Raw genomic sequence first — 72,089 nt, forward strand, 5'->3', positions numbered from 1 at the left:
TTAGGACCAGAGTTGCAGGTACGATCTGATCCTGCAAGCCGAGCTGCTCCACTACCTTCAATCGGATAATGTTGGCTGAGCTACCTGGATCGATCAACACACGCTTAATTTTAGTTTTATTTACGAGTACGAATATTACCAGCGCGTCGTTGTAGGGTTGGATGACCCCCTCTGCATCTTCATCACCAAAGGACAAAGTCCCCATGGGTGCGTAATCTTGAGTCCGAGATCGCTTTTCCCTCAACATCGATGTTTTAGTGCATTTAAGCATTGGTCCCCGGGGGGTATCGATGCCGCCGATGATCATATGGATAACGTGTTGTGGTTCTTCTTGCTCGTTTTTCTTGCCGAAATCCCTACTTCTAAAATGGCTATTTGCCTTATCGCCCAGAAACTCCCGAAGATGCCCTTTGTTAAATAGGCGAGCTATTTCCTCTCTCAGTTGCTTGCAATCTTCCGTTCTGTGACCATGGGTACCATGATATTCGCACGTTTGATTGGGATTTCTTCGAGCAGGATCGGTCTGCATTGGTCGAGGCCATTTAGTGTCTTCGATGCGTCCGATGGCCGACACGAGGGCGGATGCACCAACGCTGAAGTTATATTCTGATAATCGAGGTGCTTCTATAGGCTCGGCATATTTATCGAAGCCGCCCTTACTCATAAGCCCCCGAGAATTTTGTCCCCGATCAATTCTTTGATTGTTCCGAACTGTGTTGCGTGTTGAACCGTTGTTCACTCGATCGGCGATGTACGGTCGATATTGGTCTCTGTTCGACCTTTGTTCTCTGTCGATCTGCTTTTGATTAATAAATGTCTTGTTCTGATGAACAGAACCATACGGGGCCCCTGACTGATCATCCTCGACCCTAATTTTCGACTGATATCGGTTGTGCACATCTGCCCAAGTTACCGCTGGATACTCGATCAAATTTTGTTTAAGCCGATGTGATGCTATTGAACTTAGCTCGTTCAACCCTTGGGTGAAAACTTGTACGGCCCAGTCATTTGTGACCGGGGGTAATTCCATGTGTTCCATTTGAAATCGGGATACGAATTCCCTCAGCATTTCTCCCTGCCTTTGCTTTACTTTGAAGAGGTCTGATTTTCTCGTTGCAACCTTTATGGCACCAGCATGCGCTTTTACGAATGAATCTGCTAACATGGCAAAAGAATCGATGGAATTCGGTGGTAAATTGTGGTACCAAATCATAGCTCCTTTCGAGAGGGTCCCCCCGAACGTTTTTAACAGCACGGATTCGATCTCATCGTCTTCCAAATCGTTGCCTTTTATGGCACATGTGTAAGAGGTGACATATTTATTAGGATCGGTCGTATCGTTATATTTGGGAATTTCGGGCATACAAAATTTTTTGGGGATTGGCTTCGGTGCCGCACTCGACGGAAAAGGCTTTTGTGTGAATTTTTTCGAATCAAGCCCTTTTATCATTGGTGGAGCCCCTGGGATTTGGTCGACCCTGACATTGTATGCTTCCACCCTCTTGTCGTTTGCTTCGACTCGTTTTGTGAGTTCTTCGAGCAATTTAGTAATTCCGGGATTAGTCCCCGATTCCTGCTCGTTAGATTTTACTATGGCAGGCTCTGTTCTGGGGGTGATTTCTCGAAGTGGATTGTAAACCGTCCTGCTATGTGCACGAGTTTGGCTCTGTAGCTGAGCTATCGCTACTTGTTGGGCTTGCAACATTTCGAAGATCATGCGTAAGCTTGCCCCGATTTCTCCTGGGCTTTGGGTGTCTTGGGCTATGGATTGAGCACCGCCCTGAATGCTTCTTTCTGGTTCGGAACGCTGACTTGCCTCCAAAGCAATTTGTGAATTGACATCCAGTGGTATTTCGGCTCGAATCTCGGATGCTTGGATTCGAGCCTCGGGTGGTGCCAAGTTGTTGGTTTCATCTTGAAGGCCAGCTTCGTAATCGGTCGGTGAAGCCATTCGGTCGGTTGCTATTCGTAGTCGACCCTAAATTGAAGATGTTTTCGGAAATGAGTGACCACTGTTATCCTCGGCCCCACGGTGGGCGCCAAACTGTTTACCCGAAAAATGGATAGAGTTGAATTTATACGCAGTTCCAAAGATATGTAGTGCAACTTAATACAAAATGCAAGGATAAATAAAATGTGAATATAGATTGGGGAAAATGTAATCTAGACAAAGTAATCAAGAATAGTGAACCTTAGGATTTAACAAATAGAATCAATCTGAAATAACCACTCTTTCTTGTAAAGGAAAAAATACTTTCATTACAATGTAAATCTCAGGAAAAGATGTCCCCCACAGAAATGATAACCAAGCCCTTTTATAGTGAAGGAGTTTGGCTCTAAGCATAATAAAAATAAACATTCAGTGGGAGACCCATGATAAATTATCTTTTCCATAATTTCTGCCAAGATTCCCTCTAGTGGGATTACAACGGCTTTTGTCTGCGAGATCGATCTTGCTTAGAATCCTCGATTTTGGTTCGAGCTTGATTTCGGCTCGAACTTGTGATCTTGGTTCGAGCCCGATAATTGATTCCAGGTCGATGTAGGTTGGTTTTTGGATTATCAGTACGATAGATCTACCCGCGTCATGGTTCGATCTTTGTTCGAGTTTGATTATGATATCGATCTCAACACGGACCGGCCTCCCCGGGTTCTAGGTTAGTTCGTGCTCACTTCGGAACCTTACTTCGATATACCGACCTTCGAACCGTACCGGACACACCAAGGCTGAAATCTATTTCGACCGTATACAGACGCAAAAGAGTAATTACCATCATAAAACAACGTAATTCGCGTTACTTAAATTTTGTTGATGATTGCATGTTCTTTAATGCAGTTGGGTGATCCTATCATCCAGCATACTTACAGGGAGACAGATATGGTAGCATATATTTTAGCTAAGTAATAATATGACTCTAAGTTGCCCAATGGTTCTGATGTGTGTACCATCGAACAAGTACCTATTTTTGTCCTCAAGGAGTACACACATGACCTAACAGGCATGGCTCGTAGAAGATCCACCCGCACTTGTATTTTTGTAAACCAACCACGATACCAACAAGTACAAGCACAAGACAATCACTACAATCAAGAATGTAGCTATATAGATACTGATACCACTGTCTTTTTGTAATGATCCATCCAGAAATGGAACTATAGAATATCTGATTCCTTATGCTACCAGTGGTGCACCTGCACCACTCTCCTTGTATGCACCTTCTGTTTTGAAGTAATGAAAGTAAATTTTATAGACCACAAAAAAAAAACCATCTTTCCCACAGAAAACAAAAAAGAAGAATTGAATATACTCGGGCAGAAAACAGTCATCATCTTCGTCACCAGCTTTGTTTAGAAGTCTGACTTGCTTAGCTCAAACACCAAATACAATTCTCAATTAACATTCCTTCAATTATAATACACAAATAGTTGACCCATTGTTACACGTCGTTCCTTTTCTTCTCGTTCTCAATTTCCAATTATTGTCCACATCCCCTCTCCCACAATTAGCTGAATGTATTATTGTTCTGTATCTATATTTAGGTCCCGATTAATCTAACTTTTGTATGTGAAATTTATTAAAGATCTAAATATATTATTTATCCAACTATAATTTGTGATGATAATTAGCAAAAATATCTAAATCCTATTTTGGTGGAGTAATATCTTTTTCCTCACATGGTCCACTATCTCACGTAAGCTGATCCTACTAACCACTACGAAAATACCACTCTTATCTTATCGCAAAAAGAAAAAAAGTAAAGAAAAGCGAAAAAGGACAGAAGACCGCCGATGGGTGCAACCACTGTAATCGCCGATTCCGAATCCACCACATCTCTACTACCTCCTTCCTCTAATCCCAAAATTCCAAAGGATACATTCCACATAGCCTATATCATTTACTTCACTCTCGGCACCGGTTACCTCCTCCCATGGAACGCATTCATCACCGCCGTCGACTACTTCTCTTACCTTTACCCAGACGTTATGGTCGACCGTATCTTCGCCATTGTTTACATGATCATAGGCTTGATTTGCCTCCTCTTTATTGTTGCATTCGCTAATAAAACCAGTGCTTTTGTGCGGATTAATGTCGGCATGTTTCTATTCGTTGTCGCTCTTGTTACGGTGCCGTTGATGGATGTGTTTTATGTTAAGGGGAGTATTGGAGTGTATAGTGGATTCTATGTTACGGTCGGATTGGTTGGGCTTTGCGGGATTGCTGATGCGTTGGTTCAAGGTGGAGTAATTGGGGCAGCCGGTGAGTTGCCGGACAGGTACATGCAGGCTACCGTCGCCGGAACTGCTGCTTCCGGTATACTAACCATTCCACATTTTACTCGTTGACTTTTCAGTATCTGACCTAGATTGGCTTTTTTCGGTGGATAATTTGAGTCTGATGTTAATGGGTACTACATCTTTTGGTGATAGCATCTGATCTTTCGCTTGATGATTTGTTTAGTTTTTCCAATTCCGCAAAGACCATACTCCCTCTATCCCAATTTATGTGCCTTGGTATGACAAACAGACTTGTGAAAATTATGGTCTAAACAAGCCATAGAGATTTTTGTGGATATAAATCATCTCATTTGGGTATAATGGAAAGTTCAAAATTAAATTTTTTAGATATAGAAAGGTGTTATTTTTTTGGGGTCAGAGACTAAAAAGGAAAGAGCATTGCATAAATTGGGACATATGAAGTACTATGTAGGGGATAAAGCTGGCCTGTTGCATCTGTGTTTTCAACCCGTATAGGTAATCTTGTTACTTGTATTATTTGATTTAGATGTATTGGAATGAAATTGACCTGAATTAACAGATGATTCACTTGGTGATCTCAGTTTATTTGGGATTAACGTTTAGTTGATATTAAAGTTATAGTTGATTCAATCTGTGTCTTATTCTTACCGAGTGTTATTCATGTTAATAATACACTAGATATTCTAATAGATGTTCAGGGAAATTATCTGCCTTTGAGTCAGCATGATGTGTTCACTAGTTTTGTAAATGAACTTTGTTTTCTCAGCTGTTCAGAATACGGGGAACTTTAAAATCTTCTCCTTCGTGAATGTGGCTATCTGCTAAAGCTGCAGCAACTTGTGTTTCTAATTGTCCAGCATGTTATCTTGTCTTGCAGATCATCTCTGTCAATTGGATTAAAATCTCATAGTCCCCATTATCTTCACCCTAGATCTAGATTCGGTTAAAGCTGTGGCGCGTGCTGTAGTTTAGCTAGTTAAATGTAGTTTGACCCAACTAATGTTTTAGACTCTTCTTAGTCGAGTGCTCTTCTTTCAGTCACTATGTAATTCGTCTCAACAATCTGACACCATTTGCTTGTCAAGGTGGTAGGAAGGAGTAAAGTCAACTCACGTTTTACTTATCCCCGAAGAAAACAAAAAACCTCAACTCATATACCAATTGAATTTACAACTACCGGACCGCTAAGGACTTTCTTCAGTCCCAAAATGTGGTGACTCAACGTCAATCTGACCTCTTCTTGGGAGTCATCCCCCGTATTCCTTCGATAAATTGGACGAGAGACCTCAATGGATCTCTTTTACTGATAGGGTCTTCTGCTTCTCTTTTTTTAAGCAATAGATGTTTGCTATCTCTCAGAAGCTTTAAGATCTCTGTCTCATTCTGCAAACATACTGACTGGACCACTCTTTGTGATTGATATAAGGGGGATCCATAAAATAACAACCAAGATCATTCATGAGAATGACTTTGGGAAGTGTTTCCAGTGATGGCCTTACCAAAGATGAATAGATGACTTTCATTTACCCATCATTTTATGTCTAATTGAACTCATAAAAAAAGAAGGAAAAGTTTGCTTTAACCATTTTGTTGAAAATAGTTTGCTGCTCTTTTTGATAGAAGATGCGACACAAATGAAACAAAAACATAATGCTAACTATTGTTCAGCAAATTTTATCTCTTGTTGGGCATAGCTGAGCTCCTTCTTGTAGTAATGTCATTATTGAAGATATTGCATGCAATGTCTTTTGAGTCCGACTATCAAAATGTGTTTGTCATAAAAAGAGAGAAAGCTTCTTTTTACAATTGGCGATGAAGAACATGCAAGAGCTTCCTATATAGGAGCTTCCTTGAATGAAATTTGGACTACTAGAAATAGAAAGTTATTAAATAAGAAAAAGTACTTATAATTGAGATTCTTAGTTATGATAGAATTAGTAATTATAATGTATACTATTATATAAACACAAAATTAATCTAGAACATTTTATCATACAGCTGCATTAATTCTTTTGACCTTTTTGAGAAAAATAATTCTTTTGACTTGCAACATGCTCCTTCTCAAACTCAAGTTACTGAGGCAATATGATTTTACAATCAAAATTTGATAGTCAAATCAAGTAAACCGAAAGAAGTTACTGTTTGATGACGTGGCAGTGATGATTGGGTGATGATGTGGCAGCTGAGTGGGATAGTGTGTGACTACTGTTGGCTTGACTGGTCAACATATATAGACGCCAACTTGACAGATTTGATTGAAGTGCTAACATGATAGCTCAGCTGACATAGACTATCAGTAAAACCCTAGACAATCATGAGGCGTGATGTCTAAACAAAGGCCAAAATAGTAGCTGGAACAGTGAACAATGATGTCGAAGGGTCGTCCAAAAAGAAACGTGATGACGCTAGAACGGTCACTAGAAAGAGGCGAGACTAGTAAAATTATGAAAAAAAGAAACACTTTACAACACATGCGACATAAGGCCCCGCTGATAAACTACTAGGTTTTTGACAATAGAGGCTCTGATACCATATGAAAAAAGAAAAAAATACGAGAAAATGTGTTATTGCGATTGGTTATAAACATTATACGAGAAGCTCCTTTGTATAGAAGTTTTGACTATTAGAGAAAAGGAAAGTACAGACTGAATGAGTTAGTGGAAGTAACTAAACAAGGAAAGATATCTAAATACCGAGATTCCTAATTATAACAGAATTATGAACCTTACTAGTAACCTAAACACAGAATGAAGCTAGAACATAATATTGTAATTATACTGCTCTAGTTCTCTTGATTTTAACATTTGTCTCTCACTTTTTTGTCTAATCAGCACATTAAGTTCAGCAAGTTGGGATGTAGCAATCTTAAGACTCTTGTTCTATGTTGCAGGTGTCCTGGCTTCGTTGCTTAGGATTTTAACCAAAGCTGTATATCCACAAGATGCTCAAGGGCTGAGAAGGAGTGCTAACCTTTATTTCATTTTCAGCATTGCTGTGACGATTTTGTGCATAATCTTTTACAATGTGGCTCATAGGCTTCCGGTAATTAAATACTACAATGATCTTAAAATTCAGGCTTTGAATGAGGAGAAAGAGGATAAGGGTGACTTAACTCCGGAATTATGGAGATCAACTCTGGACATTGTTGGGACAGTAAAATGGTACGGGTTTGGCATCCTCAGCATTTATGTGGTCACCTTGTGTATATTTCCAGGATATATCACAGAAGACGTGCATTCTCAACTTCTGAAGGATTGGTATCCAATCATACTGATTACTGGTTTCAATGTGTTTGATCTGGTTGGGAAGTCTCTGACTCCTATATTATTTCTTGATAATGCCAAGGTTGCTATTGGTGCCTGCTTCGCAAGGCTGTTGTTTTTGCCTCTATTCTATGGTTGCTTACACGGGCCTAAATTCTTTAGGACGGAGTTTCCTGTGACAATACTAACCTGTCTACTGGGATTAACTAATGGCTACCTGACTAGTGTGTTAATGATGTTGGGTCCAAAAACTGTCCAACTGCAAAAAGCAGAGATAGCTGGGACCGTACTTGTATTGTTCTTAGTGATAGGTCTGGCAATTGGTTCTGTTGTATCATGGTTCTGGGTTATATAGTTTATTAGCAGCTTGTAAGATATTGGTTACCCTCAACCAATTGTCGGCAAAACTGTCAAACTTCTCTGGTCATGCCATTTCAGATGTGTATTCTAACATGTTGTAACTTATAATCCGTTGCATCGCATGGTTAATGTATATCCTTGTGAATCGATCCTCAAATTTTAGTCATTCATCAATTGGTATTATCTCTTTATACCTCCTTGTCTCTTATTGAGCAGAAGAGCATCTTGTTATGGGTATGCTGAATGTTAGAAGTTACCTTGTTAACTGTTCCGACATATTAATGTTGTGTTTTGGTTACAGCATCCTGTGGGCTACTTACATTATAAGATCCCTGCTTAAGAGCTATTGGCCTCCTCTGAAGTAGTCTCTATTGGAGGAGAAATTGTTGTTCTAATCTTTCTTCCAAACATAGGGGTCCAGTCTTCTTGAAGTACCAGGAGAGTTAATTCGCTAGGCTGACGGTGACAAGAAAGATACGACAGAAGTGAAAGGATAGAACTGTTACATGAGTTATGTCTAGGGTGTACATAGGTCAGGGTTAGTTCGGATTTTTCAATTATCAAATCAAATCAATGGTGTCGAGTTTTTAAATTTATAAACCAAACCAACAAAGTCTGATTTTTTAATCTCGGATTTTTTGGGTTTTTTCCCGGTAAAGTCTTCATAGCATAAAATATGTAACTTGTACTCTAAATATTTCTTAAGTCCTAGTAAAATATAATTATATAATGTGTTTTTCAAAAAACTAACACAATAATATGAGATAAGTCATAGCATTATACTAAAATATTCAATAACAAAAATAAAATAATAAAATTGCATAAAACAAATATTGCTAATTAATAAGCCATAATGAAAATTAACATAATCTAAAAATATTATATAGCTCATGCTAAAATAAGTATAGCTAATAAGTACTAATATTAATTACATAACAAAGCACTAAAGAAAAAGATAAACTAAGTTATGCATTTTCATTATAAACAAATGTAAAACTAAAATAATTATCCAACACTATCGCCATTCATAGTATTGAATTGAATTTCTTTTGTTAGCAATAGTATTGATTTGAACTTTGTTTGAGTTACTACATTTATGGGCTATAAAATTTATTTACCATTCAAGAATGTTAAGTCTAAATTTGAAATAATACGTTAAAAGATAAAACTGTGAAAAAGTTTAAAAAATATTTATAAATTACATTACAATAAATATTTAAATGTATAAAATATTTTTCAAAAATTATATAAATGTACTATCGGGTTGGTTTGGTTTCGGTTTGACAATTTTTTTTTTTAGTTATAACCAAACCAAACCAATTATGGTCGGGTTTTATTTTTCAATACCAAACCAAATCACATCGGGTTTTTTTTTCTCCGGTTTGACTCGGATTATCTGTTTGGTGCGGTTTATCGATTTATTTTGTACACCCCTACTCATCTCTTAAGAGAACACGACTGACATTAGTACTCTATCCATTTCATTTTACATGGCTCATAGCCCGTTTGGCCAAGTTACAAAAATCAGTTTATTTTGAGAAGTGTTTTTTTCAAAAGTGCTATCGGAGAGAAGCTACTTTTTATGTTTCTCCAAAATTGATTATGCTTCTCTTCAAAAGTACTTTTTTTTCTTCTTCCAAAAGCTTGGCCAAACACTTCAAGTGCTTTTAAGATCGGAGAAGGTTGGCCAAACATGCTATTAGTTTGACTGAACAAGGAGTGAAAGGACATTCGTCACGTGTGAAAGGTACGCTTACAACTTGATGTTTAAAATATGCTATGATATTTTTATAACTATAAGAACAAGTCATCAAGAGTAAAATAGAAACTTTAAAGTTACTTAAAAGAGTTCCCAAATCTTCAAAATTCTCCTTGGTTAATAAGAGCAAAATCAGCACCCAAGCTTTTCAAGAGTTCAAACTTTCCTGTACTGGACTAGCTGCTTCTTTTAGTCCACCAAAAACATTCTTTGACACACCCAATTCAGATTCATTTTCACATAGGCAGGCAAGGAGACGACATCGCAACTTGGTTTAGTTTTGGAGAGGAACATTCTCACACACTGCTTAAACTTAAAAAGAAGTCTTGGTATATATAGCTCAAGCTGCCCCTGTCCGAGTTGGAGACTTGTGGGGGATATCAGAGCTGCCATTATTTGGTCGAAAGTGCTTTAACCTGAGTATCTGTTTATCCCAAACTCAACCTATTTGTGTGGCCAGGAAGATGAATTACCTGCTCTGTACCTATTTAGTGAAAAAATCAATGGTCCATTTGCTTCTATATCAGTATCCAGGAATTAATCTCCCCCATATTGTCCCTATTTATAGTCCACGACCAGAAGGAATAACTAGCCAACAGAACAAGTAAATAAAACTACCAAAGCAAGAAGAAACTCACACAGCAGCCCCAAAAAGAAAAGAAAAAAGAACTCAAGTAGTGTGTACTATAGGTAGATGAACTTCCACTTTGTCAGTGACTGCCAGGTGCCCTAAAAATATATAGATGTAGTAGAAATGTAGTAGAACTCAAGTACATCAGGCAGGTTAAGGAACTTAGGAATTCACATAGATCACTGTACCAGATGTGAGACCTAAATTACCTATGCAGGAGATGGCCAACTGCAGATGAGAGCTTCAGCAATTAAGCACCAACATGAAGACAACAATTTATCAGTCCATTATATTGCAATAAATCAGAATAGACACTCAGTTATACATTATTCTATAATTTGCTACACCAAGCATACATTGCTAGAGTAGCCCTATCAGCTATGCTACAATAAAGAATGTGCTTTACACAAATTACACTGCCAAAATAGAGATTATGATGACTTGGCAATTGGAGACAATCTTCTCTGATGATGTCTTGCCGTTCTCCTTCTCAAGGCCCACCTTTCTTTTATATCACGAATATCACCTACTTTGGATTCAACAGAAGATTCCTCATTTACCTTCAAACCTTGGTAACCATCATTGTTGGAAGATCCTCTTATTCTAGCTGCTTCAGCAAGCAAGTCTGTTATAATCATCTCGGTCGTCTTGGTAGTTATTCCTCTAAGATACCAGGAAATGGGTGGAGGAGGTACAATAGCTGGTTGAATGAGTTGCTCCAAGCTAACTGTCGATCCAATCCTTCCTTTTCCTTTAGTGTATGAAATGTAATCTGCTAATGTATTAGGTCTGAAGGGATGACAAAGATCTTGATCAACAAGCAAGGGTTCCACTCTCCAGCAACCTTCAAATCTTTTCATGAATCCAGTTTTCACTTGCTTGAATGTCATCTAAACAGACAAAAAAAAAAGTTGAGTACGTAGGAGAAATACCAAAAGCTACAATTGATATTATAGTAGCGTAAACATGATATAATTGCAAAATTTCTTGGTTTAGGATAAAGTGAATAATCATGTAATCCTAGTTTTTGGAGGATTGCTCTAGTGGTGAGCACCCTCCACTTCCAACCAAGAGCTTGTGAGTTCGAGTCACCCCAAGAGCAAGGTGAGGAGTTCTTGGAGGGAGGGAGCCGAGGGTCTATCGGAAACAGTCTCTCTACCCCAGGGTAGGGGTACGCAGACCTCCCCAGACCCTACTAGTGGGATTATACTGGGTGGTTGTTGCATGTAATCCTAGTTTTCTTTTCCATTGCAGTTCTGCAAACTAGCATCAACTAGAATTATGGCGAACCACGATGTCAGGTTTGCTGTTAGATACTATTGTTGTTTTAAAAAAAGCATCTAACGCAAAGCTCTACCTTTTAGGCATATTATTCTAGTGACTGCAACAGAAGTACCTGCAGTGATCTTCCAAAGACTTTTAGAAGTTCTTTGTCTAAAAGCACCACTCTCAAACACTTCTTCAGCTTAGAACTGTGCTAGTATTTACAGTCAAAGGCTCAAATCTAAATTACTCGGAGTGGAAAGTGAGAATTTGCAATTTCATGCTGCATAAGGATATTGGTTCGCAATATATCAAGGTGAGACAAAAGATTCCAAGTTGTGTGGTTACTTTTGTAAACTGCCAGCTGGTGTAACAGATTGCTATATATCAAGAACAAACCTGATAGTTTTTCAGCATCAAACTTAATGCAGATATTTACTGGATTATTGAAAGTTCAAAAACTACTGGCAAAGATAATACTTGCATGATAGGTTTCTCACCTTTTTCTGTTAATAAGTGATATAACAAAAAAATAGGCAGTGTGGTCTAACTTATAAAAACCTAGCCATTAATCAGTGATCATGTCGGTCATTACTGTGTGGTTTTCTCTGTTCTGGTCCACTAATACATGAACAGCTATAGTTCCTGACCACCAAAGAAATCTCCATATTGCGGCTTGCTCTAATTCCACCACTTGTCTTAAACCTTCATCAACCAACACCTTCCTTGATACTACTTCCTGATATATGTAGAAACTTTGCATCAGATTTAAGAAATGAAAAGGCACATAATCATATAGCTTAAGAGAAGAGTGATAGAAGAGATACAAAGGGGAAAAACTTTACTGCCCTCAGTACTACTTTCGTTGAACAGATTGTGGTGAAATGAGGTTTTCCAACATCTTAATGAGATATCTTACCTTGATATTCTTGAAGACTCTTTTATTTTCAGGATCAGTTACAATGTCATACACAGTTTCGGGGGGCAGTCCAACATTAACTTTCACACACAGGTTGCACAGAGAACCTTTGGGTACACTTACCTGCAAGGATTTAACTTCACATTACCTTCTCAAAAAAAAAAAAAAATCATAAGGCCTCATAAGACGATCAAACATCACAAGCTCTACAATGTACATCACATGTGGTGGTCACGTCTCTGAAGATCTGACCTCTTCGAACAAATATACAACACGAACAACTACGCTCATTCCCATGACAGTTGGAGTTGGCTTAGGATTACTACTGACCTTGTCACTTCATTTCAGCTCATCTCAGTCTAATATTATACGTAAAAATTAAAAATAGAACAATAAAGTACTTCCTCAATCTCAATTTATGTTACATACTTTCCTATTTAATATTTTTTTTAAAGTTAACTTTAAACTTCACATTTTACCCTAAATGACATAATTTTATACTCACAAATTGTTTTAGCCCACGAGTTTTCAAAGTCGGTCTTTGTTTCTTAAACTTCACGCCCAGTCAAACATCGTCACGTAAATTGGACAAAGGGAGTATTAGAAGATCTTTGTATTTTCTACTAGCATATAAATCTCTTACAGGACTAAAAAGCTCCAAAAAGCCATAGGACTAAAGTAAACATACCATGACAAAAACTTAATCCTAACTAATTGGTGTCATCTATATAGATCTTTATTATTATTTTTTATATTTGCCCTAATCTTTTGCTAGATATGCGGGGATTCGAAGAGATAGTAGGTCCTTCAAAGCAACTTCCTTCTATGTGGTTCTAAGTCCACTTCATCCCCATCAATACCTTCATTCACTGTGGTTTCACACTTGCGAATCGGTGCATCTGAAGGTCGATGTAGGACATCACCAAACCATATAAAGAGACCTTCTCTTATTTTATACTCAATGTGTACTACTTGCACCTTCTATCGAATGCGATCATTTATACTCTTGTATGACTGCACAATTATCTTAGCATCCGCATCTCTGCAAAACTCATTTCGTGGATATGCTGGACTCTAGCAGCCCAACATTCCTCTCATATATCATTGTTGGTCTTACAACTTTTCTATAAAGCTTGCCTACTTTGGTAGGTATCCTTATATCACATAACACTCCGGTAGCACTTCTCCATTTCAACCATTCTAATATGATTCTATATGTAACATTTTTATCTACCATACCATCCTCCTGGAGCATTCTTAGAAAAAAATATAAACTACGAAACGATCAAAATTCTTTATGCTCCTCCTTTACTTCCTTGTGTGGTATAAAATTGGAATTATCTAGAGAAGATTAATACGGCCTTTGCATAAATGTAACATGCACAAGTCAAGAAACGGTCGAAAAATTTTATTTATAAAAGAAGACTGAATAAGTTAATAGAAAGAAGATCTGTGGTGGAGATATGAGTTAATGGACCTAACAATAACATTACAATATATAGTAAATATCTATTTGATGAAATTTTCAAATTTGAAATGTTGAAATCATCCTTCTGAAATACAGCACGAGAAACTAGGAGGTCATATCCCAATAAAGTGCTATGAGGGCCTAGCTTCAGCAGTCCATTCAGTGTTGTCTTAAAGTGCAGCAATAGGAATTTGCACCCGACCAACAATTTGATTAAGTTTTTACCTTTATATCTGGGGGTTGATCAACCCAACTTGGATTTTCTTTCCAAGATTGTAATTGCTTCTCTTTGTCCACATCTATGACTGCAGATGCTCCTCTGTTATTACCTCTAATGATTGATGAGATTGATGTATCATGACGCATTTTCAGTCTTTTGAAATTTGACTACAGCAATGAAGAAAATTTGTGAATACATATTAAAATATACGTCAACAGGTAGAAAGCATTTTGAAGAGGGAGGAACAAACCTTAACACATTCCTGGACCTTTTCTTGGAATCCCGAGAAAAAAGAATGGATCATTGGATGAGCCAATTTATTATGTACATTGCTCGTATTCTCCAGTATATCTGTGCTCTGACCCTCTGTTTTCATTGAGCAAATCGGAGCCTGCATAATTTGCAAGTATTAGTTTATGCGACATTTTTATATCAGCTCATATACAACAAAATGCTAAATGTTCCTACATTGAATTGAAAGTGCTTTAATTAGTATCATTGCTAAAAAACTGAGAAATATAACTTCTCCAATTAGTGGAATATGTATTTGCCTCACATACAAATATGGACTGTTATTGCAAGTATAACCAACTCTTGGAAACAGATTTTCTAAGACAGTGGAAGTCGATCAAAACTGTATTCTATATTCAAATAAGGGAAAAGGGTCAAATTTGCCGCTGCACTCAGAATGAGCAATTTTGCTCTCCCTTAGAATTTTGGTCTAATATTACCCCGTTGTTTGGAAGAAGTATCGTTTTTACCCTTGACCCCCTAATAACTCTCCAACTCGAGGGTAATTTAAATCATAGTCAAAAGTTGAGTAGTAAATTTTAAACATTGACATGTGATACATTCTCTCACAAACTTCTTATTTTCCTTTTGGAGTTCGAAAAAATGGAACTTTTGGGATCAACATGCTCCTAAAGTGAAAGGGAACCAGATTAAGATCCAGTTTGGCCAAGCGGCCAAAAACTGCTTATTTTAAAAAGTATTTTGTTCAAAAGTACTTTTCGAAAAAGTACTTCTGTAAAATAGTAGTTTGTGTTTGGCCAATTCATTTTAGAAGTGCTTTTTGCAATATTTGATAAGCAAATTGTGTTTGGTCAATCTTTCTAAAAGGTACTTCTGAGTATCAAATTGCAAAAAAGGACAGTAAATGTTCAATTTCAATTAGTATTATGTGTAAAAGAGAATTGAATTTATAAAACATAAAGTAAAAATATATATTAAAGATTTTAGTCAATATAAAATATCGTTATCCAAAGAAATAATATTGGTATATGGTATTACTTATTCTTTACATGACGATTCTAACATATTAATATACATCGTTTAGTATAAATTAAAAATCTACTCCATAAATCCTACATAAAAGAAGAGATCTATTAATAGTAGAGAGATTATTTCAAAGAAGAATACGAGAAGAATAAAAAATGATGGAAATAAGACAAACAAAGAAATGTATGGTAGAAACAAAAGAATAAAAAGAAAAAATTTAAATTAATGAGAGATAATTTGAGAAATATAATTTTTTGGTAAGAATATTTTTGTCTTGAAAAAATTAATTTTTGGCTTCTTGGAAGAAGCTAGAATTTGTAGCTTCTTCTCAAAAGCAGAAAATTGCTTCGCTGGTGCTCAAAAGCACTTCTCTGTTTTGGCCAAACATCTTTAATTTCCAAACAAGTACTCTTTAGACAAAACAAAACAAAACAAAAAAAAAAAATACTTTTAGCTTCCTAGAAGCTTGGCCACACAGGCACTAAGGTCTTCGTCAGATAACCCTCAAGCAACTGAGTCCAATATGAATAACCTTATCCACACTACCCACGGCAGAAAAACACTGTTAAACCTATGTGAATTCCGATTAAGAAATGAATTGTCATCTAATCCTGTAAAAAATGAACTGTGGTAACCACACATTTTCAAGATAAGATTGAAAAAAAAAACAAAAATGTACCCAAGTTAGGTAATGCTTAATAGCTCAAAACTCTAACAAAGAGCTATAAAGAGAAGATTCACCTACTGCAAGGATTTGGATAGACGATGATTTGACAACCAGATGTTCTGATTTGAGCAGCTGAATACTTGAAGCTTATCAAGTTGAGAAATTGCCAAGAATCTGCATTTCGCTTTTCTATGTGAAATCAGATTGAGTTGCGTTTCCTTTTTGAGTTATTAAAATTCATTCAACGTTTTACTGTTCTTGGAGCACGTGAACCATACGTTGAATATGCTAAAAGGGTTGGTATTTTTCTTTTTTCAGCTTTCAGGAAATGTTTCTTTTAAATCATTTCTCTACCTTTTTGTTATTAGGCGTTTGGCCATAAGTTTTCGAAGTACTTTTTCAACAAAAAAAAAAAAGGAATTTAAATATGTATTTATTTATAGAATTAATCTAGTTTTTGAAAAATTTTAAAAATCAGAACTTCAAATCCCCAAATATAGTTTAAAACCTCTTTTTGGGCGAAATCTTACCGCAAAATTCATGTCCAAACAAATCTTCAATTTCAAATCAAAATTCACCCAAATCAAATTTTTCAAAAAATATTCGAGAATCTATATCCAAACGGGTCGTTAATTTCCCTTTTCAGAATATTTTCCTAACTTTTATCGGAGCGAAGCGAATACAATATTTTCTTTACATCACAATTTTATAATGGACCTGTCCGTTACGAATATTCCGTCACAAATATATATTTGTCTTGTTATAAATTGGCAAAATAACCCTGTCAATTATTATGACAATAAGCAAATAGATATACGAGATCAATTCATCATAGAAGCAATTTAAAAAGGTGAAATTTAGCTCAAGTGCTACAAGACTCAAGATCAGAGAGCACATATTTTGATAAAGGCACTTCATAAGGATCGATTTTTTCTATCTTCGAGAATTACTTGGACTTGTAAAATAGTTGCATTAAGAAGGAATGTTAAGATTAGTGCACTTTTAATTGTATTCAACTTCTAGATTATTTAGAAAAAATTTAGCTAGTCAATCTAGAATTGAACAAGTCTAAGTCCAGTCAAATATAGAGAGTAGTAAAGTTTGTTAAATTTAGATGTAACTTTTGTTGTTTCAAGTTCTTATACACGCCTAGATTGCTCCCGAGAGTAGTTTAAATAGGAGAACTTGAATGCCCACCTTGTAATTCCTCTATGCAATACAAATAAGATTTTCAGAGAAAATTCCACTCCAAGGTCTACTCTTTCTTAGCTCTCTTTAATAAATCTCGTCTCCCAAGTTATTACTCCCTCCGTCTCATATTATCCGTCATGATTACTAAAAATAGTTGTCTTAAATTATTTGTCACTTTGGAAGATCAAGACAAAATTGATTATCTTTTTCCTTTTTTACCCTTAGTAGTAATTATCCTTGAAAACTACAAACACCTCAATTATGAATAACTTTGTTCAAATACCAATGAAGAAAGATTAAGGGTAAAGTAGACAAAATCCCATCCTAATTAATTTTTCTTAAGGGGCGTGTACAAGAGAGGGAGCCGAGGGTCTATCGGAAACAACCTCTCTACTCCAGAGTAGAGGTAAGGTCTGCGTACAAACTATTCTCCCCACACCTCACTAATGGGATTATACTGGGTTGTTGTTGTTGTTGTTGTTGGGCGTGTACAAGAGAATCATGACAGATAATATGAGGCATAGAAAGTAATTTTCAGGTGTTAGTGGGAAGATTTCAGCACCAAATGTGAATTGAAGCCCCTCATTTCTCGAAATTTTGTCTACTTAAATCAAGTACCGCTCGATGTGGAACCCCTTACTTAGAACTGCTTTTAGGTTCTTAAGTGCTTCAGCATCAGACAATGGAACAGCAAGCCATGGATTTCTTTGAAGTAACCATTGAATGATTTATCATTTTTAATGGATGAGATGAACACTATTTTAACAATATCATCTAACAGCATCTGCAAATTTTAATGAGACGACAAAACATCTAACACTATTATATCTGTTCAAAGTTTCTACATAGGAGATAATCTCTTTCCTCTGATCACGGGACAGAAATGAGGATCATGATTTTGTAAACTATTGCCTTCAGCAGCAGCAGGTATTCTCAGAACCTGGAAACAGGAGAAATCATGACTAACCACAAAAAAAATTCCGAGAGAGAGCCGATGCAAAAGTAGTCCTTTACGCGGTTCAATCGGTCAGAGCACCGCCCTATCAAGGCGGAAGCTGCGGATTCGAGCCCCGTCAGTCCCGACGGATTCAATAAATATATCAATTCATCTCTCCATTTTCTGTGAAAAGGGGGACAGTGAGCATAATTTCATTCCCAACGGGGGATCTTTTTTTTTCTTTTTTGTTTCGCATTTCTCGTAAAACAAATAGGGGATTTTTTCATTACTTCAACTAGTACCGATTGATGGCAATATATTATATTTATTTTTTATAAACATAATAGTATTACTATAAGACTCATTTAAACTACCGACTTAACTAACCTCCTAAGCTTTATAACAAACGTCACCATCGCAAATCCACCAAGGTTTCTGTTCCACCTTTTCAAGCTCCTTGTGTTCTGCCTCTGCGCCTACATTGCTTCCCTCCTCTTCCAGAGCACATTTGGGGTGGAGATCAAAATCACACTCTTCACAATAGAATGACCACACTCGTCCCTCACCATTGCATCCATCACAGTTATAAAATAAGCACTTTGTAAGTACGAGCTCATGCTCATGGAGAGCGTGATTCACATTCTCAGGCCACCCCTTTGCCATCTCATACTGTGCCTCAATCTCCTTCACGCGCTCCTCTGTGAATGGATAAGCATCAGCGCCATGACACATAACTAGATTTCTGGCTTCAGTTGTAACAGTCCTGCCTGTTGGCCCAATGGCAACCAACATGGGGATACCACGAACTTTGAACAGACTACTCAAAGATGTCTTCCTTTCATCACCAAAGGGAAGAGCCAGCCACGGCATTGCGGCAAAAAAATCATCAAAGGAGGCCTGATCTCTGTCACTAGATATGAATACAACTTCTAAAGCATCATCATCCGCTTTAATCTTGTCATATGCTTCTATAAGCTTTGGTAGGAAAGCACGGCATGGAGGACACCAGTGTGCAGAAAAGTAAAGAAGAACATTCTTCCCAACAAGATCAGACACTGGAATCTACAAAGAAAAATCTCTGATGACTGACTGTAATTGTGGGAAGGCAGGTAAAGACAACAACAGAAATGGGATGTAAGCTGTTTTGCAGTATGATTGGCAAAGAAAAATACATGAAAGCATATGTCATGTCAAAATCAGAAGAAAAAAAAAAAGATGATAACTCGACTAGCAAAGTCAGTCAAAAAGTCATGTTAATATAACTAGGGTTACCAAATTATGAAAGTAAACATAAGTATCTCACCTTAGCACCATCCTTCCCAATAACAAAATCACGATCTCCTGAAACCAAAATTGACTCAAGTGTCTGCGCTTCTCGTTTAGCTTTCTCTATCTTCTCAAGTTTTGAAAATCTCTCAGGTGTAAAAGGGTATGCTTGGATGCCGTGCTCCTCTGTGGCTTCAGCAGCATTAGAATGAAGAGTCTTCCCATCTGGCAAAATGATCACCGATGTAGGAAGTTCAGATAGTTCAGCTTCTCGCAGCTCCTGTCCATTAGGGGAAGTGAAAACCGAGGCAAGGTAGCAAATGCTTGTTTGAATGACTCTTCATCATCATCAAGCGGAATCATCACAATCTCAAAGTTCTCTCTCTGTTCCTTCAACTTTCTATACACTTCTTCAACCAGCTTCGGAGTGAAAGAAAGGCATCCATTGAATGTGGCAACGAGAAATAAAGGCCTACAGTCTTGCCTTCAAACTCACAAACTGGTACATGATAGATATTAAATCATAGAAATAGCGGTAACAACATTACGAATTAAACCATAAAGAACATAGTGTAAGGAACTCAATAAGGTACAGCAGTTTGAACTGACCTTCCTCCCATCAGCGGCAATTACAAAGTCTCGTGACTGTGAGAGTAAGATAAGACTTCAAGGATTGATCCCCCTTAGCTGCTGCTTCCTGGTCTTTAATTTCTTTAACCCATTCAGGAGTAAAAGGGTAACCTTCCACCCCATACTCAAGGATGATCCCAACCCCACCATGAGTCAATACCTTTCCATTGTCATCAAGGATCACTAGGTGGGGTATTCCTTTAACAGCAAACAGCTCATCCAGACGTTCTCCTTTGGGTTTCAGAATCAGAGAAAGGGACCGCAAGCCATGGCATTTTGGAGAAGTAACCCATGAAAGACTCATCGTCCTCATCAGCAGAAAGGAAAACAACTTCAAGTTCTCCTTTGGGAAGGAGCTCATTGTACACCTCTACCAAATTTGGGGTGAAACATTGGCATGGACCACACCATGATGCCGAAAAATATAACCCAACTTTTTTCCTCTTTAAAGTATCAAGTTTAACCTAAAATTTTAAAAACAATGAGAAGCTTAGATTGTTGATAAATATAGTTGATCAACTCTGTTAATGATTTTTGAAAATCCACCTAATTCCTTTTATCATATGGAAGTGATACAAACAGAATATAATACGATGGATGAAAAGCAAATTTATTACTCCCTCCATCCCAATTTGTTCGGCATAGTTTGAATAAACACAGAGTTTAAGAAAGGAATACATGAGCTAAATTGGTATAAATACCAAAATTACAGCGGTAACAAAAAATATCTTTTCGTATACAATGATCCCATGAAAACTTATGTCAACCGAAAAAAGGAACGCTAAAGTTACAAGTTTCTAAATATCATAAAGGTGTTAATCTGTAACAACCCAGCCCACTAGTAATATTGTCTGTTTTGGACCTAGGCCTGCACGGCTTGAAAACGCATCACTAGGGTCTAAGACTTGTGTACTAATATACCCAGGAGAAAGCTTTGTCGATGTGGGATTCGCCTGGGTTGTCATATATACCCCCTCCTTAGGGACTCATGATCCTCGGTGAGGTTTGCCCCACCTTCTCAAAGATGTGAGATTCGCCTAAACTCAGTTGCATGCTGAGGTTGCCCCCACCATCGTTCAAGGTCTCACGCGGGGTAACTCTGATCCTCTGTTTCAATTTATGTGAACCTAATTGACTGGGCACAGAGTTTAAGAAAAAAAAGAAGACTTTTAAACTTGTGGTGTAAAATAAGGCACATATATTTTGTGTGGCTACAAATCATTGCATAAAGATAAATTAATTCCAAATATGGAAAGGGATCAATCTTTTTGGCCGAAAAAAAAAGGAAATAGGTTCACATAAATCGAAACGGAAGGAGTATGTATTATAATATATTAGCCGAGTCTAATTAAAATATTCAACAGAGCCTACCACTTCTCATACAATTTTACACTAAAGACTTGTCATATTTGGTAGTGGAGGAAAATAACCAAACACCCCAACGAGTTTACGGTAGCATACGCTATGCTCCAATATCAAAGCGGCATACATAATGCCCCAAGTATATTACGACAGCAAAGAAATAACATTGAACGCTCCAATGCCATGGCACGAAGTCATGCCACACAACCAATCAATCAGTAAATGATTTCAGTATTTTAAATAAAATAGTATATTCACAGTTGGTCACAGACCACTCATGTCAAGCACACACTCGTGCTCATCACATGGACCAGATTTAAAAGCAGGCTTTGAAAAGGAAGCACCAAAACTTAAAGTCCCACTTACCTTGCTATTGCTAATGACAAATTCACAAACCTTGCGATATCTAGAACACCAACCAAACGGCCTCAATCTATGCAAAATATTAATTAACAATATCAATTATGCTAGTCGGGGTCAAATCTCAATTTCCCTAGCTTAAGCAAAATCTTAAGATTTTACACCTTAATAAAAATATATCTTAATATCTCAATCTAAGCGTAATATTCAATTACGAGTTATACCCTCAATCTAAACTCAATATTTAATTACAATTCCTATAAATTAGCATACAGATTCTACTGATAATAACCATAAAGTAAAAGTTAAAATTTATCTATACATAAATATAATATTTCGGAACAGTAGTTCTGTAAAGAACGAAAAACTGAGGTGCTAAATCTGATGCATAGATGTCTGGACATATGTTAAAATTTCAATCTTATATCTAATTTTAAAAGTCACTCATTACTATAATCATTACTATCCAATTATTATGAAATTATTTTGTCTCCTAGTTAAAGAAGCAAACTAAAACCAACAATGATTTTCCATAGAGTACGTAACTTTCAATTCCCCTAAATCATAATTTACCCATTATGGCTTAATCATTACATCTCCTACTTAACAGTAGTAGAAGCCGAAATTATTCCCATACTTAATTCATGATACTCCTCAATAGTTGCTTAATCATCTCTGCTATCATTACCTTACTTTTCCAATCATTGCTACAATTATTATCAAATATAAGTTGATAACTAAATACACCAATTCAATCCCAGTAATGTAGGATATGATTAGATAGATTTTTTTATATACCTGATTATGCTTTCTTCCACGAAACTTTCCAACAGTGAAGTCGTCGGTCAAAATGCCTCCAATACTACTTCTCGTTTGTACTAGTTTTCTTCTTTTTTTTAAATAAAACCTAACACTTATTTTCCCAATGTCCTCTAGCACGTGAGATTGACAAGGTGGTGGTAGGCTAACTATCTTTTTCATTATACACCCAACTAAGTTAACTAATTTACCACCAATCATATTTATTTATACTATATTAAAAGCACAAACGACATTATCGAAATGTGTTTGCCCTTTTTACCCTTTAAAAATAGAGTTCATTCTGGATAAAATAGTCATTAATTATTTCCTAATTTTTAGAAATAATTATTTAATTGTTTACCTAATATTTAGGATTACTGATTTAATTATTTTCCTACTTTTTAGGATTGTGATTTCTCAATTCTATTTAGTTTTAAAACTCCTTATTTTCAACTCCATTTAAATTTAGCAATAATAAATTTCCAGCACTTTCATTTAATATTAGGAAAGTTTCGACCATTTTATACTACTTTCAAATTTAGGATTTTTTTTAATAAAATTCACTGTCAGTAGTGGCGAAGCCAGAATTTTCATTAAAGGGTATCAAAATATAAGAATTTAAATACATCGTAAAATTAAGGGGAGTCAATATGTAGTAAATATACATTAAAAAAAATTATCTAAGCAATACAGTGTAATTTTCCGGCCATTCGGTTGAATGTGGCTCCACTACTGACTGTCGGCTTATTTAGTTTTAGGTTTAGGATGCAAAAGATAATGATATTAAGACAATGAAAGACTTCTTATCAAAAAAAGAGTATATAAGTCAAGCTATATAAGTTTGGTTTTGGTATTCTATTCAAACAATTCTTTCTAAGATAATTTGAGGACGACTTTTTGTGAAAAATTATATTTGATTATCTGGAAATACAATAGTATGCCCATTACTCTTTAGTAAAATATTCCTTCTATATTAGTATGTATCAAAATGTAAATAAATATTCTAAAAAGACTATAACAACAACAAACCCAGTAAAATCCCACAAGTGGGGTCTGGGGAGGGTAGTGTGTACGCAGACCTTACCCCTACCTTATGAGATTAGAGAGGTTGTGTCTGATAGACCTCTAAAAAGACTATTGATATAAATTATACCAATATTCATAATTATTATACTCATTAGCAACATGAAATTCTAGAAATACTTCCGAAATAACACTTAACACTTGCACGTCTACTATACATAATTTAATAATATTTATCTAATTTGTAAAATTTTATACTTACTGATATGGGATATACGCGGAAGGCGCTTACCCTAAGACTAGTCTAATATAAAATTTGGCCCACTAGCAAATTAACTAGTACACTATCTTATACATTATAATAAATCCTCTTTCACTAGCTTAGTATTTGACCCGATAGCTACAGATAACGACTCTGCATGGCTATTTTCTTGGATGTTAAGGAGATGATGTGATCCTTTCGATTTTTCATTCCTCGAAGAACTTGTAAATATTGCAACAATAGACTGTGTTCCATTATTGCTTACTATTTTAGTTATCTAATCCCACAATTAATAAGTATATAAAAATATTTTGTGTTATTGCAAACTAATGGGCAGTCGAAGGCCGTTCTCGTATCAATGGAACTTTCTCCAAAGCTTGATGAACTAAATCTAAACCCAATAGTTGTGCTTTATCAAGTTCAAACCATCCAACTGGTGAACAATACTTACGACCATATAGAGCTTCAAACGACGCCATATGTATATTCTACGGGTAGTTGTTATTATAAGCGAACTCTGTCAACGACAATTGATCATCCCAATGACTATCAAAATCAATAGCACAAGCTCTAAGCATATCCTCTAAGATCTGAATAACCCGCTCGGACTAACCATTAGTTTGAAATAACCCGAAATATTTTTTTATACTTATTAATTGTGAAATTAAAGAATTAACGTTATCTGTAGCTATTGGATCAAATACTAAACTAGTGAAATGAGATTGATTATAATATATAAGATAGTGTACTAGTTAATTTGCTAGTGAGCCAAATGTTATATCATATATGATTGATGGTAAATTAGTTAACTTGGTTGGTTGTTTAATGAAAAAGCTAGTGGGCCTATCCCCGCCTTGCCAATCCCACGTCCCAGATAACCTTGGGGAAATAAGTGCTAGGTTTTGTTTTTTTAATTTAAAAAAAAAAAAAAAAAAAACTAGTACAAATGAGAAGTGATATTAGAGGCATTCGACTAGTGGCTTCACTGTTGGAAAGTTTCATGGAAGAAAGCATAATCAAGTATATAAAAAAAACTATCTAATCATATCCTACATTATTGAGATTGAATTGGTGTATTTAGTATCAACTTATATTTGATAAAAATTGTAGCAATGATTAGAAAAGTAAGGTAATGATAGCAGACATGATTAAGCAATAATTGAGGAGCATCATGAATTAAATATGGGAACAACTTCAGCTTCTGCTCCTGTTAAGTAGGGAATGTAATGATCAAACCATAATGGGTAAATAATGATTAGGGGAATTGAAAGTTATCAAATATAAGTTGATAACTAGATACATCAATTCAATCTCTATGAAAGTTACGGGAATTGAATGTTACGTACTCTATGAAAAATCATTGTTGGTTCAGTTTTGCTTCTTTAACTAGGAGACAAAATAATTACATAATGATTGAAGGGTAATGATTATAGTATTGATTGACTTTTAGAATTAGATATAAGATTGAAACTTTAACATATGTCCATGCATCTATGCTGCATTAGATTAGCACCTTAGTTTTTCATTCTTTTTGGAAATACTGTTCCGATTTTTATTTTTTTTTATGTATAGACAGAGGCGGATCCAGGATTTGATGGTTACGGGAATTGAAAGTTACGTACTCTATGAAAAATCATTGTTGGTTCAGTTTTGCTTCTTTAACTAGGAGACAAAATAATTATATAATGATTGAAGGGTAATGATTATAGTATTGATTGACTTTTAGAATTAGATATAAGATTGAAACTTTAACATATGTCCAGGCATCTATGCTGCATTAGATTAGCACCTTAGTTTTTCGTTCTTTTTGGAACTACTGTTTCGATTTTTATTTTTTTTTATGTATAGACAGAGGCGGATCCAGGATTTGATGGTTACGGGAATTGAAAGTTACGTACTCTATGAAAAATCATTATTGGTTCAGTTTTGCTTCTTTAAACTAGGAGACAAAATAATTACATAATGATTGAAGGGCAATGATTATAGTATTGATTGACTTTTAGAATTAGATATAAGATTGAAACTTTAGCATATGTCCAGGCATCTATGCTGCATTAGATTAGCACCTTAGTTTTTCGTTCTTTTTGGAACTACTGTTTCGATTTTTATTTTTTTTTATGTATAGACAGAGGCGGATCCAGGATTTGATGGTTACGGGAATTGAAAGTTACGTACTCTATGAAAAATCACTATTGGTTCAGTTTTGCTTCTTTAACTAGGAGACAAAATAATTACATAATGATTGAAGGGCAATGATTATAGTATTGATTGACTTTTAGAATTAGATATAAGATTGAAACTTTAGCATATATCCAGGCATCTATGCTGCATTAGATTAGCACCTTAGTTTTTCGTTCTTTTTGGAACTATTGTTCCGATTTTTATTTTTTTTATGTATAGTCACAGGGGCGGATCCAGGATTTGATGGTTACGGGTGTCACTTTTTAATGCAAACCTACCATTGGTGAATGAGATTGAATTAGGGTGGTTTGATATATTTTGAACTAGTTCGGTTCAGTTCGATCTATTTTGAATTAATTCGGTTCGATTTCCAAGATTTTTGGTGCATAAATAAGTATATGGCCATCAAACCGAATACATTTTGTCCAATTCGATCTAATTCTCTAGCTCTATTGAATGATGTGATTAGATAGATGCATGAAATTAAAATAAAATTTTAAGTTAGCAAATACATCCCTTCTAAGTCTATTGATGCCATCATTATGAAAGATTTTAAAAATCATGGAAACAATAAAATTATATGGATAAAAAGAGAATAAAAAAATCACATTCAAAGAAAATATTGAAGATCAAATATAATATTGAATAAATAATAAAATAGTTGTACTAAGAGAGGAAATCAAAAGATGAAGAAATACAAGAAATTAAGAAAAGAAGAAAGTAAAGAAAGAAAAGGTAAAGGCAGGGATTCGATCCTGCATCTAGCTTCTGGAATGCTGGCTTTGAACCATGGCACCTAGAGCAAACATATTACTCCGGGTGCCATCCTTTTAATATATAATTTCTTTGTAAAATATCAACAGATATATAAACACACATAAAATTTTACGCGAGCGACCGGGTGGCATACCACCCCCAACCCTCTACATAGATCCGCCCCTGTGTATAGATAAATTTTAACTTTTACTTTATGGTTATTATCATTAGAATCTGTGTGCTAATGTATAGGAATTGTAATTAAATATTGAAATTAGATTGAGGGTATTACTCTTAATTGGATATTGCGTTTAGATTGAGATATTGAGATATATTTTTATTAAGGTATAAAATATTAAGATTTAGCTTAAGCTTGAAAGTTAGGGAGATTGAGTTTTGACTCTGACTAGTGTAATTGATATTTTTAATTAATATTTTGAATACATTGAGATTGTTTGGTTGGTGTTAGACGTCGCCAGGTTTGGGAACTTGATATTAGCAAGGTAAGCGAGACTTTAAACTTTGGTGCTTGCTTTTCAGAGCCTACTTTTAAACTATATTTTGTCTGCCTAACCCGTGTGTTGGGATGAGCGTGTGCTTGGCAGAATCGATGGTCTGTGACCAGCTGCGAATATACCATTTTATTTAAAATACTAAAATCATTTAATGATTGATTGGCTATGTGGCACGGCTTCATGCCATGGCATTGGAGCATTCAATATTATTTCTTCGCTACCGTAATATACTTGGGCCACTATGTATGCCGTCGTGATAGATTTGGAGCATAGCGCATGCTGCCGTAGACTCGTTGGGATGTTTGGTTAATTTCCTCACCGCTAAAAATATGTCAAGTCTTTAGTGTAAAATTGTATGAGAAATGTAAGCTCTTGTTGAATATTTTAATTAGACTCGACTGATATATTATAGTACATATAATTTTTGTACATATAATTTTGTACTTGTTGATTTTCTAACACTTGTTTCAGGAGTATTCAAGGGACATATCAAGGATCTTACTGGGTCATATTTACGTATAACCTATTCCTTACTTTCATATCTATGTTGATACTGTTACGTTAGGCAGAGCTAGTGGCTGACGAATTCGCTAGGGTTGATTATGTTGCTGAGGTGAGCCACCGCATTGTTTGTGGAGGTCGTCTTTTCATCTTTATCTAGTTTATGTTAATTATTTCCTTTGCTTTGGGTTTGCATGCCCACCTGTTAAACTCATGTAACTTTATTGGATGCTCCATGGTCTTAGCATGAGATTTGAGCTAGAGTTTTATTATTTAAGTAATCGTTGATTTTCTATCAACAAATGATGGATTTGGTTGATAACTATTCCGTATTCAATTATTAATAATGTTATTGGACCTACAATTATTTTCTCTCGGTGCTAGTATAAATGGTTAAATATATGGGATATGGTTCGCTTGACAGGTGGGAATTGGTGGATGTCAATCACCTCTAGGGAGTAGTTTGGAACGTGACACAATCTTTTCGGAACCTACAAAAGAAGAGAGTGTACTAAACAATTGGGATGATTATTTTTTATCTCATAATATGGAGGGATACTACAGTTTTTACTTTCAGCATATACATGCTTAGAAAAATAGAAAATTCAATTATAGTAGATTCCGAATAGCATACTTATGCAGCAACTCGAATAAACCCAATCCGATGAGAGGGTCAGAAATTTACACAGAACAATATAAGAAAAACTAGGAAGTCATACAACAACTATCCCTTAGCCCAAACAAGTTAGGTTCGGCTATATGAACATTCATTGACTATAACAACAGCAATAAAATACTCAAGATAATCCCAGAAGTGGGGTCTGGGGAAGATAGTGTATACGCAGACTTTACCTTATCTTGTGTTGGTAGAGAGACTGTTTCCAAAAGATCGTCTGTTCAATGAGAACAAAAACATAGCAGTGTAAAGGAAATACGATAGCAAAGAAGCGTTAACAATAACAGGCTAAATAACAAAATCGAAGCAGAGGAAACATCAAATAATTATAGAAATCAAAAATAAGGAAAGACGAGAATATTACTAGAACAACCAATAAAGAAAGGTAAAACGCTCAACTATCCACTGCCCTTCTACTCTAATTCTCGACCTTCATACCTTCCTTATCAAGAATCATGTCCTCAGTGAGCCTGAAGATAGTAATGTCCTGTCTAATCACTCTCCCCAATACTTCTTAGGCCTACATCTGCCTCTCCTTAAACATCCATTGACTATGTTCCCCATTTAAATTCAACAATTTACAAAATAAAAATAAATAGTACTAAAAATACTCTATATTTCCTACTGGAGAGAATCTGTAATAGGGCTGAAAGTCCTAGAAAGCATAACACGTCAAGCAAAGCGTATTAACAGACTAAATTTTCTAAAGTTAAGAATTTAGAAGTCATAGCTTCTCAGGATCACTCTTCTCAATCATGCTCTTCCTTTAGTTTCACTTATGCCCGAGTGTAACTGTATCACTATACATAGCATGCTTCATAAATATGGAATCCTCTTCATGTTCACATAAATTAACCATTTATCAATCAGTAGCCGCATGCTTGCTTCACTTTACTTCACTATAGCAAATTGTACAATGAAATATACATAAAACACAAATTAATGAATCTAGTTTACATGTGCGAACATTTAAGCAAGCGATTAATCAGAGAACAAAACGGAAAAAGAAAATATAAAAGAAAGCAAGTTTCTTTGGCAATTTCTAACAAAGACTGAACTCAAAATCAATAAACATTAGATAGAGAATAAAATTACTAGCTCCCAACAAAATCTATTCCAGAAAATCACAAAAAATTAGAAAATACCTGGTCACCATTGTTGCGAATGACAAAGTCTCGGTTCGACGAACCAAAGGAGCGTAGATAGTTCGTGTGAATCACCAGAATCTGCCATTTTAATACTAGTCGTAAATTTCTCAATCTTTTGTGAGAAACCAAGTGGAGATATACTTTAAAAACGTATATACGGAGTAGCAAAAGAGAGACCGTGGTAGAGTGAATTTTTTTTTAATATGGCGGGGGTTTTGGGGGGGGGGGGGGGGGTGAATATATATATCGGGTTAGGCTTCTAGAATTTTCTGTCTTTGTGATTAAGGGAGGGAACAATTACTGGTCTTTGGGGGGTCAACTGAGATGATATATTCGGTTGAATCTATGCCGTCTGCTTAAGATACGTGTTGACTAAAACATAATTGACGGTTTAGAATCAGTTAGCCGACCCAGTAAAACGGGTCTGGGGAATGAATAATACGAGAAAAACAATAAAAATAAAAAAAATAAAAAGTGTTAATAAAGACGGTAAAGTAAATAAATGGAATACAAATATAGAGAAAAATTGATATATTATTTAACTTCAAAACTAATGTATATAATGCAAGGAAGCTGTTCTGCAAGCTGCTAATGCAAGCTGCTACTGCAAGCTGCTTGTAAGTTGTTACTGCAAGCTGATGTGTAAGTTTCTTGTAAACTGTTATTGTACCAGCTATAAATAATCATCTACATGAGTAATATTTATCCACAACAGAGTGCCGAAATGATAAGCTTCTTCAGGAGGCTTATTTCCAATAGAATACTAAATAGATAAACATATTTACGGCGGAATCCAATATTGATAAGTTTCTTCAGGAAGCTTATTTACAACGGAGTATTAAATGGACATTCATAATATAATATATCTATAACACTCTCAATTGGATGTTCATTAAAAGATAATGTGCCTCATTAAAACCTTACTAGGAAAAATCACGTGGGAAAAAATCCTAGTAAATGAAAAAGAGTACACATATTTAGTAATATGCATTGCTAGCTGTCTCATTAAGAACCTTATAAACCGTGGGAAAAAACTTAGTAAGGGAAAAAGAGTACAACGCATATTTTACTCCCCTGATGAAAACTTTATTTCAAATATTTGAGTCTCCGCATTCCAATCTTGTATACTATCTTGTCAAAAGTTGAAGTTGGTAAAGATTTAGTGAATAAATCTGCTGGAGTGTCACTTGAACGAATTTGTTGCATATCGATATTACCATTCTTTTGGAGATCATGTGTGAAGAATAACTTTGGTAAAATATGTTTCGTTCTATGCCTTTTATGAATCCTCCATTTAATTGGACTATACATACAGTATTGTCTTCGTATAAATTTGTGGGTCTTTTATCACATTCCAACCCACATTTTTCTCGAATTAAATGAATCATTGATCTCAACCATACGCATTCCCTACTTGCTTCGTGAATAGTTATTATTTCAACATGATTTGAAGAAGTAGAAACAATAGATTGCTTTGTGGAGTGTCATGATATGACAATACCTCCACATATAAACACATACCTGGTTTGAGATCGAGCTTTATGGGGATCGGATAAATAATTTACATCTGCATAACCAATACAATCTGCACCACCTTTTTTAGCATTAGCAAGATACATAAGTGCACCAATTGTACTGAGATAGAGTACTTCGGGACCAAGGAGTTTCTCATCATCTTCTGGAGGTTGGAACGGATCCTTATTCACTTCAAGTGATCGAACACCCATTGGTGTACTTAATGGGTGCGCTTTATCCATGTAAAAGCGTTTAAAGACCCTTTCTGTATAGGCAGATTGATGGATAAAGATCTCGTCTGCTAAATATTCAATTTGCAGACCAAGACAAAATTTTATTTTTCCAAGATCTTTCATCTCAAGTTCTTTCTTAAGATATGCAATTGCCTTTTGGAGCTCTTCTGGAGTTCCAACAAGATTTATGTCATCAATATAAACAGCAAGTATAATAAATTGTGATGTCATTTTCTTTATGAAAATACATGGACAAATAACATCATTTATGTAACCTTCTTTCAGCAAATATTCACTGAGGCGATTATACCATATGCGCCCAGATTGCTTTAAACCGTACAAAGATCTTTGTAATTTGATCAAGTACATTTCTCGAGACTTTAAATTATATGCTTCAAGCATTTTAAATGCTCCAGGGATCTTTATATAGATTTAATCAAATGAGTCATATATGTTATGATTTGTATTTAAATGGTATGACATCTTCAGATGTCTGGACTACAAGTCCGGTCCTCATAATTTTTTACAATATTATGCACTATATTGTATCAAATATATCGTCGACGGTCATTTTGTATCGGTTCCTAAGTGACATAACTTGTTGAGATCTCATCACTTTCTTTATTTTCAGGTACCTGAACTTCTTCTAGAGTTTCATGAAATGTTATATTGTGGGCTCTTCTAGAGCTCATTTCCTCCTCATTATAATCACTTTGATCATTTGCTCCTATCATTTTTCAAGAATTGTTAACTTTGGAACCGATCAGTTTACTACTCTTCATGCATGCAGTAAACTTTATCCTTCAGGGACTTTAATTTTAATAGGAACATTTACAACTGAAATATGATATTTAATTTTGGATCAGCAAATACTTTTGGCATTTGACTTGAATTATCTTTTGAGTGAGGATCATATTAATGATAATTCGATTCATATAGCATATTTTTCAGCGCTTATTTCATCCCCCAAATGTTAGAAAAACTAACATATATCCCCAATCTTCTTTGGGGAACCTATCTTTGTCCATTGTGGTAGAGAAATTAATCATATACTACACATCAACAGTTATTAGATAGTAAAAATATTTGGTTTATGATCCAGAACCAATTGTAAGGGGAGGACTTATCATATCTTGTTGGTATGATGCATACTAATACTGATGTTTGCAATTTAGAAAATCTTAGACCAACACATGAAGCTTTGTTCTTATAAGCAATAGTTTAGTCATTAATAGGAGGTATTCAATGCTAAACCATTTTGGATATAAACCAGCATTATCAAGATGAAATGTCTTGATTTCATAATCTGAAAATTATGCTCTTAATTGAGAAAAACAATTTCAAATGTCAAACTGCATGTTGATAATAAACACAAATGTAATCATCTCATATATACTTCTATAAGTGGTTTACATGATAGGTGAATGAGCTCATATTCACCTTTTATATATTCCAGAATTCAAGAGTCTTAGTCCCAACTTTAGGTGGTATAATCAATTTATTATAAAAACAAGCAACACAAGAGAATTCTCGAAGAATCTTCTAGTTCTTCAGTATATTCTTATCTGAATTCTCAAATAACTCATTTAAAAATGGCAAATGAAAACTTCAAGTTTATCATGGCATGTGATATCTCTTAGTAAACTTCTAGTTTACTATGGCATAAACTTTTGCATTAGTAAACTTCTTATTTACTGTGGCTACTTTTGTATCAGCAAATTTTTAATTTATTGTAGCTGCTTTTGCCTCGGTAAAACTTCTAATTTACAGTGACTGCTTTTGCATTAGTAAACTTCTGGTGTACTGTGATACATGATGTAGTACAAATTGAAGAATAACGCGGGTAATTTCTCACATGCATATTATTTTACCCCCTATGATTGTGAAAACATGAAGATTTTCATCATTTGTAGTTTCAATGTGATAGCCATTTGTATTAGTAAACTTCGGGTTTACTACAACATATGTTTTGACCATACTCATATAGTATGAATGACATATTTGTATATAAGCTCTTCGAGAACCTTCATTTATTATCCACAATCTAATATTATTCGGACACTACTGGTGTCATATATCTTCTAGACAAACAGTTAGCTCTTCAGGAGCTTTTGATAAATTTGGTACTACCAAATATTGCTCAGACACTTCTGGTGTTACGAGAGAAAATCATAATCCAATGAATAATATAAAGACCATTCTAAATTTATAAATGACGAAAATTAAAAAATATATATTTTTACCACTAACTTTGTGGCAAATATCTTCTTCTAGGAGAAATACCATTTACATTTTAATATCTCGTATCAAAGCGGCAATCACATAGTCATTACATCCTTCAGGAAAAGATACATGAGTTGTTATTTCCTTCAGAGAAATCAATAATAACTAACCATAATATATCATTGTGTTATAGTAGAAATTATTCTACAAGATATGTATCTTTTTGCTTTAAATGATTCTAAAATATTATTTAAGATGTTCCGACGTACGACTAGTAATTGCAATAATAATCTTCATACCACAAAATAACATTTATATCCTTTGTTATTCTACCTTTTCAGGAGGTGAGTTGTGGCATTTATTCATTCACTTTCAATCCTATTACCTCTTTTAGTATATTTCCTATTTCAGAAGCAAATCGAGGTATGCATATAACATAGAGAATTTTTCTCTAACTTATCTTTATTGTAACCATAGCAAGGCCAAATTACCACTTCTGATGGTCATAGGTATATACCACTTCTGGTGGTTAACAAATTTAGTTACAATGAATATACGAAATATAGCCGCTTCTGGTGGTCGTACTCTGCTGGAGTTCAAGTGAACCATGAAGTTAAGTCATAACGAGACTTAGGAAATATTACCACTGCTGGTAATCATATATTTCATATAAACTCTGCTGGAGTTTAGATGGATATGACATTGTTATCCACTTTTTAATTTTTCACTAATCGATCAAGGAGGAAAATAAGAACAAAAATAGCGATTGTATAAGTATATGTAGCCCCCAACCGTTTGCCACATAAACTACTGGTGTAGTGTCGTGACCATAAAACAGCTTAAGTAAAATCAATTTTTCTTTCCAATTTCACGAGACCGCATCCAAGTAAAATGGCATTTTGGATACTTTCAAAGTATTTGCTCGAGATGGCAAAGTCTCGTGCTACTAACGTGTTATAAAATAACGACTGTAAAGTTAATAAACCGAAGATAAATATAGAGAGAGATTGATATATTATTCAACTTCAAAACGGATGTACATAATGAACTGAAATCTCTTCTATTTATAGAAGAAAGGAAGCTGCTCTGTAAGCTGTTATTGCAAGCTGATGTGTAAGCTGCTTGCAAGCTGCTGTATACGCTGCTTATAAGCTCCTACTGCAAGCTGCTGTGTAAGCTTCTTGTAAGTTGTTATTGTACCAGCTAGGAGTAATATTTATCCACAATTGAGTGCCGAAATGATAAGCTTTTTCAGGAGGCTTATTTTCATTAGAGTACTAAATAGATAAACATATTTACGGCGGAGTCCAATATGGATAAGCTTCTTCATGAAGCTTATTTACAACCGAGAACTAAATGGACATCCATAATATAATATATTTATAACAAGAAGCTCTTAGTCGTGCACTTAAGAAGTTTATTAAAAATATGATATTTAAATTTATGAATCAGTTTACCATCCAAGCTTCACAAGTGATCACCTAGATAAGGACTCATTTGAGGTAATTTTGTATAATCCCTCGAATTGGCTTGGAATCTTGGACATAAACTGTTTTAAAATCTGAAACCTTGCTAGGAGCTAATGACTCATTGCTTTCACTATTGTAACATGAATGGATATGAATTAACTAACAACATATTAAGCCTAACTTTCACGCTTTGTGAGATTGTCCCAAAATAAAGGTGCTTAATTAAATTTAATGATTAACATTCTGTTATAATGATATTATTCAAGAGGCTAAAATGGAAGACAAATGCACGAAATTAGAAAATTATGTATGAAATCCGAGTAGGAGGATGTGAATTACTGTGATCTGTGTAAGAGAGATAGGCAGACTTGAGTATTGTGAATTCTGAAATCCCTCATCCCCTTCTTCTCTTGTTCCCTCCTTTCTGAGCCTGTCTTCTTACCTTACTTCCACTTCACTGTGTTATTGCTACTTGTCTGGTTTTCATTTGTAAATTGCCCAGTTAGTTCAATAAAATCAATACATATTTCCCTATTCAACTACTTATTTCTCTAGATGTATCGGACATGTCATTTACATAAGTTTTATCACTTAACCAGGATAAATTTACCTCCATTTATACCTGACCAGAGCAAATTAACATGGTTTAGTACGCACAATAATTTTACCTTGTCCTACTCTTCTTCCACGGTACAATCTGAAGTTTTACTCCAAGGGGTTAACCACGAGCTCGGGTTTGTGGCCTAACTGCAGCTCTACAAAAACGTAACTTTCCAACAGGGGTGCACGGAACATGGAATTTATTTAACATGCCCATCTGCTGTGAATTTTACTATTTTCATCACTCATACTTAAGAATGCACTGGTCTCAGCATCCTAGTTGAATTGGTCTTAGAAATTAAAGCTAATAGAAGAACCTTTTTTGATTCCAGATTCCACGCGACACTCGATCTCCAGTAAATAAAAACTGGGCTATGCTACATATCTAGCCAATAGATCAACACATTTCTTTTTCTTCTTCTCACAGCACATTAGCATACAAGTTAGTCAACGAATGCCACAGACGGATGGGAAGGAACAAACAGGGAAGTATACCATTACCATTTACCAATGAAACATCAAACATCTAATCTCTGTTACAAATTATAGCATTATACTTTAAACTAAACAAACAATTACATATATCCAACCACTGTATTACAAAAACATTTCAATAGGTCCTACCAAGAAGCAAATCACTTTCAAGGGATATTCATAACCACACAGATTCTGGGAATGTTCGGGAAAAAAAGGAAAAAGAACTAGATAAAAACCCGCCTGCATCCAGGATCAACCCGCAACAACTCTACGTTGGTTTAGGCCTGTAAATGGAGGATGTTAGGGAAAGGGGGAAAAACAAAAAAGGAAATGCAATCCCATACAGCAAATTTGCACCACCAACTTAGATCAATTTGGAACTTATCAAGTACCTTGTTAGCAATATTGTTAGAAAGCCAATCAAGCCCCTCATAAAGTCCCTCTCCAGAAGTTGCACAAGTGCTCTGGATGTACCTGAAAATAGCAAAGAGAATGCTTAGCATGTTTCAAAAGAAAAGGTATATGTTGTCACAAGTTCTGGCAGAGCGCTTACCAGTGACGCTGCCTGAGAGAGTGGAGTCCAAGCTTATCAGTTATTTCAGCAGCATTCATTGCATTAGGAAGATCTTGTTTGTTAGCAAACACAAGCAGCACAGCATCCCGAAGCTCATCCTGGGACATATAAAAACAACAGTAAGCCCACGTGTCGGTGAACAAAGGTTAAACTCAATTCAAAGGATTCCCAAATTCATTTTGCACTTTCTGGTCTAATAAACAACAGAAAGTAGGACAACAACAACATACCCAGTATTATCCCACACTGTGGGGTCTGGGGAGGGTAGTGTGTACGCATATCTTACCCCTACCTTGTGAGGATAGAGAGGTTGTTTCCAATAGACCCTCGGCTCAGGAAAGTATAAGCACCACATTAATGAAAATATAGACAAGGGCCAACACCAAAAGCCATATAAAAGCAGACTAAAGACAACAAGATAGTAAGGTGATCAACAATGAAAGAAAACAACGGTTAGTCATAAAAATCTACCAACAGAAAGCGAGACTGCGTGTCAATACTACTGTTATGAACACTCTAGATTACCTACTCTACTACCCTAATCCTCGACCTCCATACCTTCCTATCAAGGGAAGGTCCTCGGTCAGCTAAGGTTGCGCCATATTTTGCCTAATCACCTCTCCCCACCTCTTCTTTGGCCTACCTCTACCTTTCCGTAGGCCCTCCAATGTCAACCTCTCACACCTTACTGGGGCGTCTATGCTCCTCCTCGCATGACCAAACCACCTAAGCCGCGCTTCCCACATCTTGTCCTTAATAGGGGCCACACCCACCTTGTCGCGAATAACCTCATTTATAATCCTATCTAATCTGGTGTGCCCGCACATCCATCTCAGCATCCTCATCTCTGCTACCTTTATCTTCTGGACATGAGCGATCTTGATTGGCCAACACTCAGCCCCATACAACATCGTCGGTCTGACCACCACTCTGTAGAACTTACCTTTAAGTTTTGGTGGCACCTTCTTGTCACATAAACACCGGAAGCGAGTCTCCATGTCATCCATCCCGCCCCAATACGATGTGTGACATCTTTATCAATCTACCCATTCCCATAAATAATAGACCCAAGGCACTTAAAACTTCCTCTCCTAGGGATGACCTGCGAGTCCAGCCTCATCTCCCCCTCCCCTCCTTGAGTCTCACCACTGAACTTACACTTCAAGTATTCTGTCTTGGTCCTGCTCAATAGAGAGTAGGACAACAAAGGGGAAAAAAGAAGGGATGTAAGCAGCAAGAGAACTTCATGGTAGCCACTATTCCTCCCTACCTTACTCCCTTGCCTATTTTGCATGTGTTCTTTTTAAGTAAACAACGGACTGATGCATAAATTCTGTAACTTATTGGAAAGCTCTGTTCTGCCTGTTTGTTTAAAAGACAAGGTAGAAGGAAAAATATTCTTTTTCACACCCATTTATCCCTGAATTCTCTAGATATATCACTAACTAATTAATTGTTATTCTGGAGTTTCCAAATGTCTCATATACGTTGCTGAACTTTCTGTATCAATTATGAGATACATTGCACCAATAATAACTATTTACAAAGTAAGATTAGGGAGTCGAACAACATAGACAATGTGAAAAAAAATGAAGACCACATATGTGGCTCTATTTGATACTCAGAGAGTTAAACTGTATTAGGTGTAAGCCAATACTACCACAGGTTATCTAATTTTCTTTTAACTCGGACTGAATCTGACTAATTTCCTTTGCGAAAATCAGGAGGTCATTTCTATTGCATCTTCCTTTCATGAAAAAGATAGAATTGATGTAAAATATTTCAAACAAGATAGTTTGTTTGCCTTCAGTTAATGATAATTAAAGAAAGAAAGATCAAATAAAATTGTATCTAACTGATAACTCTCTCCAAGTAAAACCAAATCTATACTTATGCCAATATGCGACAAACTCTGGTAAGTAAACACAGAATACGGAACTACCACATAAAAGTTTTTAAGATGGACCAACAACCAAATCAAATTCAACAAGGTCAATTATCACCCACTTCAAGGTTGTAACTAGGAACTTCGAAAGTGAACCAAAACTAGGTCTTTCATCCAAGTTTAGGGCCCCCATTTGATCATAACTATTATTTTAGTATTTACAAATACTAAACTTAACACAACTTGATAACCTCCACAAACTTCTTTTCAACTCCAACTTCAAATAGTCTGCTTTAAACTTCAACATAAATATTGTGCAAACACATAATCTCATCAGAGATGACACATGTAAAGCCGCCTCACTCCCGACCACCCCACCCCCACCCCACCCCCACCCCAAAAAAGAATAGCCAAGTCGACCAATGTTAGATTCAGTATATTATTCGTGTATATTATTCACTCATCCGGACTAAGTTTTGCCTTAATCAGAAATTAAAATTTTACCATTACTCAAGATAAGCATTATGTTGCAATTTTCAGCTAAAATAGGACTAAGGACAAAACTAATTTACTTTGACCGACAACCACAAGGGTACAAAATACAACTATAAACTTAATCCATATATAGTTGGGGTTGGTACTATGAACAGTCATTTCAATGTCACTCCATATAAGCCACTTTTATTCCAAAAATTGCCTATGCTTTTATGAATCCAGTCATAGATATTTTTCCACTCATACCTCTGCTCTTTTAGAGTGAAAGTTCTTCTACCTTCTCTAGGAACATATAAATCTCTTAACAACAACTATGCTTTAATCTCTTTATCAACAAAAAAAAAACAACTATGCCTTAGTCTCAAGCAAGTTGGAGCTTGCTATATGAATACCCACTTCTCTATCAAAATAAAAGTATTCCAAGCAAAAGGTGGACACCTAATGTAAGTGTGCAAATTTTTGAGGATCACACTGTTTTTTATAATGGTGGCCTCCAGCTGCTTGCATGGACTTCGACTATTCCAATGGTTACCTACTTGCTCCTACAAGCACAGGTACCGGGAATCACATAGTGTCCTCCAGTGATATATTTTTTGTCTAGCTAAATAAAGCTAAATCCATTACACCAAATTCTACTATGTCATGCATTGTGCATCAAGTTTACATGAATAAGTGGAAGTCTAAGATTTTACATTCTCCAAATTGAAGTCTAATTTATCATACAAGGATGTAAACATTGATTTGAATCAACCTTGACCAAATAACATTCTACTCATGTGACAGAGACGTCATTTATGTCTGATTTAATCATGCGAGATTTACTAAATTCTACCTTGTTAGGCTTCCGCATAACTTTCCACCTTAATAATCAAAGTTCATGATTTACTCTATGACCAAAATTTAGAGCAACACTCGATCATCTTTACCTAGAATGAAGCTCACACCGAAACTGAAATTTCTGAATCTAGATTTTACTAGGATTCTTTTGAAGATCCTTTTTTTCTAAAAAATCAAAATCTCATATGACAATCTAGTGCTATAAAGGTTTCATCACCAACTAAAAAGTTTTTGTGTTCAAGGGGATGTTTGACATAGTGTCATAAGTAGGGGTGTTAAATGGGATGTTTGAGCTGTATTTGGGCCGGTCAAGATGGGCTGACTCATTAAATGGATCATTGGCCAACCCTGTCCAAAATTCACTTGGGTTAAGATGGGCTGGGTCAAGATGGGCTAAACAATAGGTTGTAACCCAACCCGCCCAAATTGGCCCAAATCTTTGCAATATTCTCAACTTTTAAACAAGCATACATAAAAATTATCTTATGTTTTGGAATAAATGTCAATTCATGCCAAATGCTTTCTTTCCTCCATTTGGATTTAGAATTTTATTTGATAGTTCTACATCTTATAATACTAACAAAGATCAGAATGCAAGCATTAGTGGCTTTTCACGGTTCGAACCCGTGACCTATAGGTCACACGAAGACAACTAGCAAGAATAAAAACAAAATTACAAAGAGGACGGGAATTATTACCTCGTTCAACATCCTGTGCAATTCATCTCTTGCCTCCACAACACGGTCTCTGTCATTGCTATCAACCACAAAAATGAGACCCTGAGTGTTCTGGAAATAGTGCCTCCACAATGGACGGATCTGCCAAAGCAAATAAAAAAATAAGTAAATAAATAAGCTGGATCCTTCAGAAAATTGAATTAAAACATTCATTCCATGCAACACAAAAAGAGCTACCAGTAAAAAAGAAAGAAAAGTATAAAGGGGGAAGAAGAGGCAAGACTAATTTTAGATTAAAACAAAAGTGATACCTTGTCCTGACCCCCGACATCCCAAACGGTGAAGCTGATGTTCTTGTACTCAACGGTCTCCACATTGAAACCTGCAAATTATCAATTATTGTTGATGACTCGTCTGAGCAGCTATGCCACAGGCATCTTATTATAGAGTTTAAATTAAGCTTATTAGGTGAAAAGACGGTACAATACAAGACATAGAATCTTCAGTAACACTTCAAAAAGCTTTTGCAAATCAAAGAAAAGAAAAAGAATCATTAATCAAAATTAATATCCCTTTTTGAGTACACCTCAGAGGAAAGTTTTGAAAATTATAAACAGCATACACTATTGAACAACCAAACACAATGGCATCCAAAGAACAGATATTGGTCCCATTACTACTAGTCCAAAAAAAGGGAGGTAAACGATTGGGGAAGATTTGCATCAGAATTTAAAACAATATTCACGAGTAACCCAAAGAGAAAAAATTGCATGATACACGACTAGTTCTACGATAAGGATAATCTATGCTTCAGTTTTGGGAACTTTTACATTTTCTTATTTTACAATCAGCAAGAGATCAATACACAATCAGTCACCGGCTCACCGCAACCACATATTTAGAAGTTCAAAATAAGTATTTGATTAGACATTGCATGCCCTTGATAAGACATTGCTTGCCCTAGATCAACAAAAAGAACAACTGAGAAAGAGAGACAGATAAAAGATGACTAGTTATAACCAACTAAATGTTTGCAGCAAACAGCAAATTTTGGAATGACACCTTTATATATTTTGGAAACAATTTAACTTTATAAAATCCATCTTACCCTTAATAAGATTTTATAGCCATACAAATCTATATGCTTGTTTTAGACCACAAAATTCAAAAGTCTTTCCTTTTTATTGTCAAAATTCAAAATTCTTTCTTTCTTTCTTAAATTTTGTATCTAATCAAACAAGGCCACATAAAATGGGATGGAGGGAGTATCTTTTTTTTGTGCACATTTTCCGTTTCCGTATCAAAATGATTGGTCAGTCTTTTGAATCGTAATTGCAATAGAATTTGTCACAAAACTTACAACTTAAAAACTGTTAAAATGTTATTGCCAAGTGTTCTTGCTACATGCTAGGAAAAAAACATACCAATAGTAGGAATGGTGGTGACGATCTCGCCCAGCTTGAGCTTGTACAATATGGTGGTTTTACCAGCTGCATCAAGACCAACCATGAGAATGCGCATTTCCTTCTTTGCAAATAGCCGGCTGAACAGCTTGGTGAATGTCAGCCCCATTTCTCTTTCTTCTTAATGATCCCTATGTACATTGAGCCATCGAGTTATGCAAAAAATATCAAGTAATACAACAGTACGAAAAGATGCAACTACTCTAGAAACGGATCTGAATGAGCCAAAGCAAAATTGACCAAACTGGACGTAAAAAGCACAAAATAAAATCGCAATGGTGGCACTCAAAGCCAGCTTGTGAGCACCCCCACTATTCCACCGGCTATTGATACAGGTATCGGTAACTCTACCACCAAGGTTTAAGATCTAGATCAATATTTCAAGAATCAAACCATTAGATAGTACAATTTCCCAAAAGACCAAAGCAGGTCTCATGTAACAATCTTAAGACAACATCATAACAACAGAAATTCACAGCTTAAATAAAACAAAAAAATCAAATCGGAAACTAAAGAAGCCTAAATCTGAGATAGATAACCGCAAAATCAAAGGAAAAAAGCAGATGGACGCGGTAGATGCAGCCGAAATTACTCACAGAAAAATACTACATCGGGAGAGAATTTTTTGAAGAAAAATAGGAGGAAAACAAAACTTTATCAGATATACATAAAATCAAAGCTAGATGAAAGAGTCAGATTTACCTGAAGATAGCTTTGGAAAGAGGGATCTAGTGAGAGAGCACGAGAAAACAAAGAGAGAGAGAGATGGAAGCCTGAAACTAACGCGAAATATTTATTTAAGAGGTTAAAATTAAAAATCGGAAATCAGAGGAATAAATAAAGGAGTGAGAGAGATGTTTCTAATGGTACCAAACTGCCATTTAGTTCGATTAGAATAACGGAAATGCCCCACTATTCTGATGGTGGGTGTATACTGTATATTTCACCGTTTGTTCCTGCATGTCTGTCCCGTGCAATCAGATTTTGACACGTGTTATTTCATGTTTTGGAACGGAGCACGTTGACTTTGGTTGTGACTTGCGATAGAAAACAAGAGACAACCCTCAAAGAAAGAAAGTTCTTCTCTTAACTTTTCTTAAAAAAATGTTTTTTGAAAGGTTAAAATAAATACGATATACCCATTTTTATCAGGACAAGCCTCTTAACTATGAGATTTGGTATGATACAAATCTTCGTCTACCTATAGAGCTAAAAATGTAACCGACACAATGATTTTTCGGCTAAAATTTACCTTTATTTCTAAAAGTTCACTTATAGTCAGGGATATTTTTAACCCGAGAAGTAGACAGAGGCCAATATTATATCAAATCTCATAATTTATAGGCATTTTAGGCCCTTCTATGTATTTTTTAAAATAAATAAATTTCAACTAAATATGCACTATCCTTGATATTTGCAATGCTCCATTAAACTTCTTCTAGAGTAAAAGATGATATTGAAAAGTATATACACATAAATTTTTCTCTTATTTTTTTGTAATACCAACTTCTCTCCAATAAACCTATTGGTTTCAACAACATAAAATAAATTAATATTTATATAATTATAATTGCAAAAACTTAAATTATCATCCTAACCTATATTTACTTAAAAGGAAGAAAGTTAGCCCTGTGATTTTGCCAAGTGTCATGTGCATAAAATGCCATGTAGCAATTTAGAACAAATCAGTTAATATAGGTAAAATTAGTTTCTCTTTTAAAATTTTGAATTTGAAAACAATTAAATAGGTATATTATTTTTTAAAGATTCAGTAGTTTCTACTGTTTTATTGGGAATTCGGCGCTTCAATCCCACGCCATTAGTTAGTTTAGGTGAATTACTTTCTTTTTAAAAATTTTGAATTTAAAAACAATTAAATAGGTATATTATTTTATTAACGAACCACTAGTTTCTATTGTTTTTAAAAAACTGTATTTTTTATAAGAAAGAGGAATTGGGAATTCGGGGCTTCAGTCACACGCCCTTACTTCGCCTATTTTCCCTACAAATAGCAATCCTACAAATTCGGCTTCAATCCCAAGATCTCTCACCACGATTTCAACTCCTCACCCACGAATTCTTCTGTCCTACATTCTCAGTAACATGACTTCACAGTTTTTTCAATTCAGTTTTCTACTCTTACAATATATACTTCTATTCTTTCTCCCTAGTGTACATATCAAACAACAATTCTGGACTACAAGAGGTGATTGGTATGATTTGTATTTCATGAACAATCTTTATTCCAGTTGAGATTGTATTTCTGGAATAGATTATTTCTGTAAAATTTGTTGACGCCGTAACTTCTACGGCAACTATTGTTTACCAATCTTAGGGTTATACCACAGATTCTTACTGATGACAATCTAATTTTTGTCTTATAAGAATACAATTTTCAGTTTCAGTTAATATTCTGTAATCTCTTTTTTGTCTTATATGTTTGGTTTACCAATTGCTATATCTTAGGTAGATCATGAAATTTAATAATTCTTTTACAATCTTCATTCATATTGTCCATAATGATTACTAATTTTGCACATATTTCGTTGGCCAATGTTATTGGCAAAATTATGAGCTATGAAGACGTACAATCTATCAAACAAAATGATAGCATCCGTATGTTCATGAACATTGAGATACAAGATTATGAGTAAGCTCGCCACAATTTATTAAACTAACTAAATATTTTAACAATTCTTTATTTTAATTCCTATGCTTAATCTTATAATAATTGTAGGAGCAATAACATTTCTGTAACTCTTTGGGGAGACTTTGTCGAATAGATCAAGCCACATTTGAATGGATCCAATGATAAGCATGTTGTCATTGTCATGCAATTGATTAGAGCACATCGATATCCAGGTTAATAAATTGTCTACTTACTTTACAATACAATATCTCTATACAATTAGTTAACTCTTAAAAATTACTTTTATGTGTGCAGATCAATATTCGGTGAGGAACACTTGGCACGCGTCGAAACTTTGAATCAATTCAAATCTTTCTCAAGTTGTTGACTTTTGCTCCAAGTCTATAAGTTATTTAATGTGGGATTATTTTTGGAGAAGCCTGTATTTACTCATGGACAACTATACGTTGCACTTTCAAGAGTAACATGTAAAAAAGGATTGAAGATGTTATGTTATGATGAAAATGGGAAAATAACAAATGAATCTACAAATGTAGTGTATAAAGAAGTTTTCCGAAATTTAGAAGATAGAAGTTTTTAATAAGTATCAAATGAGCAGCATCAACAACAAGTTCAGTGTACATACTCAGTATATAGTTGGTCATACTACAAACAAACATAAAGTTGGATGAGATAAATATTCTTCTAAATTTAATTTACTTTGATATATCATGTTATAGCTTAATTATTTTTAGTCACAAGGAAATACTTTTATTTGTTAAATTATATATCTATATTTGCAGTCAATCACTTCAGTTAAATTGTGGAGTTGCAAGAATATGGATTACCAACCATCATTTCACATTCATTGATTGCTACTAGGTATGCAATATTATTTAGGATGAATTTTATTAGAAAATATATACTAGGAGTGGTAGTGTGATCTCTGAATGCTCATTATGAATAGGAAGAAGAATATCTTCAAGTTGGCACAGGGTGAATACATAGCTCCTGAGAAAATTGAGAATGTTTATGCCAAATGCAAATTTGTTGCACAGTGCTTTGTCTATGGTAAGCAGATAAAGAACTTTTCTCTTACGGATTCACTAAATGGTATCTCCTTTGCTCACTACTGCAACACTGCAGGTGATATCTTTACTTCCTCTTTAGTAGCAGTAGTTTGCGTAGAGCCAGATGTCTTTAAGGAATGGACATCATCTGAGGGAATCAAGGTAGCTTTTAATCTTCAACATTTAGCCAATGCATTTACATTTTTTCAAATGCTTCACTTAAAGCAACTTGTGTGGATGACATCGTGTTGGAGCTGGTTGTTTGATACAAGACACCATGACCGAGAAAGTTAGAGATGAATAAGAAGAGACAATGAAAGAGAAATTGGAGCTTTGGTCTGCACGAAGTAAAGCTCGGTCATATTGACCAAAGCTCTTTATCTCCTTTTGATACAAAGCAGCTGTCCATTTTGTCCACATTGTCCACTGTTCACTTTAGTGCATGTGAGCACATAACTCACAAATAAGGATAATATATTTATTGAATAAAGTAACCGTTTTTATATTCTTTTATATATTGTGTAAATAGCAGGGAATGAAAAAGCAAAAAATGACTTTCCATCACTGTCTTTGCTTTTTCAATATTCTTACATGGTATCAGAGCGGTGAAAGCTCGATCCATCAGTCGTCTTCCTCATCTTCATATCAATTCTAAACAATGTCGGATAACACTGCAAACACAGTGGCTCTGAACACCACTGGAGGAATCCCTACCATCGACTCAAACCATGCATATTTTCTTCATTCTTCTGATGCACCGGGAATGTCTCTTGTCAACACATCTTTTGATGGAAAAGGATTCCAAGGATGGAGAAGGTCTGTGCTTATAGCACTATCTGCTAAAAACAAAATAGGATTCATCAATGGTGCTTGCCCTGCTCCAGCTCTCACTTCCAGAGACTATTAGCCTTGGAGCAGGTGTAATGACATGGTAACATCCTGGTTGCTCAACTCATTGTCCAAAGACATAGGAGACAGTGTCATTTACTCTAAATCTGCTAAAGATCTCTAGACCAGCCTTGAACATAGGTTTGGTCAGTCAAATGGAGCTAAGCTCTATCACCTGAGGAAGGAATTATCAAGGTTAGTACAGGGAACTAGTGACATAGCAAGATACTTTACAAAACTCAAACGTTTATGGGATGAATTAGATTCACTTAATTGTGATGTGAAGTGCAGTTGCTTGTGTGTCTGTGAAGGGAAGCAAAAATTGGAAAAGTCACTAGATGATGAAAGGCTTATTCAATTTTTTATGGATTTAAATAATAGTTATGGCCAAGCAAGGGGAACCATCCTAATGATGAACCCCCTACCAAGCATAAACCATGCATATTCCCTAGTATTGCAAGATGAAAGCCAGAAAGAAGTTTTTTCTAACCCACTCATTTCTCCAGATTCTTCATCTTTCATGGCAACGAATCAAAACAACTTTGCACAAAGGAGTGCAAGGCAGATGCAAAGGAACCCAATGCAACATCAAAAGTTTGGGAACAACATCCAAAAAGTGAATAACTCTACTCAAAGGAACACAACTTTCAAGGGAAAAAAAACTAAGTTTAACCCTAATGTAACATGAAGTTATTGCAAGAAAGTAGGTCACACTTTCAGTGATTACTACAAAATTATAGGTTTCCCAGAAGACTTTGAATTCACAAAGGGAAATCAAGTTCACACCAGAAGCAATGGAGCATTTCAAATTGAGGAATCATATCAGAAAATCAGCAATCAAAATGAAGTACTCAATCAATACCTCTCACATGATCAATTTTCACAGCTGGTACAACTAATCAAGCAGGTTAAAGGTGCAGATTCAGGAAATTCTGGAACAGATATCAATGCAAATGTTGTGGCCGATACTATTGCTAGATATTCTGGAACTTGTCTTTTAGTTTTTAATTCTAGTTCATGGATTATTGATTCTGGAGCATTTGAACACATGTGTTTTGACTCAAATGCCTTTATTTCGTTGACACCTCTCCCAGTTCCATTAAACATAAATCTGCCTAATTCTTTCAAAGTCATTGTCACTCACATAGGAAGAATATCTATATTCTTCCTGATTTCATTTTAAAAAATATATTACATGTACCTAGTTTCAAATACAATCTATTATATGTTAACAGGTTTTGTTTACAATTTCATTATATTCTCTTTTTTACCTCTAGTAACTCTATGTTGCAGGGGCCTTTAGTGAAGAGGGCACAAGTTTTTGGTAAGGCAAGGGATGGACTCTACCTTTTGGAACCAAGTGGAGTTAGAAATAGCACAAGTGTGGTACCACTTTCAGTTTTTAATCAAAATATCATTAGTCAATTGTCAGTCTCATTTGCCCTTTTCATCAATGAAAAATCTTAGTTTTATTTCTTTACCTTCTAACTCTGATTGTTTCTGTCAAATTTGTCCTAAAGCTAGGCAAACCAGAATTTCTTTTCCTTTAAGTAAAATTAAATCAACAAGGGCATTTGAGTTAATCCATGTAGATGTTTGGGGGGCCTTACAAGGAGTCAACTTACAATGGTTTTAAGTATTTCTTGACAGTTGTAGATGATTATAGTAGGACAGTTTGGACTTTCCTTATGAGCACCAAAATCAATGCTTTTGGACTCCTTAAAATTTTTTTCATAATGGTGGAAAGACAGTTTGGTGTAAAGGTACAAAAGATAAGAACAAATAATGCTTTTGAACTTGGGAAAGGTTCTCATGAGGCAGCATTCTTAGCCTCTCAAGGAGTGCTATATCAAACATCATGTGTGGCAACCCCTCAACAGAATGGAGTGGTTGAGAGGAAGCACAGACATCTTCTGAAAATTGCAAGGGCTTTGTTGTTTCAATCTAAGCTTCCTCTTCCTTATTGGGGAGAATGTGTACTAACTGCAACATATTTGATCAATAGGATACCTTCTAGAGTGCTTAAAGGAAGGACACCTTATTTTATTCTATTCAAACAAAAACCCTCTTATGGACTATTGAAGTGTTTTGGTTGTCTTTGCTTTATATCTACTTTGTCTAGCGGAAGAGGTAAGTTTGACCCAAGGGCAAAACCATGTGTGTTCTTAGGTTATCCCTTGGGGCAGAAAGGTTATAAAGTTCTAGAGTTGGATACAAGAAGAGTGAGTGTATCTAGAGATGTATACTTCTATGAAAATCAGTACCCTTTTGCCTCTACTACTACACCTACAGATTCTTTTTTTCCTGTTACATCACCCCTAGAACATAGTGTAGACTCATCATCAGAACACATAAAGGATGAGCCTGCTATTCCTAGCTCACCCTTACCTTCACTGCCTACTTTTTCAAACCCAAGCAACTCTAGCACCCTTCCTTCAACCTTAGGTACAAGTTCTATTTCCCAACCTAGATCATTTCCTCATTCACCCTTACCGATATCCCTTCCTGAAGTCAGGAAATCCACTATAACACATAATCCACCCTCATATCTCCAAGAATATGTGTGCAACTCAGCCTTTCTCACATACCTCACAAACTCTTGCTTCAGTGCACCAATCCAGCCCATGGTTCTACCCTTCACAACTCTTTCTCCTATCAATCAGTCTATACTTAATTCCACTTCCTACCTTGTTGAACCTACTTCTTACTCACAGGCAGCTTTACACCCATGGTGGCCGGAAGCAATGGAAAAAGAATTAGAAGCTCTAGAACTTAATAAAACCTAGGAGGTTGTACCTTTACCTAATGGAAAGAAAGCTCTTCCTTGCAAATGGGTCTACAAAGTGAAATACAAGTCTGATGGATATTTGGAAAGATTCAAAGTTCGTTTGGTTATTAGGGGAGACACTCAAAGAGAAGGGATAAACTTTATTGAGACATTTTTTCCAGTTGTAAAAATAACAACAATTAGGTGCTTACTTTTTATTGCAGTGAAAAGGGGATGGAAGGTATCACAACTAGATGTGAATAATGCCTTCCTGCATGAGGATTTGCGGGAAGAAGAGTTTATGAAATTTCCAGCAGGGTCAACACCGCTTTCACCCAATCATATCTATCTTTTGAAAAAATCACTATATGGACTGCGGCAAGCTTCAAGACAGAGGTATGCAAGGCTCACTGTAGCCCTAAATTTTAAAGGATATTCACATTCTTTAAATGATTATTCTTTATTTTTTAAACAATCAGCAGGAAGGATTACTATCATTGCAGTTTACGTTGATGATATTCTAATCACAGGGGATGAATTTATTGAGCAGGCAGACCTCATTCCTTCACTCTGAATTTAAAATAAAGGACCTAGGGGATACACATTATTTTTTGGGATTTGAGATTATAAAGGAAGCACATGGAATAATTTTGACTCAAATGCGCTTTACCTTAGATCTCTTGTCTGAATTTGATTGCATGAGCATGCACCCAGTTTCTTCTCCCTTGAATCCTACTCAGAAATTGTGAGCAGAGGCAGGGACTTTGCTCCTAGATCCCACTTATATCGTCGGTTGTTAGGAAAGTTGAATTTCCTAACACACACTAGGCAGGACTTGTCCTTTGCGATGCAACATTTTAGCCAATTCATGCAAACGCCTCGTCAACCCCATTTAGATGTTGTATTTCATTGCCTCAGGTATCTCCTCAAGGACCCAGGATTAGGGCTTTTTCTGAATTCAAAGCATAATTATCAGCTCCTTGCTTTCTGTGATTCCGATTACGGATCTTGTCCTCAATCTCGCAAGTCCATTAGCGGGTTCTTCATCAGCTTTGGGGGTTCTCCCATCTCCTGGAAATAAAAAAAATAAACCTCAGTGTCATTATCCTCTGCTGAAGCAAAGTATAGATCTATACGGAGAGTCACAACATAGGTTACCTAGTTAGTGCGTCTATTGACTAATCTTTCGATTTTCCCTCCATTTCCAATAGATCTCTTCTCCGACAGTCAGGCCGCCATTTACATCGCAAAAAACCTGGTATTTCACGAGCGTACCAAGCATGTGGAGTTAGATTGTCACTTTGTCCGACAACAATTTTTGGTCGGAATCATCTCTCTTTCTTATATTCCTTCACGTTCTCAAGTGGCTGACATTTTTACTAAACCCTTAGCAGGACCAGCACACAACTCCATTATTGGCAAGTTGGGTGTGGTTACACCCCCTCCAACTTGGGGGGGGGGAAGAGCTGGTTGTTTGATACAAGACACCATGACCGAGAAAGTTGGAGATGAAGAAGAAGAAGAGACAAGGAAAGAGAAATTGTAGCTTTGGTCTGCACGAAGTAAAGCTTGGTTATATTGACCAAAGCTCTTTATCTCTTTTTGATACAAAGCAGCTGTCCATTTTATCCACATTGTCCATTGTTCACTTTAGTGCATGTGAGCACGTGACCCACAAATAAGGATAATACATTTATTGAATAAAGTAACCGTTTTTATATTCTTTTATATACTGTATAAATAGCAGGGAATGAAAAAGTAGAAAACGACTTTCCATCACTGTCTTTGCTTTTTCAATGTTCTTACACATCATTTAGATTTCATGTTGCATTGCATTAACCATTATTTTGCATGTATTATCATTAACTCTGCACAGAGCACATGAGCTGTGCTTATATTCACACAAGTAGAAAATTACAACTTGCTTCTAGAGCTTCCCATAAAATATATTGGTAATTGAAAGTTTGGTCAACTTTTTTATTCTGATGATGGCTTATTTTGATATATTCCTGTTAGTTATAATAATTGTTGCTTTATACAGAGGTTGTGCAGAAAATTTTCATAACTGATTTCGACTACCTTTTCCCCCCCTTTTCAATACAAGATTATTTACCACATGATAGTTTGTTCCGGTTAATTTTTGTTCATAGAAAATGTCCTAATAAGTGCAGAGAAGCATCTTTGATTTTTTCATCAGCAAGACTCGCCGACGTGCCAGAATTACGCCAACTAAGAAGTGTATTTACTGAGATATATAAAAATTCCCTTGAATGTTATGTTAGTAAAGAGGTACTCACTCATCTTTTCACTGTTATAATATTTGTGCTTGAACATACAACTGTAACTTTACTTTTTCCCTCTAGCTTTAAAAAATATAACAAATTTTCTTTCTTGAAAGTTTGTTCAAAGCTTAAACTCAATAGATACAAATGAGATGAAGCTCAGTTGATACAAGAGAAAACATTAAAATTTGGTATATAGTGAAATTCCAAGGCTTTAGAGCAGAATCTTTACAATCCACTTGAATCAGAACAAGTAAGCATTGATTAGAACCTCATAATCTCCTCTGTTCTTGCATCTAAGCCAATTTGAATTGTTGTTTAAAAGTAAATTTGACCAGTAAATAATTGAAAGTAGTTTTAATTCATAAAGTCTTATTCCTTAAGTCAAGTATTTAACAAAATAGAGAAAGGCACATATGTTGTAGAATATGGAACCCACGACAAGTCAAAACTCTTAATTAGGACTTGATCCCAAACTAAAAGATAAAGTCTATCACAAATTGACAGATTTAAGATAATCATAGTATCTTTTTTTCTTTCTTTGATCCATCATTTGCACTGAAGAATTTTCAAACTTTTTGGTTGTGGATGAAGGTTTCGACAAATTCTGAGCATGTCAAGATGAGCTTCCTCTGTAGTCCCCTCCCCCCTACAGTTCTTTTCTTATTTTATTGAGCAAATAACTTAGTCGACGAGAATGTTAGAAAAATCTCCTTTAAAAAGCATAATAGTGCTCATTGGAACAAGTTAAAGGAACCACTTTGCCACCGAGCTCAATCTTTAAAAGCACATGGTCTTCTATTCAATTTTTTCTGTATCAGCATTCCTACAATTTTATATTTGAAGGTTGACTGATGAGTAGAAACTGAGAATAAATCAACTGCTATTTTCAATCTTTGTCGATCAACTGGTTTGTTGATTTGATGAACACGTTTTGATTATTACGTATTTGGTTTTACTGAATTTTATCACGTACAACTTATATTTTAATTTCTCAGGCGTGGGTAAGAGTTGCCTCCTTTTACGTTTCTAAGATGGCTCCTTCACCACCAGTTTTATCACCACTATTGGGTAGTTATCCTTTCCTTTCTTTCTTGACATTCTACAGTTTTTATTTTCATATCTTGGCATTTTTCTTAAACTGCTTGTGTTTAAATCCTAAAGAAAAATATGTAGATGTAACTGATTACAAGTGAAACTTCACAATAAGATAGGATTCTCATTGAATAGCAATAGAGAACATCTTAAACTTAAATGTAAATTATGAAAATGTTCAGTAACATGGTCTCCAACAGGATTAAGAATATTAATGGCCTCTATAAAAAATATATGAGTATAGATATTTAGATGTTTTCTCTTTTTCTGCCAATTTATTCCAATGCAAAAAAAATCGTTCATAGTATTGATTTCAAGATAAGGACCATAGAACTTGATGGCAAACGAATCAAACTGCAAATTTGAGATACTGCTGGCTAGGAGCAGTTCCGAACAATTACAACAGGTATACATGTAGGTTTTTGTAGTTAATGGTTTGCCTAAAACACAAACCATGTTAGTCCTTTATATGCTGCCTTTAACTTGAGCATTCATCCTTCATGAATACTCAACTTTCTCTTCTGTAATGTAGGTTTCTGCAGTTAATTGAGAGAAACATATACCTTTGAATGACTGGCATTAACGCTATGTAAAAGAGAACTATCACTTATCGTGAAGTCAACTGAAGTGTGCGATATTGAGCTGCAATTATGGACCATGTGTATATGAACTGGAAGTGAATTTTGGGAAATCTACTTTAGCTTTTGCCTTATTACAGTTACCCAACCTTCTCTGCTAAGTGCTAATCATATTTTTGTGTATAAATATTGGTGGTCCCTAGCATAGATACAATCCTATGAATTCATATATTTATTTTTTGATTTAATTCGTTTGAATGTGATCGCTAAATTTAGTTTACAATAAAGACATGTTTCTACTATATCATTTTTTTCCTTTGAAACAATTCGCGCATCACGCGGGTACGTATACTAGTAAAATAATAAAGAAATTACACTTAAAAACTAATTCGGAGTAGAAGTGAGACAATACCTTTTATAAGCTTATCCTCCATAAAAATCCTTATTGTTTAGTTCCAGCGAGTTGTTAATTCTCTTGTATTGCATCTCTCTGATAAGTTTACTTGCATTTGTTCATGTTATTTACGTTACTCCATGTCTACCACCACCTACAAATTAAAGAAGGCGAGAAATCAATGGGAGAAAATTATTATGAACAATGAAAGTTAATAAATTCTAAAAACATTTTAAATGATTGATGAAGAAAAAAAAAGAAGCTAAATGCTACATAATCGTTTTAAGCATTTAATTGGGAGAAGTAATCTAACATGGGAGAGGAAAAGAGTTTCTACCTTCCTTTTGATTAACATGAAATATAAAAAAATGAAAAGAGAAAAGTACAAAAATATTAAATATTTATAGACTTTGTAGAATGAAAAAATTAAAAAGAAATGTGCCAAAAATATATATTTTTTTTTTTTAAAAAAAAAAATCTCGACCAAAGAGAGGTGAAAATCACTTTTTTAAAATCAAAATTCATACTTCACAAAAGTACTAACAAAAGCTTAGAAACAAATCAGCATTAGTGGATCATTCACATTATAAGGGTTTTGCTTGGGATGATAATATTTACAGGACTCAAGCTGAGCCAAATGACTTTTATACATGCAAGAGAATTTGTTAATGGAATTATCTGATGGAATGTAATGTTTATGAGTTTTTCATCAAGCTTAGTGGGGAAGCTGTTGCCTGTTGGAGCCTTGTGACTAACCTGTTTGGCCAAGTTTCTGGGAGGTCAAAAGTATTTTTTTTCCTTCAAAAAAATACTTTTAAAAAAATTTAAGTTGTTTGGCCAATACGGAGAAGTACTTTTGGCGAGCAGCAGAAGCATTTTTTCTGCTTTTGGGAAGAAGCAGAAAATTCTAGCTTCTTCCAAGAAGCAGAAGTAGAAGTAGAAAATTAATTTATTCAAGACAAAACTATCCTCATCATAAATTTATATATTTCAAATTATCCCTTACTAATTTAAGTTTTTTCTTTTCATTTTTGTTTCTAGTTTTTACCATTCTTTTAAAATTAAAGATATCATATACATGAATCATATTGTAACTTTCCAAAAAATTTATTGGTTTTTCTTGTTTTCAATTTTTTCTTTGTGTAATGTCTTGAAACTTTCCAAATTATTTTCTTCTCTTTTCACACTAAAGCAAATTATCTACATTCTTCTTTGGATTATCAATTCTCTTACTACAAATAATCATTTACAATTTCTTCTGTTATCTGCTATTAGTTCATAAATCTTTAAAATAGTTATCAAATCTAATTTGTAAAAATTACCTACAAATAGGTAATAAATTTATAATTGCTAATCTATCTATATATTATTAAAAGAAGAAGAAAAAGCATTCACCTTAAGCCGAGTAGCGGATTCACAATATGCCACCTGGCAATTTAGGACAAAGTTAGTAAGGTTAGGTAATAATTAGTTTTTTTTTGAATTTAAATTTAAAAATAAATAAATTATACATTATGTGTTGTTAATAATTAGTTACTCTTTTTGAATTTGAATTTAAACATACTTAACTATTTTTTAACGATTTTTTTTATATATTTAAAATTATTTCTATTTTACGCTCAATGTCATCTTTCAAGTTTGACACTCGGAATCATCTAGTTACAATTACCATGACAATACATAATTTCATCCGATGTCATTCTTCTATCGATAAGAAATTCAACTATTATGCTAATGAATACATTACTTTATAGATTGGGGAAGGAGATGGGCCTTATGATATTCCTTTAGAAATACAAGACAAGTCTTCTACTAATATGGAGGCGTTGTGTGATAGAAGTAGAGATGAAATTATTGAGAAATATTATCATGTGTGAGTGACTTTACTTATTATTTCACGGTGGATTATCAATATATAGTAATTTGTGGAATAGACTTCTAATTTATACCGAATGGTGTATTTTGATTATTCAAATCATCATGTAACAATAAGTAATTATACTAGAACATATTATGTGCTTTGGTATAACTATGTATGTAAAATTGATTTAAATATTTAATATGTTTGTTTACTTTATATTTTATATTTTAATTATATAAAATAAAAAATAAAAGTCTCTTACGATAAATATTTAAGTTCATTTTTCTCTTTAATAGAATTATAGGACTTTGGTACTATTCTTTTTGGTTATTTGACACTCAAAAGCACTTTTTAGAAAGATTGGCCAAACACAATTTGTTTACCAAATGTTGCAAAAAGTACTTTTTAAATGAATTGGTCAAACACAAATAGTTTTTTTTTTCAAAAATACTTTTGAAAAAAGTACTTCTAAAAAAAGTATTTTTAAAAATAAGTAGATCCTGGCAGCTTGACCAAACGGGCTCTAAGCCTTTACGGTCTTATTAAGTGCAAGAATTTCAAGCAGTGCAACATTAATACTTTAATATTAAAATACCTATTAATAAATATTAATTATAGGGATGGGGAAATTAGCTAATTATCTAAAAAAAAACAGAGTTAACGTAGCAGGATTAGTGGAGACAAGGGTGAAAGAGCATAGAGCACAGGCAGTATATACTAAAATTACCTCAGGTTGGGGATTTGAAAACAACTATAATCATGCACATAATGGTAGGATTTGGTTACTCTAGGACAATAATGCCTACAAGATTGAAGTTATGAAGGAAGAAGCACAACTTATTCATTGTAAAGTGATGAACATGAATCAACAAATAGACTGTGAAATGACAATAGTCTATGGATACAATACAGTGGAGCAGAGAAAAGATTCATGGCACCAATTGAGTAGTTTGTCTCAAGCAACAACTAAGGCATACACTGCAATAATATTCAATAAGATGTTCCTTTTTCGATTAAATACTATAAAGAACAAAATCACAACTATATTAAAGCTCCTCCAATAAATTCAAGCAATTAAACATTAATCAAATCGATAAAGAACAACCAAGTCACCAAATCATGTCAAACCCTAAGGTAAACTACTCCATAGTTATGGAGGAAGTCATTACAAATAAAATTAAAGAGTGAGAAAACATCAATCTAACGTTACAATCCAAACTACTATATTGAATTGATGGAAAAATGATGAAATCCTGTGTCTTGTAGCCTCTAATGTTCTCCCAAAGCTTCCAAGGTCAAAAGTCCTCTCAAAATTCTATTTTTGGTGTATTTATACCATATAGGAATGGGCTCGGACGAAACTATCCTTTCCAAACCGAAGTGAAAAAATTGAACCGCGAAAATACACTAATGTGTCGCACCCGACATCCCGCTAGTGTAGATTTTCATAGAGCAGATTTTTGTCAGACAAGCCATTTTACACTGCCGCGCGGCGCCCCATGCAACGCGGTTGTGATGTTTTCTCAGAGTAAATTATTTTCTCCACTTTTTGATATCCAGACTTGGTTTTCGACCCCCTAATGTGATCCCGGATTAATTTTTTGGGCTTTTACTCAGATTTCAAAGCTCCAACTTGTTCAATTTAGCTCCACATTATCTTAATAGCTCGGAATCATTTCCTGCAAGGCATAAAATACGTAATAAGTATAATTTAATATCATTTGAGCTCAGACACATATAAAATGCAGTAATTAGAGAGCAAATTATGACTAAAACAGGGGTTTCTAGCCTACCAACAACACCCCACTTAAACCATTGCTCGTCCTCGAGCAATCAAACTACACTTCACGTAGAGATGACTTTTTTATCGAACAACTTCCTTAACGCATCAAGCGAAGAATATTTAACGTAGACTAAGCATCCTATCATAACATCCTAGCCTCAAGACTTGACTCTCAAGCACCACGTATTTTCCAAGAACTTGCTCACTTACTCTAACATAGAGGTCGATGACATTACCTTTCCTTCGCAAATCATGTGCCCTCACACTAAAGATAGAGAGTAGTTCCACACACAAAAAAATCAAGAACAAATAGGAACTCAAGATAGACAGAATTCACTCACTCTCTGAATCAAAATTCATATGCCACAGAAGATGCACCATATGCTTGCCCGTAGTGTAACACTCTATTAATTGAGCTCATTCAGTCAAAGATCAAGTAGGACTTTATTTTAGTTGTAATGTAGGCTGCAGGACGGATATGATACATTTGGATATAGTGACTACACCTCTTTAAGCACTTTAATACATAAATATTAGCAATCTAAACCCCACACTTGTATTGAACCAAACCCCAACCATCATACATAATAGCATCAAGCTCCTAATATCTTTAAGTACAAACAAGATGAGAACTACCACTAGCAAGGAATCAATTTTTCTTTTCTTTTCTAAGTTCTGATATTTTTAAGCAAACTCATTTTTTCCTTTCAATTCCCTAAAAGTGGCTCTCATAATTTTTCAAACAATGCAGCTTTCTCTTTTTTCAATAGTTCCACCCAAAAATCCGACCATACCTCAACTTAACTTTTACAAGCTCATAAAAAATTCAAGTTCTCAAGAGAGGTAAATGGTTCAAACAGATAGCCAATTCAAACAAAATGGATTAAGCTTGTAGTGTGGTTGCCAAAGAACTAGGATTATAGGCTCAACGTGGCTAACTAGGATACACAATAATTAGGCGGGTCATAGGCATATAATTGGCTCAACAAATAGAATGACCCACCCGGTCGTTGTGAGCATATGCATTCCGTTCAACTATTTGAAGTCTTGAGTAGCATTGTATGATGTATTATGACTTGTGTGAATCGTCGGTTTTGGTTTCCAGGTTATTTGAAATTGATTTGGAAGAATGAATTTAATGAGTGAAGCTTTAGAGTTGGAAGAATTGACCAAGTTTGACTTTTTAGTATTTGACCTCGGATTGGAGTTTTGATAGTTCTGTTAGGTCCGGATGATAATTTTGGACTCGGGCGTATGCCCAGATTTGCATTTGGATATTTCTAGAAGGTTTCGGTGCAAATTGGCGAAAGTTCTGAGTGATTGAGCGTGATGAGTGGGAGTGTGAAACTGTGATATTGAGTACTCTGAGAGTGTGAGTATATGAGTTCATCACTGTGGTGCAATTCATCTGACATGCATACTTGACATGTAGGCTTAGAAATGCATTTCCTAATGTGATACGGTTTTATGACATTTATGACTTCACATACACATTGACATGTAGGCATAGAGATGTACCCACATGCTATCTGAAGATGAATCATCTTATCTGTTGTTGAAACTTTTGGGAAAAATCAAAGGTTTCTTACTTACTCATATTTTGGTGATTTCGATGAAGGATGGGTTTTACTGTTATACCTGAAAAGCATGACTATTTTCTGTAACTATGAATGAGCTGAGCATCATATCTTTGAGTTATTTATTTTATCACTTTTATTATATTGTTATGAAGTGTTGTTGGCTATTGGTGTTGGACTCCGACCTTTGTCCCAGCTCGTCACTACTTTCAACCAAGGTTAGGTTTGTTACTTATTGAGATCATGGGGTCGGTTGTACTCATACTATACTTCTGCACCTTGCGTGCAGCTTTTTGATGTTGATGTTGTTGTGCATGGCGGGAGTTGGCATTGAAGACGTACCTGTGTTCCGGTCATTGCTGCCTTTTGTTCTTGATATCTTTAGAACTATTAATCTATTCGTGCATATTTCATACAGATGACATATTTATTTTATACTTGTTGATGCCCAATTTTGCCCTCATATATTTTTCAAATAATATGCATACTTTCAAAATATCATTTTTTGCATTATTATTAATTTACAGGATTTACACAAGCATTTCCTATAATTGTTCATAATTTCAGAGTTTTTAAATTAATGTTTCTTGCATTAATTTACATAAAAATTCAATAATCACTATTTTAAATTATTTGGGATGACTTAATCTTATAAAATTATTATTTGCATCCCTAATACATTTTTGAAATATTTTTACCCCATTTTGTATATAATACAATGGTATTTTTAGGCTATTTGCATAAATTTGCAATAATAACCTACATTTTGCATTCTTATTGCAATTGATATTTCATTTAGGGTCAAAATAATATCTTACATTTTTTATAGTCTCATATTATTGTAAAGTATTAATTTTCATAAGTAGCATTTTATATATTTATTTAAATTATTTTTCTTTTAATTTCTATTTTTTAAAACTGGCCCAATTTTGAGTCAAATTTTTGGACCAAACCAGCCCAATACACTAACCCAATAATCCCAGCCCAAACCGGTTGTGACCCGCCTAGCCAACCTGACCCAACCCCTCTTTAAATCCTGGCTGTTGATCTTATCAACGACCCACATTTAATCCCCCAACCCCAAACCCTAATCCTATTCCCTCTAAATATGCCGCCCTAAAACTCTCCCCCTCTCTGAAGAACCCTAATTGGCGCCTCTCTAAACCCCTCTCCTAATCCCTCTTCTAATGTGATTCTCCTCTCATTTACTTACCATATTTGTGTGTTTTCGCTACTGGTTGATTCTCTATGGTATCATCTAGTACTTGCCTAAACATGGCAAGTACTACTTCTCCTATTCTGTCCGATTTCTGTGATGCTAACATCAGGACCTTCTTTAGGTAAATAGTCTACTGTGTCAATGCTAGAATACCTACACGTGCTATTTAACATGAGCTTACTTTTCACTATGTACTGAATTTCTGTGATGTTTGTCTTGCATACATAATGTGTTTTAATGTTATAAGACATTTTTCCTCAACTGTGATCTTGCTTCCTTGCTAATATGCCCCCCAGTATGTCTTAATCCCCCGTTCCTTCTGTGATTGCTTGGACTGTCATAATGTATGCTCCCTATCATGTTTCAATGCAATCTTGCCTCCTGATGAGAATTAACCTATTTGTCTTGTGATGCTAAGATGTATACTTAGCCTAAATTGGACTTCTTAGGTCTCAACATGTTGGTGTTGATTTTTGTCAAACTTTGCAAACCTGTTCCTTCCCTTAATTCTCCCAATATGTATTTGTGATGTGCTACTTTGCCAAACGTTGAAGTTCTACTGAACAAGTCTTATGACCTTCTTGACTGGCTATTCTGTATGCTCAATTTGGCTATGTGCACTTTAGGATATGAGTGTATCCCCTAACTTCTGTCCACTCTCCTTAATTGCAACTTATGCTATTCTGAACTCTTCATTCTTAGCCGGCTGAATGCCAAGGCTACCTATGTTATATTGTTGGCCTCCCTAGTGTGAGCACTGCTCGGGGTCCAATTGAGACCCTTGTGAACTCTCACACACTAGGGCTTGGTCCTTAGTCACTCCCTTAATCTCAAAATGTTCCTATTTACTCTACTTCCCCTTGTTATGTGTTGTGTACTTGAATTGGCTGATTTAAATGGTGCAACACTTGATACCATGGTTGAGTAAACTGGTTCTGGACTCCTCTATGGATCCCTGAGTCGTGTATTGAATGTGGCTCTTTGTTGAAGGCCTGGGTATGCTGTGTAAGAGCTATTGAAGGCCCATGCAATGCTGGGTATTTATTTTATTTAGGCCTGCTGTGGGCCTCTTATCACTGTTATGTAACATTTGTATATTTTACTCGTTATTGGGCCTGTAATACCCTTTGTATAAACAATTGGGGTGTTAGTAAAAAGGGAATGCGTATAATTTAATATCTACATGCAATGGGTAGATAACATGCCTATAGGACTTGGTAATATGTTTGCTATATGTGTTGTTCGATCATATGAGCATTGTAGAAATCATGCCATTGGAAGAAGCACACACACACACACACACACACACACACACACACACACATAACTTGTTTACCATTAAACATGAGTTCAAATGCTATGTCTACTGCTACGTGTTTATAGACAACATGCTTATAGGAAGTGAGCACTCCTTCAATTTGCATGACTACTTTCAACTGCATTAGAAACCTGCCTATAGGAACAAATGGCAATGAACTTTCCTTCAATTCACTATTAGGTAATCGCTAGAAATCATGCCTATAGGATTTTGATCACTTCGTTTGCTATTGTATCACATTGTTCACTAGAAATCTTGTTTATAAGACTAAGTATAAATAAAATGAGTTCTAATCATCAACTGTTAGAGATCCCGCCTATAGAAAATAATTGCTTGTTAATTGGTTAATATTAGACCACTTAAACACTGTTCTTGAGCATCACTGTTAGGAAAATCTGGATAATTCTGGGACTCTTCCCAACAGATTCTGTTATACCCAACTTCGTAGATCACCTAGGCATCACACATATAGGAATGGTAATTTAAAACTTTCAATAATTAGCTTATAATACCAGCATAATTCTGTCTATATGCTATATCCTGCATCTGAACTTACCTGCATACTTTGATCGCCTAGAAAGCATGTCTATAGGATTCTGCAGATTCCTAATTGGCATATGTGTTTGGTGCATTTACTGTTTAAAGTGTGGAGGTCAATGTAAGCCCTTAACTGCTTTTATGTGAAGTCCTTATATGCTTTGTTTGTTGGCTATTTTTTTTTTTTTTTTTTTGCAATTTTGAGATGCCTAGATAATGGTCTAGAACCATCCAAATAGAGTTCCAAAGCCTCCTGGACCATAGGTATAGGACGGGTAGTGCACGCATAGGGCACAGTTTAGAATTGAATTAGAGCGCTCTTAGGTAAATAACTTTAACATAGTAATCGAGTAGCAGGAGATGATAGTCTATGCCCGCTAAATAATATGAGTAACTCCCTATTCTAAAGGAGTTGCAAAGTATTATTTATGTTGCATGGGGAGATCCTTTAGGCTAAAAAACTTAGGACCCCCCTATTAGAACGGAAAATAGTTGCACCTCCCGATTCAAGATCTCTTTGTAATAAAGTTCTTAGATTTTTTACTCTCTTTGCTTACTTGATCATATAAGCTAATCCATATAATTTAAGTTCGGCCGGGACCCACAGTTGTGGACCTCGAGGAGTAGGGGTGGGCATAATACCTACTGAACCGAAAAATTCGGTTTATTCGGTTTCGGTTTTTCATTTTATTCGGTCGGTTTGTAGTTTATAGTTTAAACATTCGGTGTTCGGTTCAGTGATCGGTTTTAATAGTTCGATTTTCGGTTAAACCGAAAAATCGAATTTCTTTTAGCCTAAGCTCAAAACCGAACTGTTGTTGCACTGAGTATTACTACTGGAGCAACTTCGCTTTTGTTTGTTTATTTGTTTGTCGTCACTTGGTCTTTTACCAAATAGCTGCAGCTACGAGCTAAGCTTTCTTTTTTGGACCGTTTCTATTTGTCATCCAAGTAAAATTGCTATGGAACAGAATCGGTAACCATGAAAAGAGAGCAAAATCAAGAAAATTTGTAGAGATCTGTTGTTGGACTTGGAGTTTTTGGTTACCCCTTTTGGCTATTATCTCAACAAATAATCTATTTTTGTTGTTTCCTACTATTTTTTCCATGACTTGAAACCGAAAAATCGAATCGATTAAACCGAACTGAACATGAATAAACCAAACCGAACCGAAGTTATTATGATTCGATTTTGGTTATTAAAATCACAAACCGAAAACCGAATAAACCGAACCGAACTTCTACAAAACCGAACCGAACCGGCCGATGCCCACCCCTATCGAGGAGTGCCTAACACCTTCTCTTTGATGTAACTTGAGCCCTTCCCTGATCTTTGGTGGCGTTGACTTGTTAAAACAGAGTTATTTGCATAATAGGTGCCCTAACGCACCTTAAAAAATAATTAGGCGGCGACTCTCCTCTTTTAATACCTCTTTTAAAAGAGTTGTCACTGTGTCGAATCCCTCTTTCGCGAGAAAAAGGGGCGCGACAACATGGCGACTCTGCTGGGTATTTACGCTTAGGCTCTTACCATAGCGAATTTGGCTTATATGGATTAGTCTTCTTTGATAAAACGTGCTTCCCTCTTCCTTTTTATTTTGCTGCTACATGCACATCCCTCCCCTATTCTCCCTTTACTTGAATTCGTTATAGTATGCAAATCCCTTCCCCTCTCCACCCTTCTTTGCTTAAATTGGTTATAACACGCGTATCCCTTTTCCTATTCATATTTATTTTCTCAAAAAATGCTCTTCATTGGTTTAAAAATTGCTACATCATGTCTCTCCCACCCTATTACATTACTTACTTTATTATATTCCCTATATTCCACGAACTAACTTCTTCTTTTGTCTTTCTTTTTACGTCCTTTACGTTTTACCTTAATACTGCGTTTATTGCTTTCACATGTTTATCATGCAAATACTTGGCAATGTGTTATTATCTTTGCATAAAGCATGCTCCATATCATATTCCACTCGTTCCCAACTAATACCATAGCGGCACTTGATGAGTGTCCGCGCTCTTCCAAAATTACCTTTTGAATTGGAAAGGCTTATTTGCGGTAAACTAGTCGTTAGCGGTGCAGTCGACAGTTCCGTGCCTTTCCCTCTCAAGTTGTCCACTTGAGGTACCGGTCTAGACCCTTCTAGAAACCTCGCTCCAATATCACCTGTGCATGCATCATGTCAAACCTAGTATGGATTAGAACATTGTCTGAGTGATAATCCACTAAGATAAGCCTTGTCCAAAGTCCCACGCGATTTCCATAATCCCAATGGACACCATCACGTTATGTGCATTACTTGGAGAAAACATGCCGGTATATTGATCATTAATGTGTAAATAGTCAGGCCCGGAGGGGGAAAGGGCTAACTCTATTTGTTTTGCAGAAAATGAGGCACGAAGTCCCCAGGTTCGACATGGTTCAAAACATCCCACCCTTGCTTCTGGATTGGTGGAAGAACTTCTCACCTAGTGACAAGAATCATGTGAAAAGGGTAATCAGAAATTTATCTTCTTTATTGGACATTCGGCCAAATAACGCATTGATTGAGGCCACCGCTATGTTTTGGGATGAGAAAAGAGTTGTCTTTCGCTTTGGTGATGTAAAAATGACTCATCTCTTAGAGGAAATAGGAGGCTTCGCTAGGCTGTCATGGGATAGTCCGGGTTTATTAGTACCAGAAAATTGCACTCCCCAATTTTTTTTTAAAATGATGGGTTTCAAGAAAAATGATTAGTTACTCTGTCTGAAGAAGTCATACATACCATTTGAATTCTTTTATGAATATTATGGGCATAGCAAGTCCTATCGCCTTCACCAGATGAACTTGCCATTACTTCTTTGGGTTGGACACACCGCCAAGTGTTTGTGTTCATTGTCTGTTTCTTGGGGTTGCTGATATTTCCGATGAAAGGGGGGAGGATCCACACCTGCTTAGCCATGGTTGCTAGGACTCTAATGAAAGGAATTGAGGGACAAACTTACACTATCATCCCCATGATCTTGGCCGAAATGTACCGAGCTCTAGATCGATGCAAATAAGGGTATGGGCACTTCGAGGGCTGTAATCTGTTGCTGCAGGTTTGGTTATTGGAACATTTCCAGAGAGGTGAATATCGTCAGGAGCTTCTGCGACGACCATTGAATGACTCCATAACCTACCATCATCCAAAAAGAATGACATTTATCCCAGATAGGTTCGTGCAACCTGGAAGTACTGTGAGCTGGGTGCGCTTCTTCAGCAATTTGACTGACGAAAAGGTACATTGGATGTTCGAATGGTTTCCTAGCAGAGAATTCATAATCAGGTCAAGAGAAACCACTCATTTAGTGCTGATCGGGTTAAGAGGAATCTATCCTTATGCTCCTATAAGGGTAATGAGGCAAGCTGGAAGAAAGTAGGTTATACCTCGAGTTTCCAACATGGTCCAGTACAAAGCAGGATTTAAAAGGAACATCATTCCGTTCAAGTTCGAGGCACAACATATGTGGAATCAAAAGGTCATTGTAGAGAAAGACACTATCGAGCCAGACAGGTACCATACCGGCTATGTATACTTCTACCCAGCATGGTTGATAGATGATATAGCGGGAGATGTCAAGCAAGGATTAATCTGAAAAATAAGGTTATAGATGACACTGCTGAAGCACAAGTCAAGTATAGGATGCTTCACAAGAGGGTTTTTGAGTCTGAAGCTAGGCATTTGGAACAACACAAAGTGGATATGGAAGCAATCAACGAATGGAAAGAAATCGTAACTAAATCAACATAAAGATTGGAATATTTGGAGCAAGTGTTAATGGAACTTGAGGGGAAGATGAGGAACATGCTCTCGGATTGTTAGAATACGGAAGGCAATGAAGGAGAGCATCTAGCAAGGGCTTACCTACTATTGGACATGCGCGACCTGGGGAACTTGATTGATGGATCCAAGAAGGCCAAGCATGGAGAAGGTCCCTCTAGGGCTAAGTAGATTAGGAAACGATGTCTTTACTGCTTTCTAGATACGTTTAGATTTTGATTGTAATAAGGCACATGCCATTAGTGAATTTTCTCATTATTCTCGTTTTAGTAAAGATTTGACTCATTTTCACACTAATGAAATGACGCAATTATTGGTATAAACTTTATCCAAGTCTATGTGTCGCCTAGGCCTACCTCGGGCACAATGAGGTCCCCCAAATTAGGACGCGATTCTGTTACACGATTTTGCAGAGCATGTTCAATATTGCAAGTATTCTTTCAATATCCCTTACTGACTTGGTTACCTTTTGTTTTTCTTTCTTTTAATTATTCCCCTTCCCCAAGGTTGGTTCGTGCATACTGGCATCATCCGCATATCATACTAGATCCAGAGGTCCTCCCCATACTCCTCTACCAAGTGATCCTAAAGGCAAGAACAAAGGAAAAGTGAAAATGGATGATATGAGTGGTATTAGAAAAGACAATGCTACCCACGCAGAGAACATTGAAACTTCAGACGGCCGGAGTACGCGAGCACATAATGATTTGGTCCTACGTCTGGAACAGAAAATATTGGAATTACAAGGGAAACTTGAGTAGGTCCGGAACTTGGAAAACCTTTACCTCACCCTAAACGTCCCTGATATCAACCAACAAAACACAAATGCCCAAAACCCGGCACCTCCCCAAAACACGCAGAATCAAAACCCACCACCGAATCCTCCCGCACCACATCAATACGCCACAGCTCCTTTGAACCACAACCCTCCACCGGTACCTACTCCTCAACAACACCATCACCATCCAACTCAATACCCATAAACAACCACATACCACACCCCTCAGAATGTTCCACAACCTACTCCTGATCCACAAAACTCAACCAATGACCAGCATTATGCCCAGATTCCCGGAGTCTACCAAAGCAATCCCATATATGTGGAAACTTTACCCCACACCCCACAACAGACCCTATATATACCCGAATCCGCTGAGAAGGACCTGCTCATCAAGAACATGACGGAAGAACTCAAGAAGCTTACTGGCAGAGTTCAAAGTGTTGAAGGTGGAAAAGGCATTGAGGGTTTGAATTATGAGGATTTGTGTATTCAACCAGATGTAGAACTTCCAGAGGGTTACAAACCTCCTAAGTTCGAAATGTTCGACGGAACTGGTGATCCGAAGGTGCATTTGAGAATGTATTATGACAAAGTTGTAGGGGTTGGCAAGGATGAACGAATCCGTATGAAGCTATTCATGAGGAGCCTCACCGGAGACGCATTGTCTTGGTACATCAGTCAGAACCCAAAGAAGTGGGTTAATTGGGTGAGCATGGCATCAAATTTCATGGATCGGTTCAGGTTTAACACAGAAAACGCACCAGACATTTTCTACATTCAGAATCTCAAGAAGAAGCCAACAGAAACTTTTCGCGAGTATGCTACTCCGTGGAGGTCTGAAGCTGCAAAAGTAAGGCCAGCACTAGAAGAAGAACAAATGAATAAGTTATTCATTAGAGCTCAGGATCCGCAATACTACGAAATACTGATGGTTATTGAAAACCATAAATTTTCTAACATCATCAAATTGGGAGAAATAATAGAAGAAGGGATCAAAAGCGGAATTGTGATGAATTTTGAAGCACTCCAAGCCACAAATAAAGCCTTACAGTGAGGAGGTATCTCCAAGAAGAAAGAAGTAGGTGCGGTGATGGTAGCCCAAGTTCCAAAGTCTTCTCTTACATACCAAACACCCCCACCCACATATCAGCCTTCACCTCCCAGATACTAACAACCTGCTGCCACTTACCATACTTATAACACCCAACAAACATACTACCACTCACCACCAGCCCGCCAAAACTACCAAAAACGTAGACCAACTTTTGACCGTAGACCACCCAGACAATATACCCTAATTGCTGAACCCATAGACCAACTGTACGAGAGACTGAAGTCTGCCGGTTATGTCACTCTCATTCCCGCGTTGCTATGGAAAACTCCTCCCAGTGGGTTAATCCAAATAAGACATGTGCCTATCACTCAGGCATGAAGGGTCATACTATTGATGGGTGTCGTACTTTGAAGGATAAGATTCAGACATTAATTGACACCAAAGTCATACAGGCAAAAGAGGTTGCACCCAATGTCCGTAACAATCCTCTCCCATATCACAGGGGTGAAGGGGTAAACGTGATAGAGACTAATGAAGAATGGGACTCAGAGGGGTCAATTGGACTCATTCTAGATGGGGATAATCCCGAAACATCTCCAGTCACTCTCATACCTATCATGGTACAAAATCAGGCATCGATTGAAGTTGAGGTAGCCGCACCAACTCCGTTTGAGGTTGAGGTAATAACACCCTTCACCGTGATGGTGGAACCCACGCCGTCTTTTAAGTCTAATGCTATACCTTGGGATTATGTTGCGGAAGCAAGAAGTAAAGGAAAGGCAAAAATGGAAGAAACGAGTGCATCGCAAGGCATGACCAGAACTGGTAGGGTTTATACACCCGAGCATTTGGGAGGAACAACCAAAGAAGTCGCCTCTAAGCTGCCTGTCATTGAGACTGGCCCAAATGATCTTTAGAGAAAGGTACAGGCGAGAGAGTATTCTGTGGTTGATCATCTGAACAAAACCCCTGCTCAAATATCTATTTTATCACTGCTGCAAAACTCCGAGGCGCATAGGAATGCCTTGATGAAGGTGTTGAATAAAGCTTATGTACCAAATAACATCACCAGTAGAGAGATGGCCAACATGGTAGGTCAAGTGTTGGAAAGCCACAAGATCACTTTTCTTGAAGACGAGCTTCCATCGGAAGGACCAAGTCACAACAGGGCACTACATATCACCGTGCAGTTTGAGGACAAATTCATTGCCAAGGTCCTGATAGATGGGGGTTCGAGTCTCAACATCTGTCCACTAACTACTTTGAAAGGGTTGGGTAAAGGTCTGCACGAGATACGAGCAGGGAGTATGAATGTGAAAGCATTTGATGGGTCTCAAAAGGCCACAATTGGGAAGACCAACCTCAACCTACAGATAGGCCCGAACTGGTTCGATGTTGAGTTTCAAGTATTAGATATATCTGCTACATACAATCTGTTATTGGGGCTACCGTAGATATATCTGCTACATACAATCTGCTACCATTAAGAAGTGATCACCCATGGGGACGAAAGTAATCCCATTTACACCAATCAAACTGTTCCAGTCGTCGAGAATAGAAGGAAGTTCGGTGGAGAAACATACCATCACGTCGAGCGAGTCAACACAATTGAAAAAGACAAATAATGGAGCAGTAAGATAGAAGGCATATTGGCATGGATAGGGTATGAACCTAGCAAGGGTCTCGGTAAGAATATCCAGGGGATCGCCAAACCGATACAACTAAAGCGTCACGGTACAACCTTTGGGCTTGGGTATGAATACACCTGGCACGAGTATCAGAATTGGTCGCCACCGTGGCGTGGTCCTTATTACCCTCTAGAGCAGCCAATACCACATTTGAGCCAGTCATTTCATCAAGCTGACATGATGTGGGGGTCTGAAGAAGATGAAGTTCTAGCTGGCATAAGAAATCTGTTTCTGGATGATGAAGACATGGACTGCAGTGCGATAGTTGAGGAGGAGGTGGGGGAAGACCTTATTATTCAGACAATGGAGAAGGGAGCTGTTCTCAAGAATTGGACTGCTGTGCCATCAAGGGCCTGTCGAGTTCCTGGGTATCCTGGCAATTAGCATCATTTATTTTTAAAAGCAATTTTATGGGCATTCAAGACATTTTCAGTATTTTATTTTTTTAATATTTTTTTGAAATAATTGCTCGAATCATTGAACTGCATTTGTTTGACGTTTTTAAATATTTATCAATGGATTGCTGTTTTAGTATTTATTGTTATCCTTTACATTTTCTCTCTACATCGTTATTATTACTTATCCTGATGAACCTACGACTGTGACATGTAACGAGACAACGCAACATAAGGATAGTGATTTAGAGGATCTGGTAGAGGATATAATACACGAGGAAATTGTCAGAGAAGTGAAAATTTTTGAAAACAAGCGTAAGTCCAATTTGGATGAGACTGAAACCGTTAATTTGGGAGACTCCGAAACAGTCAAGGAAACTCGTGTAAGCATTCACCTATCACCGTCAGAGAAAGAAGAATACATCCGGTTCTTGAAGAAGTATGAAGATATTTTTGCATGGTCCTATGATGATATGACCGGTTTGAGCACGTCCATAGTGGCCCCTAAACTACCTACCAACTCTATGTGTCCGCTTGTAAAGCAAAAGCTCAGAAAGTTCAAACCAGATATGAGTCTGAAAATAAAGGATGAAGTCACCAAGCAGATCAAAGCTAAGGTTCTTAGAGTGGTTGAATATCCGACCTGGTTGGCCAACATTGTGCCGGTTCCAAAGAAAGATGGGAAGGTAAGAGTGTGTGTCGACCATCGGAATTTAAACAGAGCAAGTCCCAAAGATGATTTTCCTTTTCCCAATATACATATACTGATGACAACTGTGCCAAGCATGAACTTAAATCCTTTGTGGATTGATTCACGGGATATCATCAAATCTGGATGGATGAAGAGGATGCCGAAAAGATAGCCTTTATTACACCATGGGGAGTATATTGTTACAAAATGATGCCATTTGGCCTAAAGAATGCTGGAGCCACGACAACCATTTTCCATGACATGATACACAAGGAGATAGAGGTGTACGTGGATGACGTCATCATAAAAGGTATAACAGATAAAAGATAGAAGCACAAATCATATAACAGATTTGAGGAAATTCTTTGATCGACTTCGAAGGTACAACCTGAAACTGAATCCCGCAAAATGTACCTTCGGAGTCCCTGTTGGAAAGCTGTTAGGGTTCATCGTCAGCCGCTGAGGAAATGAGCTAGACCTGTCAAAGGTCAAGGCTATTCAAGATTTGCCACCTCCGAAGAACAAGAAAAATATAATGAGTTTCTTAAGGCGTCTCAATTACATCAACCGTTTCATAGCACAATCAACTGTGATCTGTGAACCGATTTTCAAAATGTTGAAGAAAGACGCTGCAACAAGTTGGACTGAAGAGTGCCAGAAAGCCTTTGACAAGATCAAGGAATATTTATCCAAACCACTTGTTCATGTCCCAACAGAACCTAGGAGACCTCTGCTACTCTATTTATCTATACTAGATGGGGCTTTCGGCTGTGTCTCGGGACAACACAACAAGACGGGAAGAAAGGAACATGCCATATACTATTTGAGAAAGAAGTTCACACCCTACGAAACACGATATTCTTTGTTGGAACGCACTTGCTGCGCTTTGACATGGATAGCTCAAAAGTTGAGGCACTACTTCTATGCCTACACCACTATCTCATATCAAGGATGGATCCATTAAAATACATCTTCCAGAAACCCATGCCCACGGGGAAGTTAGCAAAATGGTAGATATTACTAAGTGAGTTCGACATCATCTATGTAACTCAGAAGGCTATCCAGGGGAAAGCGTTGGCGAATCATCTAGCAGAAAATCCTGTAAACGGAGAGTACGAACCACTGAAAATGTATTTTCCCGACGAAGAGGTATCATTCGTAGGAGAAGATATCACCGAAACCTATGCTGGTTGGAGAATGTTTTTCGATGGAGCTGCAAATTTCAAAGGAGTGGGTATTGGAGCAGTTTTAGTATCAGAGATAGGTCAACACTATCCAGTATCTGCAAAGTTCAGGTTTTCATGTACCAACAATATGGCAGAATATGAGGCTTGCATTTTGGGACTCAAGTTGGACATTGACATGAACGTTCATGAATTGTTGGTAATTGGTGACTCAGACCTTTTGGTACATCAGGTTCTAGGATAATGGGCTACAAAGAATACCAAAATACTACCGTATTTGTACTATGTACAAGAATTGAAGAAGAGATTCACAAAGATAGAGTTCAAACATGTTCCGAGAATCCAGAAT

General features: G+C 36.0%; 4 protein-coding genes and 2 long non-coding RNA genes across 8 annotated transcripts; 3 read left to right on the forward strand and 3 right to left on the reverse strand.

The window, feature by feature from the left end:
- Positions 1–3,699: 3,699 nt before the first annotated feature.
- LOC104116464 (equilibrative nucleotide transporter 1) lies at positions 3,700–8,073 on the forward strand. The gene is made up of 2 exons (XM_009627324.4): positions 3,700–4,312; positions 7,148–8,073. The coding sequence occupies exons 1-2, from the start codon at positions 3,790–3,792 to the stop codon at positions 7,873–7,875; spliced, it is 1,251 nt and encodes a 416-aa protein (XP_009625619.1). The 5' UTR covers positions 3,700–3,789; the 3' UTR covers positions 7,876–8,073.
- A 2,460-nt stretch (positions 8,074–10,533) lies between these two features.
- Positions 10,534–16,394, reverse strand: LOC104116463 (uncharacterized). 2 transcript variants are annotated; one of them, XM_009627323.4, is made up of 6 exons: positions 16,164–16,394; positions 14,391–14,531; positions 14,146–14,307; positions 12,453–12,575; positions 12,129–12,272; positions 10,534–11,160 (listed from the first exon to the last, which is right to left on the reverse strand). In XM_009627323.4, exons 2-6 carry the CDS (start codon positions 14,514–14,516, stop codon positions 10,702–10,704), a joined length of 1,014 nt encoding a protein of 337 aa, XP_009625618.1. In that variant the 5' UTR covers positions 14,517–14,531; positions 16,164–16,394; the 3' UTR covers positions 10,534–10,701. The 2 variants fall into 2 exon arrangements, with proteins under 2 accessions (XP_009625618.1, XP_009625617.1); XM_009627322.4 differs by having other exon boundaries at positions 16,160–16,350.
- A 2,074-nt stretch (positions 16,395–18,468) lies between these two features.
- On the reverse strand, positions 18,469–29,888 carry LOC104116465 (probable nucleoredoxin 1). The gene is given in 9 exon segments (XM_033661379.2): positions 18,469–19,275; positions 19,517–19,746; positions 19,749–19,940; positions 19,943–19,990; positions 20,094–20,139; positions 20,141–20,338; positions 20,340–20,573; positions 29,692–29,736; positions 29,738–29,888. Coding segments are annotated over 9 exon segments (1,707 nt in total). The 5' UTR covers positions 29,780–29,888; the 3' UTR covers positions 18,469–18,603.
- A 6,314-nt stretch (positions 29,889–36,202) lies between these two features.
- LOC104114238 (ADP-ribosylation factor 2) lies at positions 36,203–43,003 on the reverse strand. Its single transcript, XM_009624631.4, has 7 exons — positions 42,845–43,003; positions 42,104–42,273; positions 40,991–41,061; positions 40,701–40,820; positions 36,765–36,883; positions 36,604–36,685; positions 36,203–36,495 (listed from the first exon to the last, which is right to left on the reverse strand). The coding sequence occupies exons 2-7, from the start codon at positions 42,249–42,251 to the stop codon at positions 36,490–36,492; spliced, it is 546 nt and encodes a 181-aa protein (XP_009622926.1). The 5' UTR covers positions 42,252–42,273; positions 42,845–43,003; the 3' UTR covers positions 36,203–36,489.
- A 1,707-nt stretch (positions 43,004–44,710) lies between these two features.
- LOC108948183 (uncharacterized) lies at positions 44,711–46,060 on the forward strand. Of its 2 annotated transcripts, XR_004511601.2 has the most exons (4): positions 44,711–44,792; positions 45,575–45,653; positions 45,739–45,842; positions 45,918–46,060. It is a non-coding gene; the product is annotated as an uncharacterized lncRNA (long non-coding RNA). The 2 variants fall into 2 exon arrangements; XR_001972838.3 differs by lacking the exon at positions 44,711–44,792 and having other exon boundaries at positions 45,291–45,653.
- Positions 46,061–52,775: 6,715 nt separating this feature from the next.
- Positions 52,776–53,234, forward strand: LOC117281017 (uncharacterized). The gene is made up of 2 exons (XR_004511600.1): positions 52,776–52,849; positions 53,179–53,234. It is a non-coding gene; the product is annotated as an uncharacterized lncRNA (long non-coding RNA).
- The last annotated feature ends 18,855 nt before the right edge of the window (positions 53,235–72,089 follow it).

This window comes from Nicotiana tomentosiformis, chromosome 11, assembly GCF_000390325.3.
Source record: "Nicotiana tomentosiformis chromosome 11, ASM39032v3, whole genome shotgun sequence".
Taxonomy (NCBI): Eukaryota; Viridiplantae; Streptophyta; class Magnoliopsida; order Solanales; family Solanaceae; genus Nicotiana; species Nicotiana tomentosiformis.

Coding starts and splice junctions, on each gene's coding strand:
- LOC104116464 (XM_009627324.4), top strand. CDS start 3,790: ATGGGTGCAACCACTGTAATCGCCGATTCCGAATCCACCACATCTCTA. Junction 4,313..7,147: donor CGCCGGAACTGCTGCTTCCG/GTATACTAACCA, acceptor TCTATGTTGCAG/GTGTCCTGGCTTCGTTGCTT.
- LOC104116463 (XM_009627323.4), bottom strand. CDS start 14,516: ATGAAAACAGAGGGTCAGAGCACAGATATACTGGAGAATACGAGCAAT. Junction 12,576..14,145: donor ATCAACCCCCAGATATAAAG/GTAAAAACTTAA, acceptor AAATCCTTGCAG/GTAAGTGTACCCAAAGGTTC. Junction 11,161..12,128: donor AGAACAGAGAAAACCACACA/GTAATGACCGAC, acceptor TTGTCTGTTTAG/ATGACATTCAAGCAAGTGAA.
- LOC104114238 (XM_009624631.4), bottom strand. CDS start 42,251: ATGGGGCTGACATTCACCAAGCTGTTCAGCCGGCTATTTGCAAAGAAG. Junction 41,062..42,103: donor CACCACCATTCCTACTATTG/GTATGTTTTTTT, acceptor GATAATTTGCAG/GTTTCAATGTGGAGACCGTT. Junction 36,686..36,764: donor TCTCTCAGGCAGCGTCACTG/GTAAGCGCTCTG, acceptor TGCTATTTTCAG/GTACATCCAGAGCACTTGTG.